The 72,089-nt window shown below is 33.3% G+C and overlaps 5 protein-coding genes and 1 long non-coding RNA gene across 23 annotated transcripts; 4 read left to right on the top strand and 2 right to left on the bottom strand.

The window, feature by feature from the left end:
- Window positions 1-3,675: 3,675 nt before the first annotated feature.
- Window positions 3,676-4,098, bottom strand: LOC145803566 (uncharacterized). The gene has a single exon (XM_082896870.1). It carries the CDS (start codon window positions 4,096-4,098, stop codon window positions 3,676-3,678), a length of 423 nt encoding a protein of 140 aa, XP_082752996.1.
- A 7,435-nt stretch (window positions 4,099-11,533) lies between these two features.
- LOC114323911 (phosphatidylinositol 4-phosphate 5-kinase 4) lies at window positions 11,534-18,949 on the top strand. 2 transcript variants are annotated; one of them, XM_028271589.2, is made up of 8 exons: window positions 11,534-12,989; window positions 14,498-14,665; window positions 14,758-14,923; window positions 15,496-15,612; window positions 15,724-15,917; window positions 17,114-17,244; window positions 17,561-17,645; window positions 18,232-18,949. In XM_028271589.2, the coding sequence occupies exons 1-8, from the start codon at window positions 11,779-11,781 to the stop codon at window positions 18,521-18,523; spliced, it is 2,364 nt and encodes a 787-aa protein (XP_028127390.1). In that variant the 5' UTR covers window positions 11,534-11,778; the 3' UTR covers window positions 18,524-18,949. The 2 variants fall into 2 exon arrangements, with proteins under 2 accessions (XP_028127390.1, XP_028127391.1); XM_028271590.2 differs by having other exon boundaries at window positions 17,564-17,645; window positions 18,232-18,948.
- Window positions 18,950-26,617: 7,668 nt separating this feature from the next.
- On the bottom strand, window positions 26,618-40,480 carry LOC114323909 (nonsense-mediated mRNA decay factor SMG7). Of its 5 annotated transcripts, none has more exons than XR_014346353.1 (8): window positions 40,187-40,480; window positions 35,446-35,591; window positions 34,396-35,004; window positions 34,128-34,250; window positions 30,342-30,571; window positions 28,302-30,255; window positions 27,996-28,131; window positions 26,618-27,215 (listed from the first exon to the last, which is right to left on the bottom strand). XR_014346353.1 is itself a non-coding variant. In XM_028271585.2 (8 exons), the coding sequence occupies exons 2-7, from the start codon at window positions 35,512-35,514 to the stop codon at window positions 28,003-28,005; spliced, it is 3,087 nt and encodes a 1,028-aa protein (XP_028127386.1). In that variant the 5' UTR covers window positions 35,515-35,591; window positions 40,187-40,459; the 3' UTR covers window positions 26,618-27,215; window positions 27,996-28,002. The 5 variants fall into 5 exon arrangements, 1 of the variants encoding a protein (XP_028127386.1); XR_014346350.1 differs by having other exon boundaries at window positions 27,346-28,131; window positions 40,187-40,459; XR_014346351.1 differs by having other exon boundaries at window positions 28,358-30,255; window positions 40,187-40,459.
- Window positions 40,481-41,235: 755 nt separating this feature from the next.
- LOC114295630 (UDP-glycosyltransferase 91C1) lies at window positions 41,236-41,844 on the top strand. Its single transcript, XM_028239904.2, has one exon. It carries the CDS (start codon window positions 41,236-41,238, stop codon window positions 41,842-41,844), a length of 609 nt encoding a protein of 202 aa, XP_028095705.2.
- A 306-nt stretch (window positions 41,845-42,150) lies between these two features.
- On the top strand, window positions 42,151-44,556 carry LOC114311525 (uncharacterized). 2 transcript variants are annotated; one of them, XR_014346349.1, is made up of 5 exons: window positions 42,203-42,231; window positions 42,318-42,367; window positions 42,768-42,833; window positions 42,915-42,980; window positions 43,088-44,556. It is a non-coding gene; the product is annotated as an uncharacterized LOC114311525 (long non-coding RNA). The 2 variants fall into 2 exon arrangements; XR_014346348.1 differs by having other exon boundaries at window positions 42,151-42,367.
- A 4,034-nt stretch (window positions 44,557-48,590) lies between these two features.
- On the top strand, window positions 48,591-58,485 carry LOC114323908 (quinolinate synthase, chloroplastic). 12 transcript variants are annotated; one of them, XR_014346344.1, is made up of 9 exons: window positions 48,591-49,425; window positions 49,459-50,381; window positions 51,154-51,234; window positions 51,833-51,889; window positions 52,984-53,020; window positions 53,122-53,224; window positions 56,559-56,672; window positions 56,804-56,939; window positions 57,906-58,485. XR_014346344.1 is itself a non-coding variant. In XM_082898583.1 (5 exons), exons 2-4 carry the CDS (start codon window positions 50,265-50,267, stop codon window positions 51,866-51,868), a joined length of 234 nt encoding a protein of 77 aa, XP_082754709.1. In that variant the 5' UTR covers window positions 48,593-49,425; window positions 49,459-50,264; the 3' UTR covers window positions 51,869-51,889; window positions 57,906-58,485. The 12 variants fall into 12 exon arrangements, 1 of the variants encoding a protein (XP_082754709.1); XR_014346342.1 differs by lacking the exon at window positions 52,984-53,020 and adding an exon at window positions 50,718-50,909 and having other exon boundaries at window positions 56,479-56,672; XR_014346338.1 differs by having other exon boundaries at window positions 48,594-49,425; window positions 56,479-56,672.
- Window positions 58,486-72,089: the final 13,604 nt, after the last annotated feature.

The raw sequence follows: 72,089 nt of genomic DNA, 5'->3' as shown, positions 1-72,089 counted from the left end.
TTTACATCCCTATCTAAAATAGTAACTGGTCGCACCACATATGTTAGATCGCCACTGATCTCCAACACCTCTAGTGATACTACTTGGGAAGGGTCTTGCACACACTTCCGCAATAAAGATACATGGAACACATTGTGAATCATAGCTAAAGCAGGTGGTAGAGCTAATTTGTAAGCCATATTACCAATCCTCTCAGTGATCTCATATGGTCCCACAAATCTAGGTGCCAACTTTCCTTTCTTTCCGAACCGCATGACACCCTTCATCGGCGAGACCTTCAAAAACACAAAATCTCCAACATTCAATTCAACCCCTTTACGTTTTCTATCAGCGTAACTCTTCTGACGACTTTGCGCAGTCTTAATACGTTCTCGAATAATGTTCACATTCTCCGTGGACTCTCTCACCAACTCTGGCCCTAATAATTGCGCATCTTCTACCTCCATCCAACAAGCAGGTGATCGACATGGCCTTCCATACAAAGCCTCAAAAGGTGTCATCCTGATACTGGAGTGATAGCTATTATTATAAGCAAACTCCATCAATGGAAAGTGTTCTTCCCAACTACCACCAAGATCGAGGACACAAGCCCTCAACATATTTTCCAAGATCTGATTTACTCGCTCAGCTTGCCCATCTGTCTGAGAATGATAAGCTGTGCTCATGTTTAACCTAGCACCCAAAGCATGCTGAAAACTCTCCCAAAACTCTGTCACAAATAACGGATCACGATCTGAAACTATAGAAACTAGTGCGCCATGAAGTCGCACCACATCCCGAATATATAGCCTAGCTAGTTCATCCGTAGTTCGGTGAACACTAATAAGAATAAAATGAGCAGACTTGGTGAGTCGATCCACTATCACCCAAATAGATTCATTGTCTCACTTAGACCATGGCAATCCATCCACGAAGTCCATAGAAATGTACTTCCATTTCCAAGTAGGAATCTCAAGAGGTTGCAAAAGTCCAAACGATCGTTGGTGTTCTGCCTTAACCTGTTGGCACACATAACGTTGAGAAACATACTCTCCTACGTCCTTCTTTATACCTTCCCACCAAAACGTCCTCTTCAGGTCATGATACATCTCAGTCCCACCAGGGTGAATGGTATATCGGGACCTATGGGCATCATCCATAATATTTTTCCTCAATTCAACAATGTTAGGTACACACAACCTGCCCTTGAATCGCAATCCCCCATCTAAGTCCACAGACCAATCAGTAGGACAATCATCCATCAAATCCACTACAAAGTCATCGAGCTTGCTGACGAGAAACCCATCTAAATTTTGCATCTGACAAACTTTACCCAGTAACGTCGGCTGCACGATCAAACTACCAATGTATGTCTTTTCAGCACTCTCTATTGGTTGAATATCATGCATCGAAATTAACTCCAAGGACTTTCATTCCTAAATCATCAAAGAAGCTATAATCCCATGTTGTCGACTAAGTGCATCTGCGACCACATTTCCTTTTCCCGGGTGGTAAAGGATCTCGAAATCATAACTACTGACGAATTCAACCCACCTATGTTGCCTTATGTTCAACTTTTTTTGAGAAAAGAGATATTTGAGGCTCTTGTGATCTGTGTACAACTCAAAGTGCTCCCCAAACAAGTAGTGTCGCCACACTTTCAACGCAAAAACAACTGCTTCCAACTCTAAGTCATGAGTAGGGTATCGTCTCTCATGAGGTTTTAATTGTCGAGAAGCATAAGATACAATCTTCTGATGCTGCATCAACACACATCCCAACCCAGTTCCACTCGCATCAGTAAACACTACTTACTTTTTCCCTTGTACCGGTATAGTTAACACCGGAGTTATAGTTAACCGCTTCTTTAACTCCTGGAAAGCTTTCTCACAATCATCTGACCATAAGAACTTCACATTCTTGCGGGTCAACTTGGTCATGGGTACTGCAATAGTGGAAAACTTCTCTATAAATCTCCTATAATAACTGGCTAGTCCTAAAAAACTTCTCACCTCTGTAGGGTTCGTGGGCTACTTCCATTCTTTGACCGCAACAACTTTTTCAAGGTCTACCGTTATCCTTTGATTAGATACAACATGTCCCAAAAATTGAACTTCTTTCTCCTAAAAGTGACAGTTATTGAACTTAGCGTATAACTGCTGCTCCCTAAAAGTCTGTAATACAACTTTCAAGTGTTCTCTGTGTTCCTCCTCATTCTTAGAATACACCGGGATATCATCTATGAAGATAATCACAAACTTATCTAGATGTGGTTGAAAAATTCTGTTCTAGTCCATGAGATAGGCAGGAGCATTTGTCAAACCAAAAGGCATTACAGGAAATTCGTACAACCCATATTAAGTCTGAAAAGCAGTAAGTGGTATACTTTCCTCTGACACACCCATCTGATGGTAACTCGTTCTGAGATCAAATTGAGAGAATATGGCTGCCCCCTTCAACTGATCAAACAAGTCATAAATTCTAGGTAGCGGATACTTGTTCTTGATAGTCACCTTGTTTAGCTCTCTGTAATCTATGCACATACGACGAGTGCCATCTTTCTTGGAGACAAAGATCGCGGGTGCTCCCCAAGGGGAGTTACTTGAACGAATGAACCCTTTCTGAAGCATCTCCTCCAGCTGCTTCTTCATCTCCACAAGCTCTTTAGGTGCCATTCTGTATACTGCCTTAGAAATTGGTGCAGTTCTCGGCACTAAGTCAATGCGAAATTCTACTACCCGTCGAGGTGGAGGTCCAATTATCTCTTGAAATACATCCTCAAAATCATGTAGCACATCTACCTCACTAATATCCTGCTTAGGGATTTCTACTGAGCACAGAAAACTCGTCATCACCGACTCTTCTCAATCGCTGGAAGTGTGGGTAAGTCGTAGCATACCGGGAATATCTATATTTATAGTCTTTCCAGCACAATCTAGAGTCACAAAGTATTTTCGCAGCCAATCCATACCCAAAATAATTACAAACCCCTCAAACCCTAACACAATTAGGTCTGCATACAAGACTCTACGCGCAAAGTCAATCTCAATCTTTACACATCTCGTAAAGAGTAACTGCCCCTCCTAAAAGGGTCTCAACACGAATAGGTCTAGACAATGAGGTAGTTACAATACGTTCTCTTTCTACAAACTATCTAGATATAAAAGAATGAGAGGCACCAGTATCAAAAAGTACTCTAATGGGTTCTTGATAGAGATTAAAAGTACCTTGCACTTTGTCAGTTCCTGGTGTCACTGCAAATGCCCTGGCTGGGGCTGCTTGACCCTGTCGCGCCTGCTGTCTCTGAAGGCAATCCTTGATTACATGTCCTAATTGCTGACACCCAAAACACTTCTTATTGCTTGGTTGAGGTGTTACTAGTCTGATAGGTAGGGGCCCCTCTAACTAAGGTACGGGAGGACGATAACCCAACTGTGGCACTTGTTGCTGCTGTCCTTGATAACCTTGTGGGCGCAGACCACCCTGTCTCTGATAATAGTGCCACTGGGGCTGGAAATTGCCTTGAGGTATGAAATTACCCTGAAGTCTGAAATTTCCCTGTCTACCCTGTTGATGTGGCCTCTGAAATTGCTGACCCTTATGCCTTTGATCATAGGGTCGGTATCTGTTCCCTTCCCGCTACTGGAAGTGACTCTCTCTAGAAGTCTCTCTGACCTTAGCCTTCCCTTCTTTAAACTAATTCTCATTTTCTTCATACTTCAGTGCCAAGTCAAGAACTCTGTCAAACGGTTCAGCATCAAAGAGAATAAGGGACTTAGACAGGTAATGATTCAATCCCTTAATAAATTTCTCATTCTTCTTCTCCTGCGTTTCAACCAAGTAAGGGGCATATCGAGACAACTCATTAAACTTGGTGACATACTCGATCATTGTTCTACCCTCTTGAGTCAGCTTCGAAAATTCATCACTCAGCTGAGACCGAATAGCAGCAGGAACAAACTTCCGGTCAAAACGAGTCTTGAAATCTACCCAAGTCAAAGTTGTTAAATCTAGACCCGCCTTCCACAAGTTCCACCAAAATAGGGTTGCTCCCTCAAGCTGATGTGTCACCAACTCCTGTTTTTGGACCTCGGTGAGCTGCATACGACCAAACACCATCTCACATTTCTAAACCCAAGCATCAACTGCAATGGGTCCTCCATCTCCAGAGAATTTCTGACCTCCCAAAGAACCAAAATCTTTGTTTCTCTTCGCAAATGGATCTCCCTGCTGGCCTTGATTATTGTTCTGAACAACCTGAAGTAACTGAACCATCATCTCCGCCACATTAACCTATACCGTATTGGTTGCCTCGGTAGCAGCCGCCGCCGCCGCCATATTAGCAGTTGTTTCTTTCCCTGTGCCATTGGGCTCAACGCTTCTCAAATTATACCTTCCAACCATCACCTTCAAGTTAAACACACAAGAAGAATTCGTTCATGAATACTTAGAATAAATTCAACTACCAACCTAAACCAGCTAACCCATGTTTCCACAATCCGAGGATCACCTAAACTCTCACAAGTCTAAGGTAACCTAGAGCTCTGATACCAAACTATCACGCTCCAAAATTTAGACAATTAAATATGAAATTAGGGGTAAACCCCAATCAATATTCTATCATCCAAATCCTAGGGGTGAAACAAAAAAAAAAAAAAAACTAAACGCCAACCAAACCATCCACCATAATTTCATAACTATCCAATATCTCCAACATTAAAGTAACAATACATAGTCAAAATAACTTAAATAATGTACGGTTACAAACCACGCCAAATCATCCCAATACTGAAGTCATAAAAAAAATAATAATAATAAATACATAAACTAATATCAACCCTAAGCTCAAAAAAATAAAAGAAGTCCAAACGACATGCCCAATAACTATAGTTATTCCACGTCATCACCGTAGCCCAAACTAATCCTGCAAAGGAAGCTCGGCTGTGCTCAAACAGAACACACCTGAGTTGCTAAGAGACAAAACGGGTCAGTATACAGGTATACTGGTATGAGTACAAGATTTAACACTCACGTGTCTACCAGACACAAACAAAAATACATTTAGTTCTTATTACAGGACAAGACAAGTAGTTCCATCCGCACCGAGATGAATGGGTAGTTTCTCGAGATACAATGCCATTTAGTTTCTTGTCCGTATACAACGAAATATAAATTGAGTATATATAAAATAAACAAAATAGAAATAAAAAATATGGCAGGTCAGCCCTGCATAAAAAAGTTAGTAAGACCAACCACCTTGCAAAAAATATAGTTAGTATAATTTAATCATAAGTAACTTGCTGAAGAAGTATAAAAACATACTGTTCATGCTTAAATAATTCGAATTGACCAAACCTCAAAGAACAAAAGTTGTACAGAATCAAATTTCCTAGAAGACGTCACGAACGAATTTAACAGAAATTGAACAGGTTGAGAGAAAAACTTGATAGAAGAACCTAGACGGAATTCAATCGAAAAATCTGAAACTGAAAACGAACAAAAGCTGTCCTATGATAATTTTTTCCGGACAAGTTCAAAACATAAAAAGTGTGCAGAATAATGTTTTACTTCAGTTTTTGCGAAACCCAAAAAAAAATGAGCTCGTTTCTTAGGTTAAAACAGCCTCTAAAATCTGTATTGCCAAAATGAATTAAAACTACTATAATCAAGATCATCCGATTATAAGTTTTAATCGATCTTTTTAATAAAAAGTTAAAACACAAAAGTTGTCTAAAATCACGTATACATGCCTCTTCTCAAATTTCATAATTTATCGAGGTCATTTACTATTTTTCAAAATGTACAAATCAATACAATTCACACTATACCAATAAACTCATAATTAAATTCTTTGTACCTTAACTTCACCACTTCGGCCCTCCACTTCTGACCTACACATATATCCCATGTGCCTCCCGTATACCTAACACCGCTCAGAAGCCAAACTTGCACGGGGATATCGTCCTGAGTTTGACCCACACTCCCCGGATGGTTAGTATATATGTACGCGCGTAAATCAAAGCACTCGTCTACTCATGAGGACGAGGCAACAATATATATATACACAATCTCTCATTTATTCATTAGAACAAACATAATAATGCCATGCCTAAGGTATTCAAATAAATCTCATAATCCTCACTTTTTTTTTATACACTCTTTCTCACCATCACTTAAATAAAACAACAATCCTTGGAGTCATGGTAGAGTGTAAAGAATTTATTTATGGATTCCTAATTTATTTTAATTCCATATATCCATGAGTGTGATTACAACCATAAAACAAATACATATAAAAACCCCTAAACCTGGCATACACAACTAATCAAAATAATTAAAATCAATCAATCATCTAAAAATCATAAACTTTACATACACAACTAATCAAAATAATTAAAATCAATCAATCATCTAAAAATCCTAAACTTTACATACACCACTAATCAAAATAATTAAAATCAATCTATCATCTTTATGTAAATACAAAATCAAACTAACATCAAATAAATAAATAAAAACAACGAATTAAACATAAATCAAAGAAAGTGAGTTTTGTACTCACAATATTTTTTTTAAAGATCAAATAAATATTTAAAAGATTAATGAAGCCACCAAAACAAAACCCTAACTCTTTTCTTCGTCTCCTTTCTCTTTCACACACAACCGCTGGATATCTCTCTCTATCTCTCTCTCTCTCTCGGCTTGCACAGCCTCTGTATAGGCACAACCCTTCTCTTTTTTTCTTTGTTTTCTTCTAACTTCTAACCTAATTGAATTCTTAAATATATTATATTATAAACCTAAATCTCAATATATAATAACTTAACCAACTATTATGATATATTATATTATATAATACAACTTAATTACAATATATATAAATATAAATATAAAATTATATATATATATATAATACCTCTTTTTTTATATAACAAATATAAATATATAAATATTTAGATTAATTATATATAATTAAACAACACATTAAATTAATTTAATACCACATTAAATTCTCATGTAACCGCACAATTAATAAAATCAAAAATAAAATAAAATAAAATAAAATAATAATGATAATAATAAATAAATAAATAAGGGCTTATAAAAAAATCAGGGTCGCTACAGAGGAGCCAAAGATGAGAGGTGGTGGCGATATTGGACCCACCATTGTCGGAGGTTCGGTGGTTGCCTTGAGCTTAGTGGAAGGGCCACGAAGCAAAAGAAAAAGAAAGAGAATAATTGTGGAAATGCAGGAGGAAGAAAGAAGCATGGAGATGAAGATAGAGGAAAAAAAAGAAGAGAAAAATATTATTTTTTATCAACTTTTGGAGTTTTGATGGCACGCGAAAAGATGAGGAATAAAGCATATAAAGGATGGAATGAAAACTAAGTCATGAGATGAATCCAATGATGCAAAAATAAGGCAAAACAAAATTATAACGAGGAAGAAACAAGAGTTTGAATATGTGGATTTCAATTTAAAAATTCTACTTTTGAAAATGAAAGTCTCCGTTAGTTTATCAGGTAGAAATGGATGGAGGGGGGTAAATTGTGACATGGGAGTAATATTAGGATTTTAATTGTTAAAACTGAAATCTCAAAATTTAAATTAAAAAACACGCGAAATCCTAAATTTTATTTTATTTTATTTATTATTATTATTATTATTATTATTATTATTTTGTAATTTGCCCTACTAATGATAGTGAATGGTGTACATTTAATTTGTATAATAGGACACTTCTTTGAAATGCAAACTGTTCTTTTTAAACATTCTTTTGAATAAATATTCTGAATTTTTAACATTTCTTTTTTGAATATCATCAAATGAAAAAATAAATTTAGTAACGCATAAATATCCAAATATATATATATATATATTTGTACATGGAAAAAGTAAATGTAAAACAAACAGACAAACTAAGACTGAAAAACTAAGTACCCCCAGAACGAAGTCTGAGATAACACTGGCCAACCATATCTGTCACTAGTTGACCTCGGATTTCTTCCGGAGGATCATTCATAACAACCAACACCTCATTTTGATTTGTTCCCATTTTGGCTAGTCTGTCTGCACTCTTGTTGCCTTCGCTCTTAACATGTTGAATCGAATAGCCACATCTTTGGATGAGAAATTTGGAATCCTCACTATACTTCTCAACGGGAAAGTAACCTCAATGTTCCCCTTTAGCATATCAATAGCATATTGAGAGTCTGTCTCGATGTTAAGATCCGTGTAACCTTTTTCGAAGGCTATCATCAAACCCCTATAAAGAGCCCAGATCTTCACCTCAATGCAGGAACAATTTGTTAGCTTTCCGAAATACCCACAAAAATGTATCATCATACATTAGCATAGGACCTAGATCAATTTAGGGCAAATCATATTAAAGTCATTATAATTTTTAATTTATTTTTTTGTCAATTTGATTCCTTTGGTTTTAATTGTATTAATTGTTTTTTAAGTTTTTTATATTGTGTCAACTTAATCTAATTAGTAATATTCATTAAGAAATTGAATAGAAATTGAAAATATAATAGTCTATTAAAAAAAGAACAAATCATTTCAAATTGTATATCAACCCTTCAATCACTTTTTAATATTTTTATAGGATAATTAACTCATGAATTTATCTTCCTCATTTTTATTTTTTTTTTATCAACAAAGAAAAACTTCATTAAAAATATAAAATTAAAAATACAAGATAGTGATGCGTACTGAAAAAGAATCGACGAGTAAACTCCTCCACTATTGCCATTCTCACCCACTCAACCAATTCTTGGGCTCACAATTTTTTAGCTTAGCAAGCTAAAAAAAAATGGGGAGAAAAACAAGCCAAAAAAAAAAAAGTCAAAAAGATCTTGACTCTTCAATGGCACTACACCACACACTCCACAACTAATTGAAGCAGCAGACTAGCACCCAAGACTCCAACTATCTCCATTAAGAAACATCAATCTCCACATTACCTTTTGAGGACGCACATTGACTCCGCTAACTTCATATCACATGACCCAAATTTGACCCAACCCTTTTTCAAGCCAAAAATTTTATCCGTAGTGATACATACCACTAAAAAGAAAGCATTAAATCAGTTCTAATAAACTAATAATACAGGAAATAAATAAATAAATAAACAAAATAAAACAAAAAGCAAAACATCAAATCAATTAAAACTTCAATACATTTAGAACTATTAGAACTCATTGTTTTAAAACTCTTAAATAATTTTCAAAATTTATAGTTTAGAATATGAAAAATGAGCAAAGCACTAATAATAAACTTAGGGCTATTTTGGAAAGTTGGCTTTTAGCCACTTTTTTTGGTTTGTAGCAAAAGCCAAAAGTTGGCTTTTTTGTCTTTTTTTTCATTTGAGAAGTTGGTTTTTAGCCAACGGTGAAATTACAATTTTACCCTCATAGGTCAAAATGTGTTACATAGGTGAAGTTGTAAATATTTTAAATAAATGGGGGTAGTTTAGTCATTTTATTATGATTTGACATCATAAACAAACATTAATCAAAAAAATAAAAAGACACTTTTTACCAACTTCCCAAATCATTTGTCTAAAAAAGCCAAAAACTTGATGAAAAGTCAAAAAATTACTTTTTACCATCTTCCCAAAATAAGCCTAAGATCATTTCTTTTCTTTTTGTCCGTACAATATTGTTCAGGAAGTGGTGTTCACTTTCTTTGGTTTGGGGTTTTTAAAAATATTTTTAAAGTTTTCAATTCGTATTATTTTGTTTATAATGAGTTTTTTAATATAGTAATTATTTTTTTATTTTTTAGATATATTTAATTGATACACTTAAAAAAGTATAAACTTTTTATAATTTTTTTAAAAAAAAAATTTACTAAATACAAAAGAATACAAAAAAAAAATATATACAAAAAGTCAATATATTTCTTGTTTTTTGTTTCCTTTTTAGATTTTTTCATAAATATTTTATTTTTTTAAGTAAATCTAAATTGAATGTATTTAAAAAATTAAAAAAAACTAAAATAAAAGATAAAATAAAAAATTAATTAAAACTAATAAAATATAAAAAAACGAAAAAAAAAAAAAGTGAGAGCTCCTCCTTATTTTTCATGGTCAACACCCAAAAAAGGTAACAATAAATGGTAGCCCTAGCTAGCAAAATCTTTATAAATAAATAAATGCTAGCAAAGAAATGGATATAGAGATAAGTCTGGATATAGAGATAAGTCTCATGAACGAAGAGACAATCCTGTAAATGGCAAATGGTACCACCTTAATTTCTCTCATCCCTCCAAGTGTAAGCCTTTCGCGGTTTTGGCGGTTGTAAGAAACAACAAATTAAAAGTCTTCCCCATTGCCACAAAACACACCGAAGATTCTGACACAAAATTACTTCGTTTGACCCAACATCTACCTCAAATTTTCATGGTTTTGCTGTCATTAAGAGAATTTATTCCATGCTATGAGCCATTGCCCCAATCTATATGATCACATGGGACCTACTTTTAAGTACGGAGAAATTACATCATTAATCCCTATATTTTATTTTGTGTTATTTTAGTTTCTATTTTTTTAACTAGTTCAATTTTGATTTTTAATTTTAGTTTTTTGTGTTAATTTGATCCAATTCATAATGCCAATTAGAGTTTTTGAAGAAAAAAAATATGGTCATTAAATTAAATAAGTTTATAATTTTACTTATAAAAATATGACACATGCTGATTATGTGCAGATTCATCAAAAAATATAAAATTATTATCATTTTAACCAAATTGATACAAAATTATAAATTCAAAGTTAAAATCAGTCCATATCTATAAAAAAATAAAAAAATAAAAAGTTAAAATCAATCAATTAAAATTATAAAAATCAAAATGATACAAAAATTAAAATATAAAAATTATTAAAATAATTTACCATTTAATTATAAGAATTTACATGAACGTAGCACTCTACGGCTTATTTTGGGAAGATGGTAAAAAGTGACTTTTTGGCTTTTAACCAAGCTTTTGGCTTTTTTAGACAAATGATTTAGAAAGTTGGTAAAAAGTGACTTTTGACTTTTTTGATTAATGTTTGTTTATGATGTCAAATCATAATAAAATGACCAAATTACCCCTATTTATTTAAAATATTTACAACTTCACCTATGTAACACATTTTGACCCATGAGGGTAAAATTGTAATTTCACCGTTGGCTAAAAACCAACTTCCCAAATGAAAAAAAAGGCAAAAAAGCCAACTTTTGACTTTTGCTACAAATCAAAAAAAAGTGACTAAAAGCCAACTTCCCAAAATAGCCCGTAGGTTATAATTTCTTCAAAAGCACACAATAATTTTCTTAATATTACACATATCTGTAAAATTTTATAACAGCTTAAACATAATCTAATTAAAGTTCCAACCGGCCATTCCGCTCATGACAGATGTGCCAATTGTTTACCTGTCTTTCAGGGCTTTCCGTGCAATTCATGTCACAGCAGCATAATTCACAACTAAAATGAACAAAAACAAATATGAACCCAAAAAAAAAAAAAAAATGAACCTTGATTGGGTTAGTTACACAAAAGAGAGACAGACAGAGAAAGAGGGTCTCATCATCTGATTTTTCCATTCTCTAGATTTTGTTGCATTGTAGAGCCAACGAACCATGTTGTTTTAACACATATTATTCATCATCTGTTCTGAGCTGATTTCCATGAAACATGTATACAGTTTTAGACCCATTTGGTGTTAAAATCACATTTTAAAAAAAAATGCAAATTTGAACACCCTCATCAGACACAGATTTAGAATTTGTCGAAATTCAGACATCATGAAGGCATGGGAAGCCACGGTTCGAAAGACACAAGCAGCCGCCAAAAAGCGAGCCCACAGCATCTTCGGTACAACCTACGTAGCCCATGCAGACGACGACGATGACATCACCATCGAAAAACTCGATGACGACAACAATGCCAGCGGACGAGGAACCGGAGAGGTGTACCATGCAGACAGAGTCCTCTCCAATGGCGATTACTACACGGGCCATTGGTCCGATAACTTCCCTCACGGGCTTGGAAAGTACCTCTGGACTGACGGTTGTATGTACGTAGGAGATTGGTTTAGAGGCAAAACAATGGGTAAAGGTAGGTTCAGTTGGCCTTCCGGGGCTACCTACGAAGGCGAATTCAAAAGCGGGTATATGGACGGTAAAGGCACGTATACTGGGTCCAATGGTGATACGTATCGTGGTTTTTGGGTTATGAACTTGAAACATGGTCATGGAATTAAGAATTATACGAATGGAGATTGCTACGATGGCGAATGGTGCCGGGGATTGCAAGAGGGGCATGGGAGGTATCAATGGAGTAGTGGGAATTATTATGTAGGAGAGTGGGAAAATGGGATAATTTATGGGAAAGGGACATTTATTTGGACAAATGGGAATAGGTATGATGGGTATTGGGAAGATGGATTGCCTAAAGGAAATGGGACATTTAGATGGGCAGATGGGAGTTTTTACGTGGGGAATTGGAGCAAAGATCCTAAAGACCAAAATGGGACTTATTATCCGTCCGGGACGTCGCCGGAGGGGAACTTTGAGTGGGATCCACAAGAGGTTTTTAATGTTGATTTGAGTGATTGTAAGGTTTGTCCTAATGAGAAGGTTTCGTTAATGCCATCGCAAAAAAAGTTAGCGGTGTGGAGGTCGTCAAAGGCAGTGGATGCTAATATTAGGCCAAGGAGGATGTCGGTGGATGGGAGGTTGGATGCCGGGGTGGATAAGGATTTGAGTAGGATGAGGATGTTGGAGGGTGGAAGTGGTGGTGGTGGGGGATCTTGGGAAGGTTTTGATAAGAGTTTGGTGGCGGCCGCGGGAGGGAGAGAGATGGTGGAGAATGGGATGGGGGGGTTGCAAATTGAAGATTGGAGTGCTAGAGGGAGTCCACTTAGGATACCAAGGGCAGTGAAGAGACAAGGAGAGACAATTTCTAAAGGGCATAAGAACTATGAGCTAATGCTCAATTTGCAGTTGGGAATCAGGTATGAATTATGACTTGTGGATATTATTATGGTTTCTCTAATCTCTCTTTTTTTCCATTTGATGTTTTCTATGTTTTATTTTGGATATGCTTGTTAGTTTGGTTTGTTGTCTTGGAAGTATTTCTATTTTGTCCTAGATTCTCACTTAGATTTGGGTGTATCATTTTCATGATGTTTAGGATGGCAAGCATTACAACAATGACAGAATCACACTCATTTCTGTACTCATTTAAACACTCGTCAAGAGACAGGATGGGGGCCTCTCTAAATGTGTAGAAATTCCTTATGAGTGCCAAATTGAATAAAATAATGACCACGCAAAACTTGAGACAAAAAATACAAAATTGAATCAAAATTTTAATTCCGATAAAAAAAAAATCAAAACTTTAATATATAGATATATTTAACAAAGATTAAAAAAAAAATTACTTTGAACATCTCTATTGGTGTAGCATTTTTTTGTGCTATTTTAGTATTGAAAAAGTGCAGTCTATACAAATTTATTAAAAGTTACTCCATAAACATGTAGTATTTACTGTGCTAAAACAACACAGGTGCTCCAATAATATAGTATTTTTTTTTTGTTATTTTTGCAACACCTATCCAGTATCAACCACTAGTCACTAACTATTAATTTAACTTTATGTTGAAAAATAAATCAAAGTTGAATTAAACAAACAAAAACAATGTATAATCATGGAAAATCAAAAAAGGTTCCCATCCAAATCTTATAATTGAATCTTGATAATATTTTTTGCCTGAGGCATAATAATTCATGATAAATTAAATGGACTCTAGATGTAATTTTTATTAAAAAAATCAATTGGTCAAATAAAAATTATATTGTAATATTATTTTAACGGAGCACATACTACATTGTGTTATGTTATTTTAGAATTTAGAAAAAAACATGGATTGAAGAAAGGAGTAAAAACATATCAACTTATTCAAGAGAAAAGTTAGGGATCATGAAATTTTTTTCATGAAAATGATCATGAACGATTTATAATCCTTGGATTACCTTGATTAGTGTGTGATCCTTTATTTTAAGTGTAATCCAAGGGTCCAAGGGTCACAAAACTTTCATGATTATTTTCATGATACCTACCATTGCTGCTTATTCAATAGATAGCATGGCTCTTATTATGATACAAACACCAGAGTGGACTCACTCTTGAAAATCAACTCGGTGGAGTGTCCAAAAGACCTATACGCACATAGTTAACGCCAATATTATCCGATGTGGGATTGTTACATCTTATCTCCCTAATCCTAGCTGAACAACCAAAAATGACTAATTATAAGCAAACTAAAACAAAACCATGGTATTCAAACAGAGGATTGTATTGGACGAATCATCTTAACTGTTATCCTTTTCTTGAACCAGTTTTAACACTTCATACATGTCAGAATCTGCTAGTCTCTACTTGAATTATTTTCTGGGCTTGAACCGCTTGCTTTTAAGTCTGATCCTGCAGTTATGTGTGAGATTTTTTTTTATTGCACAGGCATTCTGTAGGAAGGCCCGGTCCGGCTGCAACACTCGATTTAAAGGCTTCAGCATTTGATCCAAAGGAGAAGGTGTGGACTAGATTTCCTCCAGAGGGATCCAAGCACACTCCCCCACACCAGTCCTGTGAATTTAGGTGGAAGGATTATTGCCCATTAGTTTTCAGGTGAGACCGGTTTACTATATAGTAACGCTAGAAACACAGAATCGGACACAGAAAATAAATTTTAATTTACATGTAAATGATATGAATTTCAGGACTCTAAGGAAGTTGTTCAAGGTAGATGCAGCTGACTACATGTTATCAATTTGTGGGAATGATGCCCTTAGAGAACTCTCGTCTCCTGGGAAAAGTGGGAGCTTTTTTTACTTGACCAACGACGATCGTTACATGATCAAAACCATGAAGAAAGCAGAAGCGAAGGTGAGAATTCTTATTCCTTGAGCCATATATGTATGTTTGAAGATCAGAAGGAAAAATGAAAAACAAGAGTGGTGGCTTCTATTTTAAACTGCAATTATGTGTCAATCTTAGTTCTGCTCATTTTTAAAATCAAGTGTCTATGTTTTTATTTTCAAGAATGTCACTGTCACATCATTCTTGTAATAAATTCTGTATAGAAATTTTGTTTGTGGATCATTTTCCAAAAAAATAATAATGCCCTCATGACCATATTTTCTTATCATATTTTGGTAACAAACTCATTTGTCAATATTACATTAATAACAAACGTAACTGATAGGACCTTTGGACCAATACATTATTAACACATTTTATTTTTAGACAAATTCACCTTAACTTTTTCGGACTCCATGGCATTATTCAAAAACATACCCTAAAACATGTTGTGATTCAGATTCATTCTAGGTATGGGTTTCACCATACAAGAGTTGAATTGGACAAAAACGTTTTATGTGTGAATTTTGGGTAATTCTGGGTCAGTAGTTTTAGTTTTATTGATCTCATCTAATTTTCCATTGTCATGGTGTAATTAGGTTCTTTTAAGGATGCTTTCAGCCTACTACAATCATGTTCGGGCCTTTGAGAACACTCTGGTGGCCAAATTTTATGGGTTGCACTGTGTGAAGTTGAATGGTCCTGCTCAGAAGAAGGTAATAATAAATAAAGCAACAACAAGAGGATCAATACGCTTATTTTCATTTTCATTTTCAAATTTCATACATTGCTGTATAAGTGCTTAATGTGATTGATATGATTGTTAGGTACGGTTTATCATCATGGGGAATCTGTTCTGTTCAGAATACACAATTCACAGACGATTTGACTTGAAAGGGTCTTCCCTTGGCCGCATGACAGACAAGCCTGAAGCTGAGATTGATGCAACCACCATTCTTAAAGACCTTGATCTCAACTTCATCTTCCGACTCCAAAAGACTTGGTTTCAAGAATTCCGAAGGTGAATTTTTGGTTTTTGATCCTTTTCTTTTGTCCACAGAGCCAGTTTCTTTGCACATGGTAGAAAGACCGGATACATCTTAGAGTAGCAGAAGTCTCATGCATTAGGATTTCGGGACTGCCCTTTTTGTCTTTTTTTTCGGAGCCTTCATGGACCATATTGGTCCAGTTTTAAGATGCCTTAGAAGAATAAGATTAGAAGCCAGTAGAAAATGGTATGTCCATAGCAGGACTCTAGAATCACATCATTGAAATTATCTAACTGATCATAAAAATTAGTTTGGTTTGGTTTGATACTAGGATTTTGGGCTATTATATTAAAAAAAAATCCCAATTATCGATATAAGATTAATTAATTGCAAAAGAACATAAATGCAACTTGAATTTAATTGATTACAACATAAACAATGATCATACATTAAATGCAATACCTCATTTCTTAGATCTAGTTTAACATTGAACTCCTTAAGACCCTGCCTGGTTAAAGGATTTGGATCCCTTTCCAAATCCTTTAACCAAACACAGCCTAAATAAACAGAGGGGAACATTGTAGGATAAACAGGTAGGACACCTATGTGCTATATTTAGTACAAGGTTTATATGGCGTTGTCTATAGACACTAGATGACAAAACACCTTTATTATATTTAGTATTCACTCACATGCACAACATACACTGTCATACTCACTCGTACAACTATAGGAAAGATAGTACAGATACGGAGGGCATAAGGTACAATTGCATTACATTATTACACAATACAATAATTCGTAGTATACACAAGACATAAACCCAGATATGGTTCCATGAACCATAATCAACAGTGTACAATTGCATTGGTATACACAAGAGAGACACCCATATATGGTTCCATGAACCATAATCTAACAGTTCTTGATTATTTAGAACTGGAACCAAGGCGTCTCTTGAAAAAAGAGACCAAACCATGTGGTTTGGATTGGTCTAGACAGATTTACCAGTTTCTTTGTACACCCCTACTCTTTGTGGGGTTCTAGCATGTCACCATAGTATTTATTCCATTTCTAAAATGTGGTTGCATGCAACCAAATGGGCATAAATCAAATTAGAATTTCTCTGTGCTCCTTGAAATTGTTTTCAAGTTTCATTCATTTTTCAGCAGGCATTAAAAGTGAACATTTGTGTTTTTTATATAAATAAATAAAATAAAATAAGCAGGCAAATCGACAGGGACTGTGAGTTTCTGGAACAGGAAAGAATCATGGACTACAGCCTTCTAGTTGGCCTTCACTTCATAGATACAACTACAGCTGGCAGTCTCATTCCCTCTGGAGCTCGAACACCTATCGGTTATTACTTGTCCCTAAATCTTTTCTTTTTCTTTCTGGTTTTTTAGATTTAATTGGTGAGGAATAGTTCATTGTTACACGTGGATTAATGTTGATGAAAACAAAAATGATGTTTATGTTTTTGAGTAAAATTATCTTTACTCTATCTGGTATGAGCCTGAACCTGACATGTTGCCAAATTCCAGCCGTAATCTTATGATCTGTTTATGTTTTCAAATGTTCTTTGTAAGAAAATATTTCCCGTCCAAACAAATAAAAGTTAGCTTAATTCTTTTCTCAATAAAGAAAGAAAACTAATGTGTCCTTTTCTTTCCAGCAGATATCGATGACCTAGAGACTGAATCATCAGCTCCCCGGCTTTCAAGAGTAGATGTGGATCAACTTCTTTTAGATCCAGCAGGGTAAAATATCTCTGCACTAATGCTATGTTTGAATTTATATATGTCGAGGGAGAGAAAAATGAAAAAAAAATGAAATTACTTCAACCTATTAGTAATGATATTTTGGATAATATTTTTCTTTGGTGTCAATCGATCGGATAATGTTTACAAATATGAAAAGAATTACATCAATTAGGAAAATCATAGTTCAACAACACAATTTAGAAACTCAGAAATCAATACATGAAAGAGTTCATAATAGGAAGAATAAAATAACTCAATAACAACAAAGAATCTTCATAATAGACCAGAAATAATCAATCTTCCAATTGTTTGTATTTATGTATGTTTGGGACAAACTAACCAATCAATCAAAAGAAAGGAATATTGTTTCTTTTTCTTCATTTTCTTTTCCTGGCTTTTCTCTTTCCTTTACTTTTTCCTTTTTCGTCCACAAATCTAAAATCGAGACATATAAAAAATGATCTATATTGAAATGGAAATTGAAAGTCAATAGATGCACCCTTGAGATACATATATATACATGTCTATACAATGTAAATTAATAACTCTTGAAGTATTTTCATTCATTTGAGTAATTTTGCAGGTGGGCTAGTATAAGGCTAGGAGTGAACATGCCCGCAAGAGTTGAAAGAACTGAGAGAAAGAACGACTGCGAATTTCAGCTAGTAGGAGAACCGACAGGCGAGTACTATGATGTAGTTATGTTCTTTGGCATCATAGACATATTACAAGACTATGACATTACCAAGAAGCTAGAGCATGCCTACAAGTCTATCCAATATGACCCAACCTCAATATCAGCAGTTGATCCAAAACAATACTCAAAGCGCTTTCGTGATTTCATTTTCAAAACTTTTGAGGAAGACAGCACTTAAAAGGGATGATAACCTGCAAGCCTCCAGGACACATTTTTTCGTGTTTGACAGCATTGTCTTTAGCTGCTGCCAGAGGAAGCTTATTGCCTGTATATTGGAAAATCATACTTGCCAAACAGTACTTATCTTCTTCCTCTATATTCTTTTTAATTGCTTAATATCTCTACTATAGATGCATAGGTCAGATTGTTGGTAAAGGTATAGAGAAAAAATGTAACCAGGAGCACTGTGACCATGTTCCAATTGTAAAAGGTGTAATTTTTACAACATTCAACCATTGGGTTAAATTGTTTTTTGAAGGATGAATTAAAATTCTGGTTTGTCCCCTTTTTAGTGTGCAGATGTTTTTCTCTAGGTCATTCTTAGGTAGTGTTTGGTTTACTGGAATAATTTTGGGCAGGAATAGAATAGTTATTTTTAGTCTCTCGATGGAACAGTCTTTCTCTTGAATTGGAAGATGGTGATTTTATTTGTATTGTACATTTCTTTCCTTTCCCGAACCAAATATGAGAATGGGTATTCCGACAGAATGACCAACCTTAACTCCAGAGAACCAAATATGCCATCAAATTTATTTATGCATATTAATGTGAAAACAACAATTGCATATAAAACAACATATTATATTTATATGACAAAAAGCACTTAACCTCTCTGATTTTGGGCGGTTGCAGATAACTCCTGACGTTTGAAAATATACAGACACCTCCCCTATGATTTTGGACTGATCTGCAACTATTACCTTTTCCAACCAAACAAAAAGCAAGTGGGCTACGCACGCCCCCATTTGCATGTATTGCTTCGTTTGACAACTTTTCCTACAAAAATGGTTTGATTGAAAGGCCAAAATGATCCTGCCCTTTACTATATAAGACAATGCTAGGAATGCTATACTCCACCCAAATTGGAGAGAAAAGTGAAACCATCTAGGAGCAATTAGTCCTCCCTCTCCCTTTTATTTTATTTTTCTTAATTATATTTTTATCTCTTATTTATTTTTTATTTTTTTATTTAATCAAATATTTATTTGTTTAATTTGTCTTTCACTCTATAGTGCCTTTTTCATTTTTTATTTTTATTGTTTAATATTCTTTAAACTTTATTATATAATTTGTTAGAAATGTCGAAATGTCTTTTGCAAACAACATTGGAGGGGGAAACAATTGATTATATTTTATTAAACTTATTATACAATTTTTTTTTCCCAGTTATATTTTAAACTCTTATTTATTTTATTTTTTGTTTAATCAAATATTTATTTGTTTAATTTGTTTTCCACTCCATAGTGTCTTTTTTATTTTTTAATTTTATTGTTTAATTTTCTTTAAACTTTATTATTTAATTTGTGAGGAATATTGAAATGTCTTTTGCAAACAACATGGAGGGAAACACTTGATTATATTTTATTAAACTTTATTATACAATTTATTTATAGAATCATAAGAAAATAATCTTTTCTTTAACAAATTAGTTTTATTTTTTAAAAAAAAAAATAGAAGACATAATTCAATCAAATATGATAAATTGGATTTCTCATGAAATAGTTTTTTTAAACTATTTTTAATGCTAAAATATATGTGACTATTTTTTTGGTTATTTTTAGTGAACTTTTTTTTTTGTATTATTTTTATTTTATGATTTGAGTTAATAAAAATTGATTTGAGTTGATAAAAATACAAAATAATATTTGTATGGTTTATTTATTCATATATGTATTGTTTATTAGTATTTTTTATTTACACAATTTAAGTTAACATTTGTGTAGCTTGAATATAATAATAATTATTATTATTAATTTCGTACAATTTGAGTTAATATTTTTTTATTAGTCTTTATATTTTTTTAAATATTTCTCTGTTCAAAAAATAATTCTGAATAATTTTTATTTACATTAACTTCAAATCATACAAATTATTTTAATTACGTAAGTTTTTTTTATATATTTATTGAATTATTAATTTAAATTTTTATTAAATATGTTAAATATTAGTCTTATTTTAAATATTTTGTTGATATTTTTTTGAATAATATCACTTTGTTTGGTTTCAGTTTTCAGAATTCACTTTTCAGAAAATTTTACTTTTTAGTTTTCCGGTTTTTTTTTTTTTGTTTTTACTGAATTTTTTTTCATATTTTAAGCAATTTTTTTAATTTTTAGACACACTTAACATAAATACACTTAAAAAGTATACTATTTTTGAAAAAAAATCTTTAAAAATTTCACTAAATACCAAAAATACAAAAAACAAATAGTACATTTTTCGTATGTTTGTGTATTTATTAATTTTTAAAAATATTTTTTCACAAATATTTTACCATTTAGATACATCTAAGTAAGGTGTATCTAAAAAAGTAAAAAAATTGTTTAAAATTTTAAAAATATTCACTAAAAATAAAATAAAAAATATGAAAAATAAAATACTCAATTTTTAAAAAACTGAAGTTAGAAGACTGAAACTAAACACTATCATTAATTTTATAAAAATTAAATTTATATATTAAAAATTATATGTATTTTATTAAAATAAAATTGGATAAAATTTGTTTTGTTTTTTAATTAAAAAAGTGAGGTGAGTGATGTGATGTGATACATAAGCTCCAGAGAGAGAGAGGGAGAGAGAGAGCGAGAGCATGTGTGTGACGTGTGTGTGGGGGTGAGTGTGTGTAAGGATAAATTAGTCTTTTTGACATAGATATTAATGGCGTGACGATTGCAGATCAATCCAAAATTATAAGGGAGGTGTCTGCATATTTTTAAACATCAAGACGGTCACCTGCAACTGTCCAAAACTACAGAGCGTTCAGTGCTTTTTGCCATTATTTATATATAATGAGTTGTTTTCCTAATATAAATTTTATTCTTACTGTTTTCTAACAACAATGAAAAAAATATATATATATGCTACAAAGTTAAAGCACTTTCAAGATGACCATACTAACAGCACTATTATACCTTCAAGTGAAAGTTTATAAATAGCACATTTGAAATTCTTCTTGTAGTACTGGACTCGGTGTTACATAGTGAGAATTTCGAATGTAATTATATGTTGCTTAAAATGAAAGAACTCAATGCAACCACATCATTTTGCATAAAAACTTATATAGTTCCTTTGTTAGTAGAGCTATATTGTTTTTTCAAATCATATTTAAATTGCTTACTACTTAATTCGTTTATAGACACACTCTTATAGCAAAAAATGATGTCTTTTTATTCTCTCTTGCCTAAGGTTTTGAAAATTGTCTTATACTTGTCTATTTTTTATTTTTTTTCGTCCTATTTTTTCAATTAAATAGGATACCCTGTTGCTTGTTGACTCTTTTGACATGTCAAAATTATTGAGATTTTGTTAAATAATAAATTGGTTGTTTTATTATGATTTTTTCCTCATTCTTTTTCTAATAAACTCGACACATCAATTTTAATAAAGTCATAAGTTAACTCCTTATTTAATTAAAAAAAAAAACCTTAAAATTTCATTTTTATGATTACAACAAAATCTGAAAGCTCTCTTCGAGATTTGAGGATTTAATGATTTTAAATGAGTCCATTTCTTAAGCTTGGTAAAGATTTCTCAATTTAATTTTCTTTCTCTTATTATTTTTATCTTTAAAGAAATAAACAATATTCTCCAGTTTGAATTTAATAATTTAGAGATTTGTTCCAATTTTGGTTTAATTTGATGGAGAGAAATTTGTAAAATTGGTTTTGTAACCATTTATGCCATTTTTTTAAAAGATTATTTTTAATTATGTTGCTCCCCTTTATCAGTCTCTTATTCAACCATTGTCTTAAATGTTAACTCTTAGCTACCTTTAGTAGGTTTTTTTATATTTTTATTTTTAATATATCATAGTAACCATGCTGCCAATTTGGTTTGGTACAATAGACTTTGTTTGCATTACCTTTTTCAACAACTTTGCCTAGCTCATTCTATCTTTTCATTAATATCCTGATGATATTAGAATTATTTTGAAATATTGACAATAATTTTTGAGAATTCGAGCTAATCCAATTTACAATGTGCCACAAAAAATCTTAAATTTTTTAGGATTATTTTTTCAATAACTAAACGTGACTTCCCAACTTAATTTTTATTGGTTAATTATGTAAGTTTTTTTTATATATTTATTGAGTTATTAATTTAAATTTTTATTAAATATGTTAAATATTAGTCTTGTTCCAAAATTTTGTTGATATTTTTTTGAATAATATCACTCTGTTTAGTTTCAGTTTTTATAATTCACTTTTCAAAAAATTTTACTTTTTCGTTTTCCGCATTTTTTTGTTTTCACTGATTTTTTTAAATATATTAAGCAACTTTTTTTAATTTTTAAACACATCTAACATAAATACACTTAAAAAGTATAATATTTGTGGAAAAAAAAAAACGTTAAAAAATTCACTAAATAGCAAAACTACAAAAATAAATAAATATGAAAATTCAGTACATTTTTCGTATTTTTGTGTATCTATTAATTTTAAAAAATATTGTTTCACAAATATTTTACTATTTAGATACATCTAAGTAAGATACATTTAAAAAAGTAAAAAAATTGCTTAAAATTTTAAAAATATTCACTGAAAACAAAAAATACGAAAAATAAAAAACTTAAATTTTAAAAAATTAAATTTAGAAAACTAAATCTAAACACTGTCATTAAATTTATATATTAAAAATTATATGTATTTTATTAAAATAAAATTGAATAATATTTGTTTTGTTTTTTAATTAAAAAAGTGAGGTGAGTGATGTGATGTGATATATGCTGAAGAGAGAGAGAGAGAAGAGAGCATCTATGTGACGTGTGTGTGGGGTTGAGTGTGTGTAAGGATAAATTAGTCTTTTTGACATGAATATTAATAGCTTGATGATTGCAAATCAATCCAAAATCATAAAGAAGGTGTCTGTATATTTTCAAACGTCAAGAGAGTCAACTGTAACCATCCAAAATTAGAGGGGGTTCAATACTTTTTGCCCTCATTTTTATATAATGAGCTGTTTTCCTGATATAAATTTTATTCTTACTGTTTTCTAACAACAATAAAAGAAATATAATGCTAGAAAGTCAAAGCCATTTCAAGATAACCATACTAACAGCACTATTATACCTTCAAGTGAAAGTTATGAATAGCACATTTGAAATTCTTCTTGTAGTACTGGACACAGTGTTGCATAGTGAGAATTTGGAATGTAATTGTGTGATGTTTAAAATGAAAGATCTCGATGCAACCACATCATTCTATAAAAACTTATATAGCTCTTTCGTTAGTAAAGCTATACTATTTTCAAACAACAATGCTAGAGACCTCTAATTTAGAGGCTCTAAACACACCTCTAATGAGGTGGAAAAGGCAAAAAAAAAAAAAAAAAAAAAAAAACCAAGACACAGCACTGATGTGGCAGTGGGTCACATTACTAGTGGTACCTCTAATTAGAGGTCCTAAGCATTTTTCATTTTCAAATCATGCTTAAATTACATACTACTTAGTTCATTTATAGACATACTATTATAACAAAAAATGATGTCTTTTAATTCTCTCTTGCCTAAGGTTTTTGAAATTGTCTTTTACTTGTTTTTTTTTTTTCTTGTTTTTTTTTTACCCCTATTTTTTCAATTAAAATAGGATACCATTGTTGTTTGTTTTGACATGTCAAAATTATTGACATTTTGTTAAGTAATAAATTGGTGGTTTTATTATGATTTTTTTCTCATTCTTTTTCTAATAAACTCGACACATCAATTTCAGTAAAGTCATAAGCTAACTCCTTATTTAATTAAAAATAATCCTTAAAATTTCATTTTTATGATTACAACTAAATCTAAAGACTCTCTTCTGGATTTGAGGATTTAATGATTTAAATGAGTTCATTTCTGAAGCTTGGTAAAGATTTCTCAATTTAATTTTCTTTCTCTTTTTATTTTTTTTTTAAATAAATAAAAAATATTCTCCAGTTTGAATTTAATAATTTAGAGATTTGTTCTAATTTTGGTTTAATTTGATGGAGAGAAATTTGTAAAATTGGTTTTGTAACCATTTACGTCATTTTTTTAAAAGATTCTTTTTTTTTTAATTATCTTGCTTCCCTTTGTCAGTCTCTTATTCAACCATTGTCCTAAATGTTAACTCTTAGCCACCTTTAGTAGGGATTTTTTTTTTTTTTTTAATATATCATAGTAACCATGCTGCCAATTTGGTTTGCTACAATAGACTTTGTTTGCATTACCTTTTTCAACAACTTTGCCTAGCTCATTCTATCTTTTCATTAATATGATACTAGCATGTCATTCATGCTATGCAAGAATTATGTTTATAATTATTTATATGTGTAAATTATAATTTTTAAATGTCTTTTTTTTTATATTATATTAAAGTTTAATATTTTGATAATAATCATATGTGTTAGATTTTTCAAGGAATTAAATGTCTTTTTATTTTATTTTATTATATTATATTAAAGTTTAATATTTTGGATAATAATCATATGTGTTGGACTTTTCAAGAAATTTTTTTTATGTTTGTTCTTAATGCATTAAAGTGTTATTATGAGGAATTATAATCATCTATGTTGGGACTTTTCAAGGAATTCATGTGTTGGATTTCAAAAAAAAAAAATTTATGCTTGTTCTTAATGTATTAAAGTGTTATTATGATGGTAAGACTTGGGAGTTGAGAGAAATTAATAAATGCTAAGATTTTATTTTTGTTTAAATCAAAAAATTAAAAAATTTAGATTGGGAGATTGGAGCTTCCACAAGGCTTGAGGTTAAAAACTCCTTTTTACTTAATATATAGTATAGATTAGAATAATTTTGAAATATTGACAATAATTTTGGAGAATTCGAGCTAATTCAATTTACAATGTGCCACAAAAAATCTTAATTTTTTTAGGATGATTTTTTCAATAACTAAAAAGAAAATTATTTGGTGATATCGAAGCAAATACTCGTAACTTCCCAACTTGATTTTTATTGGTCAATGCAAATCAAAAAAGTTTAGAAAAAACAATGTAACAAATACCATATATATTGAATGGTGTTATGTCGAGTATTACTCCAAAACCACTAAATAATCCCTCACGTTGCCAAGCCAGTTAGTGGAGAATAAACTTTTGTACCTTCATTAAATTTGGGTTACCTGTCGTTGAATAAATTTTGAAGAAATAATAAATAAATAAAAATCTCAAAATTTCACATTTATAACAAAATAAATCTTAAATTTTTAATTTTATCAATTTAAATTATAATCTTTTAATTTATTTTTAATATAAACCATCAGCCTATTCCGTTGAGTAAAACCAATAAAAATAAAATAAAATTTTAATCATTAAATTCAATCTAAATATACATAAAATATCTAATCTTTCATTTTTTATTGAGTTTGATGAAAAATTAAAAACAAATTTAAAATTTAAATTGACAAAATTAAAAACTCCCGATTTGCTTTGCTATAAATATCAAACTTTTTTTATAATTTCCCCCAACAAATTTTAATAAACTGCAATATAAAATATACTTTATCCAAAATTCATTAACAATCCAAACATAATTATATCATGCTTGCATTCAAAGCATGTTTATCAAATCACCAAAAAATATCCCAAACGCAAACTACTCCTAAATCTACCAAATTGTTGTTGGAACTATTTCCAGAAAACAACTAAAAACCCAAAACTAAATCCCCAAAATCTGGTTTCATCACTGTATTTGGCTGCCATCAAAGAGCTTAGAACCCCCACTGTATTCAACAACAAAATAGGGTCAAAATGGTAGGGTCATAATCAATGTAATCTTCCTGTTTCACCAGCCAAAACACGTGTGGAAGAATATACGGGATTTGAACACATTGCAGCTGTCTATAAAAATTAAAGGTGTAATGTGAAACTCTTAATTAGATGGGGAAAAGTGCAACTTTAAAAAATTATAAGGAGCAAAGTGTCATTAACCCTAAAATAATCAACGTAACCAGATAAACTACGATTGCTAAAGCACATCTAACATATTCACAATCACAATCATGAGAGGTTCCACAGGACCAATCCACAACACACAAACTTACTTGTCGTATTCAATTGAATATAGAGAAACACAGCATAAAGAATAGCTTCTTAATAACCACTATTGACATTAGGCAAACCAAACCAAAGTTAATTACTCATCCACAAAAGCTCACAACTTGCAACACTAGAAAAACCATTTTGAGTTCAAGCAACAAGTGTAAAAGCGTGAGTTGATAAAGGGCTGGATTAATCAGACACAGAAAGATAAATACCAAAATGCCTCTGTAACCAGTGACTTATTTTCATCTACCATCACATTCCAACCCAGGATTAACCAGACTTTTCACATAACTTTTGTTGAGTTCAATTAGATCTCTCAGAACTTCAAGGCAGCTCTGCAGAAACCGCCAAGATGTCTATTATAGACAGAGACTGCTGATCATGGCAAGCATCGCAAAAACTACTCGTGTTCCCATCTGGCAGATAGATTTTTATCAGTCAACTATAATAGCTAGTAGTAGTTCGGTTCATCCAACTTCAAATACTTGCCCACCGCTTTCCGAAATTGCTTACACGTTAGATGCCCAAACCCATCCAACCAGACAAAGATCTTACCCTCATAAAATCCGCATTTCCCACACCTATTGACTTTCATGATCTTCATTCATGCGATCTGGAAAGCTCGGCACAAGCTGTGTAAAGAAAAGAAAATAAAATAAGACCACTAATTCAAAACCTTAAAAACCAAGAAATATAGACCTATAAGAAAGCATTGTCAATAGCATACAAGTAATAAAACCAGGCCAAAGAAAATCATGATACCAAATGGCTGGCAGACAATGCCTCTGGATTCAGCAAAATCTTTTAAAACTCGACCAATGGAACCTTTTCCTTTTTTTCCCTTTTGTCTTTTATTTTGACAATCAAAACCCATCCTAGGCAGGGCCCTTTGGACCCGCTCTAGAAAGGTAAATTTTAGGTTCAAACTGTCACACATAATCTTGTGAACCAAGCAAATAGGAGGAATTCAAACCCTCATCAATACGTGGGGAGCATACCCACTCACCAACTTGGTTGGCCACTCAGGAATATCTTTTCATGTATGCGTGGGCTTATCTGGGATGTTGAGTGAAACATCAACAAATTCGGTTAAAGCTATGCTAAATACTACTAAAACAGAAATAGTTCAAGCTTCGGTTAGGTGAATTTGGCTGACAATTCCACAGTTTTGGCCACTGCAAAAATGGAAGAACCAAAGGCGCACTTTATTTATATATATATATATATATATTGAGAAGTCACAGGTTCAAAGTCGACAGCACTTCTTATGACTTGTACTTGGTTCTTTTGGACTGGAAAGTATTTGAAGGCTGTGTACACAAATATCTTGAATTGAGAAAATGCAAGAAGAATGATAAATGACATAAACTTTCAGATTCAAACAAAATAATGGTGTGCGCACACACGCAAACCTGTTCATCAGCAAGTGCCTGCAACAATCCAAGACCATCCATATTCCAACAGAAAATAACATTGGCTCTGCAAAGGCGAACTCTGAACTGGTAGCACCAGGTCACTGGACATCAACCACAGTAAACTGTTCACAACCTGAATGGCAAAAAAATCAACACTAGATTCTGAGAAAAATTAAAGGGAAAGTCCCCAAAAACCTGCAGTGCTTTCACAGACAGAAATCACCAGGTAAAATCAGCTCATCTCACCAGCCAAAAGAAAACATTGTTTATAATAATAAAGAACCTAAAAAGGCATTGGCTTACCATCTATCTCCCATAATCATCTCACACAAAGAAACGACCTTCCCAGAGAGTCTGACCTTGATACTGCTCTGGCAATGTAATAGACTGTTGATTTCCTTTCTGAAATTGCTGTTCCTGTTCCTGATATAGTTTCAGACGTTCAGAAAACTGATAGTCCTGCCAGCCATTCTGTTTTTCTCCATGGACTTGCAGTGTCGACACTTGTTTTCCAGGAAAGGGAAAGCCTACCATCCCCATCGAGCTATTGATCTTACTCACAGGATATGCCTCTGCTGACTGATTTATGGTATTACTGAATCCAATGCCTTGGGTTGATGACGGCAATTGATATCCATCTAGCCAGCTATAATCATCGATTGGTGGATTTTCATTCTTCAGTCTTACACCAGACAAGGACTCATCAACAAGTTTGGGAGGAACAGAGTTAAATCCAGGTGGAGGACCCGAATGCCTGATGGGTCGGCTCACTGGATTCTTTCTCAAACCTGCAGGCATCATTGACAATGGCTTCATGGACAAACTATCCAAAACAGTTCCCGATGACATAATCGAATCGAACTTAGAAGGCACTGCAGTTTCAGAGACCTGAACTGGATATTTGTTTCCAGCACTGAGATTCACATACTGATGAGGAAATGGAACTGGAAGCGCAATAGGCTGCAAAGCTCCCAAATGATCTTGCAAACCATGTTTCATAGGAAACCCATTCTCCAATAAGCTCAAATTGGTCAGTTCATTTGCAATAGAAACCTGTTCTTGTGCCAGCCACATTGAAGTATTTGGCTGGATTGGTTGCAAATACTGAGCAGTAATATTAGCAAGAGATGTAGGTGGCCTTGAACTTGTATTAAAAGCATTTGGCAAAAGGAAACCATCATTAGAGGCTGAAACAAACCCAACGTTATTTCCCGAATCAGCCTTGGCGCAATCAGCCTTGGAGCAATTAACAACAGACCCCAAAACCTCAAAAGAGCTTGGTTTTGAAGCAGCATCAGTATGCTTCTCAGACACAGTTGGTTTGAAAACAATCTCCTCATCCTCTTCTTCCCCTTCCATGTATAACTGTGGCTTTGGCTGCAAAAGTCCAAGATTCACTTGACTTTCTGCTGGATTTTCTTGCATGGTACCATTTAATCTGGGTATCTCTAAGGAGCTACAAAGCAAATAATCATCTGACATTTGTGGTTCAACACCTATAGCAAATCTCTTCAACTTTGGATCAAAATAAATTCCCTGTTTCCCAACACGAACCACATTAGAAAGAGCCTTTGCAGCAGCTATAATCCTCTGAACACGAGCTTTCTTCCCTTTATTGCCACCATCACTTTCAAATGAATGTTTCCTCGAAAAATCAAGGATTAGTTGTGCAGGGAGCAGAGGCAGGAATCCTCTCAATTCAAAGTCTTCAAACAATGCAAGCCGATTGGCAGTTTCACATTCATCATACCTGCTCATATTGAAGAAACATGTTTCATCTTCATTCTCATTAATAGATGAGAATCCACTTGACAAAAGCTTGTTCAAAAAGGAAACATAGTTATCCCAAAAAAATGATCTAGCACTAGCTTGTTTCTCCTCCACTTCAGTGCCAACTGCAATATCTTGCCGACAAGCTAACCATTCCACAAAAACCATTATGCCAGGCAACATATAGCTTGTTGAAGGATCATTCAACTGGATGCATCTGAGAATTATATGCCCCATAAACTCAAAAATAGCAGTAAATGCATTCTGAAGCAGAACTGAACGTTGTAAAATTTCAGCATATGACTGATTTTCAATTTCTTTATTTGCATTGTGAACAGTGAATATGAGGATGGCTATCAGTCTGATAATCACAAGTCTACATTCAGCAGCATCTGAACCAAAATTGTACTCCTCATCTGGACCGCAAGCAAGAAGCTCCAGCAAATCACTTCTAGCCATAGAGAAAAGTTCCCCAAATGTCTCCAAGCTGGAAAAAGATAACAGAGAAACATTACCAAATGATTTGACTGGACTGCCATATACAACCTAAACCATTTTGATCACAAGACATACCTTGTCCGTGTGAAAAGAATACCATTAAGTCGGACAAAACAAATGCTGAAGGCTTTAAAAATCTCAGGTAAAGATGCTTTTTCCTTGACAAGACTAGCTTCCACCCTATCATCTTTTGGAACCCTTGTTTCACCTTTCCCTTTTCCTCTCCCTTTTCCAGTCATCCGTGCAGGGGGCATCTTAACAGAAGCTTTGGCATCCCCAAACAGCTGAGAATAATTCTGACGGTTCTGCAAAAAATAAATAAATAAAATACAGCTAAAGCCATAATTAACATTTCTTAAACACAAGTATACTCCGTTTGGCAAGAGCTTTTTTGGCTATTTTAGCCACAAAAGACAAAATAGGCTATTTTAGCCACAACAAACAAAACATCACATCCAACCCATAATCATTACTCTTCTCTCACAAAAAAAGCCAAAAATCCCTTCCCAAACCAAGCTTTTTAGCCAAGGCTAAAATAGCCAAAAAAACCAAAAAGCCAACACACTTCCCAAACGGAGGCAGATTTTCAAACAGAAACCAAACTAGTTTGCGTTCATCAGTGCCATGAATAACATCAAATATAGTGGCAAACACAAACTAAACCTTTAGGCCCCGTTTGTTTTGGGGTATAGAGGGAGGGATGGGATTAGGATAGAGGTGAGACCTATGAAGCACGGACACTGACACGGATACGGACACGGGACACGGCAATTTCCAAAAAATGGGGACACGGACACGGCAGGGGACACGGCGATTTTTTTATTTTTATATATATTTTTATGTGTTATTATGTAGATTCGTATTACATTCATTCTAAATCAAAATTAACAAACACTAATATAGTACCATTAATTCAATAAATATAAGAGAGGCAAAAGATTCAACATCCAACATCCAACAATAAATATAAGGGGAAAACATCCAACAATATTTGGACACACTTCTATCCCCTGATTTTTAATTTGCATCAAATGGACTTTTACCCTAGTGTATGAACCTTTACGTGTAACCCGACAAAAGTTACATTGAAAAGTATAATTCCCCCCCTTTGCACCATATTTTTCTAATCTAGTCACATATTTCCACAGTGGCTTATCATCTTTAGCATCAAAGGCAGATGGTGTGTTATTGGCAGAATTTGAACTAGACATTTTTCCTATAAATTAACATTAACATTAACATTAGAAGGATAAATAAAAAAATTAAAAAAAACAAAAAAAAGAGCTTAAATAGAATTTAAATAAAACTGAATTTAAACATATAATTAAAAAAAACAGTCTCATCTAAATAAAGAGTTTAAATAAAAAAAACAGAATTAAAATACAGTTTTATATATATACATATAATTAAAAAAAAAGTTCTTACATATATATATATATATAAACATATAAACAAATAAAAATAAAAATAAAAAAGAGTCTTATATATAATATATATCAAAAAAAAAAAAGAGGCTTATTAATATATATCAAAATAAAAAATAAATAAAAAAAAAGAGTATGTTACAAATAAATAAATATAATATATAAACGTAAAAAAAAATAAAAATAAAAATAAAACATAAACGTAAAAAAAAAATAAAAATAAAAATAAAACTCAACTCATCAGTCGAAAGCTGAGAGAGAGCGAAAGAGAAGGAGACAGGCGAAAGAGAGAGAGCGAGAGACGCAGAGAGAGGGGCTCACCTCGAAGACGACTGGATCGACTGAAGGAGAGACTGAGGGCTGCGATCGACGTCAGAGGCTTCGATCGACGTCGGAGGGCTTCGATCGACGTCAGAGAGCTGCGATTGACGTCGGAGGTCTGCGACTGAGAGACAGCTTCGATCAACTTCAGAGGGCTTCGACTGAGAGAGAGGGCTTCGACTGAGAGAGAGAAGGCAGGTTTGATTTTTCTCCTTTTACTCAGTGTCGATTAGGGCTTTTTTTTTTTTTTTTTACTTTATAAATATTATACTTTGACCCCAAATAAATATAAAAAATTCAAAAACGAGCCCCGCCGTGTCCCATGGCGTGTCCAGAAATGGACACGCGTGTCCCCACCGTGTCCCTGCCGTGTCCCCTTCCAAAAAAATCATTAAATTAAAGGGACACGCCATCTGGCGTGTCCCGTACGTGTCCACGGCGTGTCCCCGTGTCCCCGGCGTGTCCGCGTGTCGGACACTGCTACGGCATCAATTTTGGAGTGTCCATGCTTCATAGGGTGAGACCCATTTAATGTTGTGTTTGTTTGCAGATTTGAGAAAGAGATTGAGATGGAGGTCTAGATTAGGTTGGGCCTTGGAAATGGGATTGGAATGGAGGAGGTGGATGTGGTATTAAAAAAATAGTACCGCTGGACTTTCTTTTTTCTTTTTTTTTTACATGTTAGGCATTTTTTTTTTTTTTTGAACATTAATGTTTAATTTTTTGTATTTTTTGTTAAGTAAAAATCATTGTTTATTTGTTTTATTTTTTTCTATTTTTTATTTATTTTTTTATTTTTTACATGTTGGGCATTTTTTTTTTTAACATTAATGTTTCATGTTTTTGTATTTTTTTTATTTGTTTTATTATTTTATATAAAAATAATTTAACAATCCCTACATCAACAACTATCATCAAAATAAACACAATTTTACTTAATCCCCTCCATTCTACTTCTGAAAACAAACGAGGCCTTAGATACAAATCTTCATCAGTCTGTATCTAACACCACCATTGCACCTAAGCCTAACAATGACTGCATACTAGACAATCAATGCACATTTGTTCATATTTCCTTCAAAAAAAATAGAGAGAGAAGACAGAGAAAAGAGACGGAATGAAATTGATCGCAAGCATTTCAATGGAAACCTACATGAAGCATTGCAGTTAATGCAGCCACAAATCCATACACAGAAATTCCTTGAGCTCCTGTGTAAGAATATCCGAAAAGATATTCACAGATTATATTTTCCCAGCAGAAAAAAGGGTCTAGTGCACCACTGACTCAATTTAAATGGCGAATCTGATTTTGGAGTGAGGTCATCACTTTGGTGGTGACCGAAAAGAGGAACGAAGTGCTTTATGTAAAATACAAATACACCTCTCCCCAAACAACACAATGATAAACCTGCAATCATCTTGATAAATGGCCACAATTTTTCTGTCTATTCCTGAGAACATGCATGATGTGAGTGTGCACATCCACACCTGTGTACAGGTCTTGCTAAATTCAATATCAGGTCAGGTACAGAGACACTATTATAACTGCTTAGTGGGTGTTTGGGTTGGCTTTTTAAGTGGCTTTTTGCTTTTTGGCATTTTCAGTTAGTTGCTAAAAAACCTGCTTTTTGTGAGTGAAAAAGCTGCTGTAACAATTGGCTTTTTTGGCTCATGACAGCTTGATGGTTTTTTGGCATTTTTACAAAAGCGGACCTTTTACCCAGAAGTTCAGAGTTTTCCAGATAGACCAACTGGTGCAAACATGGTGTACCATACCAGTATTTCCAAACATAAGGTATCAACATTTGCCATGCCAAAACCCAATAGTCCAAATTTAAGGCAGCATACAGTTCTTCCAAGTTGGCCAGCCAGCACAGGAATCCATATGGTCTCGTGGAACAACAATCACTTGATGTCAAAAATCAGAAGTGGATATGCACTTACTCTATGACCCATATTTCTCAAGCATTGCCTTGTTTTCAAGACTATAGCATGGTATGGTTACTAAATAAACTCCAAATATCCTTATGACAGATAATTAAAACTGGACTAGCATACAAAAGAAATACAATACACAGTTTCATCAACACACCAGTTCTACATAGCACATGCTTACCTTCTCAAATGCAATGATCAAATTATCCCTTGCTGTCGAAAAAGGGTTATCAACCGCCAAACTTCGGAAATATCTGTAAATGGTCAATAATTCATCCCCTGAATATGAAGCCAGTATTGCAAGCTGAGAATAAGCAAATGATGAGTTCAATAACATGGATTTATCACCATACGGCAATTATACAGTGGGGGAAAAAAAGCCATAGCAGACTTTAACACGGACATGAATTGTAAGCAAGCTACAATATGAAGGGATCACATGGGAACACCTGATGATGAGGGTTGCCACTTGAAGGCCAAAGTGAAGAAGCTTGCATATAGTAGCTTGATGCTGCTGCAAAATCTCTAGCTTTGGACTCACCCTCTCCATATAACCCTTTGTAACGACCAAGATCCCCAAGGTAAATCAAACAACGGTGGCAAGATACCAAGCCTTTCATCACTTCAGCAGATATATTTCCATCTTGGGACAAAATCTGATTTTGTTGATCATCAGAGAAATAACCTAATGGTAGACCATATTTAGATCTAATTTTTACCATCAAATCATGATAAAACCCAGTTGCTTCCGAAAGGAAGGTTTTAAATTGGGTACGAATTTTTGCGATTCGATCAGGTCCAGGACGTGTGGCACCTTTCCCATTTTGAGACGTGGCCGATCCTGCTGATGCAAGAGCAGCACTAAGGTGTGCACGCAACTCCTCAATTCTCCTATAATGCAATTGCCACAAAGCATACTCTATTTCATGCTGTTCAGAGAAAGCGTGATCTTCAAGAACAATAGCTTCATAGTTCTCTCGCATCTGTTGCCATGCATTGGGATCTGAGGGAATCCTGGCATGTGCTGCTTTCCGACGCTTATTCTCCAATTCAACATTCTATAGTGAAGAGATGAATGTCAAACAACTTGGTCATAATAACCAAAACAACAACAACAACAACAACAACAACAAAAACAACAACAATAATAATAACAAATAAATACTCAAAAGTTTTCTAAACAGGACCGGCCTATTAGATTCTTTTTTCTTTTTCTTTTTGATAAATCCTACTAGATTCTTTTGATATATATTATGCTCCTCTAAACACTATGAGAAAAATACTATGTACATAATTTTAATTCCTACATCCTTTCATCAATATTCACCCAAAATAAAGCACATACGCATCACTCTTACCCTTTTTACATAAATAACTAGATTGCTATACCCTTTGCAGGCACATGAACAAAGGATCCATTGTACTCAACAATAAAAATTACATTGTTCTAATCCAATCATTTAGCTGAACAAAAGTTCAGAGATAAAGCAAAGGAATACCTTGGTGTAAAGACGTTGAACACGCTCTCTTGTTGAAAGATCTAAAGTATTATCCATCGGAATGGTCATTATCCATCAAAGAAGTTCGACCAAATTCAACTCCAAATTCAATAGCAACATAAAACATTTAATCTTCAAATAACTGCCTGCACCAATACACAACTCAATCAGAATGAAAATTTTAAAAGAAATGCAAAGACGCATACAAGCACAAACATAACTATAAGATTTGAATTTAAAAATAATATTGCTGAAAAACATGCCAAAAAAGGGATCCACGTTTATGGAACTATAAGGGATCCATGTTTACGGAACCATTTAAGATGGGCCACCATTAGCCCTTTCAACTGCAACTTGAATCCTTTATTAAGGATCCCAAAACCCCATATATTCTTCCCATCATAAGAACATAACTCTTCATAGGGAAATCAAAGGAACTAATGCAGCATATGGTGATCATATTATTATTGCAACCTGAAATATATTAGTCATGTCAACCATATTTGAGAGAGGAGCTGAAGGTCATGCTTGAAAGGAGATGCAAGTGTTGAAGTTTTATATGGAACAAATGCAGATCACTGTTTCATTTATTTTATTGATATGATTGCAATCCTCACAGATTATCAGGCAAACCCGATCCGGATCTTACGATCCTACGATCTTACAATCCATTTGAGTACAATCGATCCGGATCGTGTAAAAAATTCCTTATAGGTAGGATCTTTCGATCCTGATAATGGGATCTTATAGGATCATGGAGTCCCGATCCGAATCCGATTCTATCCGATCCAATTTACAAGCCTTGTTTTATATTGTATGGCATATTTTATTGTAAATTTTATATTTGTTGTCTAAATACCAATTTATGTGATCAAAATAAATAATAAAAGTTAAGTAATATTAAATCAAATAGACTAAGAAAAACAAACTAGGAAACAAACATTCAAATATTGTGGTAATTTAAGAAAATTAACTAGTTGAAAAAACAAACTTAGCTTTAGTGGAGTCTAAGGAGGGTAAGATGATTGCAACTTTATCCTAATTTTTTGAGAGATTACTTTTGTGACTCAAATCCGCTCCACCAAGGATGCTAATGACAAACCTTATCATCCGGTTAAGCTGTTCTTTTGAGTTTTTAATCTATTTTCATATCCAACTTTGTTAAATATTTTTTCTTAACTTTTTATGTATTATTGTAGATTGCAAAATATTTTGTTATAAAATTATTCTTCTTCTTTTTTTGATGAAATACAAAACTTTTACTATCGAGTTTTTTATTGTATAATATTATATGTACATTTTACATAAAGAGTATTATATTTTTCATAATATTTTCACTTATTTTTAATAAAATATAGGCTCATTTTGGGTATACTTTTTAAGAAATGTTTATTTAAATTAAATTATTATATAATTTGTCTTTTTCGGTAGGATCTTACGATCCTCGATCCGATTCTACGATTCGATCCTATAAGCAACTCCAACGATCCAACGTAGAATCCCGATTTTAACAACCTTGGTATTAGGTACCTTACAAGCAGGATGAATTGAACAAAAACTGTATATCATCGATTCTACTACAAGAAGGAAAAAAACTAGTAGTAGTGCCTATACCGACAACAATTAGCAGAAATTGGAAAGAGAAAATTAAAACAAATTTAAAGTCACGATACTCTTAAAATGCTGAGTTCAATATTGAACACAGCAAACAAGCAGATGAAGGTTATATATATATATATATATATATGGAAACATTCTAACCGAAACAAAAAGAAAGAAAAACAGTTGGTATGAAATTTAGAAAAAACTTAAGTGAATAAAGTTTATCCTAGTGAATGATTTGAAAGAGTAAAACCAAAAAAAAATTATGTATACCGGTATTTGTTCTCATTAATTCATTCTTTTTATTTAGTAAATAAATATTGTGGGACAAATATTATGGAACACAATTAAAAGCTCAAGAGTCTAAGTTGTACATGGGTTTCACATATGATGTACATGGAAAATTAATAGACCTAAATTGGCATGAGATGCATTAGTATAAAAAAATAAAAATAAAAATAAGGTACACAAAATTCACCTATAAGTTTTGACCATCTCAATGGACAGGCCCATTTATAGTCTTAGCATTTGCTAAAATCAATACTTCCCTTATGTGTCATATATTGTTTAAAAGCAACTTCACAATTACAATTTTACAAATATCCAAATGCATCATATCTAGTGTTGTCAATATCTTGCAATTAACATTACATTTCTTACGATTCAATACTTTTTAGAGGTAAATCAATACCTATGAAGCACGGATACTTCAAATAGGGGGACGTATCCGTATCGGTATCCGATACGGATACCGATACTCCTTGGATACTCGCGGATACGTATCGGATACTTATTAAAAGTATCGGATACTTCTTAATTATTTTTTCATTAATTTTGAAGTATCGGATACTTAATTTTGAAGTATCGGATACTTCAAGTCATGTTTACTTGTTTTATGAAATTAGAATTATAACATTTCTTACATAGTAATATAATATAATTGCAAGTATAAATATACAACATATTACACAATTACCAAAAATGGTATTTGAGGGAAAAATTGATTAGAATAAAGTACTAAAATGTTGTATTTTTTGTCATACTCATACATAAATAAAATAAAAAAAACTCCGATCTGCGTTTTATATGTATTACATAAATGTGGATACATGTATATCTTTGATTTAAGGAACCTTACTCATAAAATTTTAAGAATTATACATTGTTTAGTGTTTTATTCTCACAAGCAATGTTATTAAAGGCGATAGGCACGAGGCGCCAATGTCTCCTGGGACTTAGGTGCAAGGTGCAAGGTGCAAGGTGCAAGCCGAGGCATAGGCTTCACCGGAGTAAGGCACACCTTGAAGGTAAAAAAAATAAAAAAATAAAAAATTTAAAATAAGCAAATAATTTAGGGTTTAACATAAGCAAATTAAATATTGAACATTTTAAAACATAAATTTTAACAAACACCACTATTTTAACATAGACAAGTGAACAATATTTCAAAGTTCAACATAAAACACGAACATCCATGATCTAAATTTCAACCAACAACAATATTTCAAGTTTAAGCATTTCAAACATCAAGAAGAAGAAGAAGAAGAGCGGCAAAGAAGAATAAGAATTGAAAAAAATATGAAAGAGAAGGGGAGGGAAGAAGAATAAGAAGAGAAAAAATAAATAAATAACCAATTCAGAAAAGATGGCAGAAGAATGAGAAGGAGGAGGAGGAGGAGGCGGCAAAAAGGTAAAGAGAAGAGAAGAGTAAGGATCTGCTAATTTTCATTCTGTCGTTTATTTGGGGCTCAATGCCTAATGTATTGGCATGTATACTTAAGAGCAAGGATCTGCTGTAGCTGAACCATATTAAATCAATAGTCAAATTTCAAACAAAATCAATCAAAGGAAAATAATAATAATAAAAAGCCCTCAAGGCCTGCACCTTGGGCCAGGTGCACACCTAAAGTGCAACCTATTGAAGTCACCTCAGTTGGAACAATGCAAGACGGTTTGTGTCAGGATGGGACTTGGGCCTAAGCGCACAGCTAGGCGCGCTTTTCATAACACTGCTCACAAAATATTTGTTTTTAATATAACTATATTTATTTTTCTACCTATTTTCCAAGGTGTTAAAAAAAAAAAACTTCCGATACACAATATGTGATTCAGAAAAAATTAAATAAATAAATAAATAAAAATACAAGATTCAAATCCCAATTTGACAACTATGATCGTATTCACCTACAACATGTTTTTTCAAGAGAAAACGACACAATTATTTGCTTTACTTCATTAATTACAATACCCATTAGGTAACAGGACAATCAATACGCAAAAGCTTTTACTATCTGATCAAGAAGTAAAATAGTTAGTGGTTATAGAGTATGCCATTAAGAAGAATTGCACATGACACTTTTGAAGTAATTTGAATAAAATAAAATGGTAATACGTACAGATAGAAGCACCCCAGTTCAATAATCAGCATCCTGTTTCCAGAACATGGCACAACATTTTCCCGATCCACTTAAAAGCTTACCATATGAAACCCTAAAGACGGCCTCATTAAAAATTTTAAGCAATTTTCATCTTTAATGACTTTTTCCTAATAGCTTTATCGGTCAAAAAAACATGATCAGTTTCTGTTTTGGCAGGTACACCTATCGAATTTTCAGCAACACAAAACAAACTGTGCACACGTGACCATGTCTGTGCTTCACAAGCTAATAGATACATTTGAATCCAGCAACTGGAAACCTATTTTCAATTTGCACATGTAAGACAAACAAACCAAACCTAAAGATATCCAAATACCCCACTTAAACTAAATAAATTCGGAACCACGTGCATTGAATTGAGCTTAAAAACACAATACAACAAAAAAAACACAGAGAGGGGATAACAAGGTACAAGAAACAGCAAAACAAACAAATATCTGGTCTCAAAGACATCAACATATATCTTTACATTTCCCAAACAGCTAAAAAGAAAGTAACACAAACCAATCAATCCATAAACCTTTGAAACCCTAAATTCTTACAATCCCAACGAACAGATCAGACCTAAATTAACCCAATACGCAGAAATCGATTTCGAACCAAACCCACAAAAAAAAAAAAAAAAAATTGGAATAAATAAACGTCCAGATTCAACAAAAAAAAAGAAAGATACACAAATACATATATAAATATATAGTTACCTATTTTGAATTAGATCTGCAGAGATCTCGTCGCGCAAGGAATAGAATCGCTGTGTAATTGTTTTCCGGCAAATTGATCAGCGATTCTGAAAGAGAGGGAGACGAGAATCTGCAAGAAGGTAATGAAGAGAGAGTCAATCTAGGGTTTGGTTGGGTTGTCTTTTGAAGCCATTTCTTGGAATGAAGATGAAAAACAACTTGAATATCATCGCATGACTCGTTTGGGTCTTTTTCTTGGTTTGGTCCAGGCGGCTATGACCTCCCAAAAGTCTTTATCAATATTTTAATATTAATATTAAATATTAAATAAATACTCTTTTATATATAATTTTAATATTAATATTAAATATTAAATAAATACCCTCTTATATATATATTATATATATATATAATAAGGCACAAAGTTTTTTAAAAAATATATCAAAATGTATGTGAGATACATTTTGATCCAATGGCTAAGATCAATCCCAAATATATATCAATGGTTAAGAAAGTTCTGTTTTTCAAATCAGATGGGACATCTTAGGTGGAAATGAGATTGAAAGGCTGAGATTAAGTTAAAGGTTGTATCCTTTTACCTTTACCGTTGGATATATACTTCAACTTTGAAACTCATTTCAAACACATTTCAGCCTTTTCGTCGTCTCTCTCTTCAAACCCATTTTAGTGTTTCTCTTCACCGTTGGATATACCCTTCAATTTTGAAACCCATTTCAAACACATTTCAGCCATTTCACCATCTCTCTCTTCAAACCCATTTCACTGTTTCTCTCTTCAAACCCATCTCTCTCTCTCTACAGTGGAAAGCCACAGACAAAGCATCGATCGAACGAATTGGGGCAACGATTACACTGAAGATCTCCTCGAATCAGGTCCATTTCTCCCTCTAATGCTCAATATACTTATTGGGTTTTCACTTCTCATCAAAATCTCATAAGGGTTCTCAATATATAATTCTTGGTAAGTATTCCATCTCACACTAATCACCCAACATCTTCTTTAAGTCCTCCATTTTCCCTATCCTCAAATGGAAAACAGAGTTGATATTAATGATGAAGAAGAAGTTCCCGTGGTTAGCCATGGGTCACCTCATCCCATTCCTCCACCTCTCCACCACCTTAGCCACCAAGGGCCACCGCATCTCCTTCATCTCCACCGACGGAAACCTCCGCCGCCTCCCCCAAATCCCTCTCCGCCTCTCCCCTCTCATCACCTTCATCCCCCTCCCCTTCCCCGCCATCCTCAACTTACCACCCAACGCCGAATCCTCCATGGACGCACCACACCACCAAGCTCAGCTCCTCAAAATCGCCTTCGATTTTCTTAAACAACCACTCTCGGATTTTCTCGAGAAAATTAGCCCGAACCCAGATTGGATTATCTCTGATTACGCCTCTCACTGGCTGTCGGGACTTGCGACGGAGATGGGTGTTTCGTGTGCTTTTTTCAGCCTTTTTAATGCTGCGACAATGGTGTTTTTTGGGCCTCCGGCGAAGGTGTTGAGCGGGGATTGTGTGAGGAGCAGTGCAGAGGATTTTCAGATTTTCTTCATTTTCAGATTTTCAGATTTCAACCTATTACAACAGAGATTTTCAGATTTTCTTAAATTTCAGGTTTCAACAGGTCAGATTTTCTTCCTTCAGTGTATTGAAATATGATGTTGAGAGTGAGCGTCCTGTAAGAAATTGTACTTTTTGCTGGCCATCCTTTTGCCATTTGAATTTTTCAAAATTTTGCTTTGACAACATAAATTTGGTTTTATAATTTCATTTAAATATGGCACCTTTGAAATTGCATTTGGAACTTCAATCTTTTTTGAGGGGTTCTGTTTCTGTTGCAGCCAGAAAAGTGTTATGTGAACACTCAAATTTTGATTGATTTTATTATTATGTAAAAAATTTTGATCTAACTGAAATAAAGATTTGGTCACTTAGAATATTATTATGTAAATTGTGGTGCAGAGAACTAAAGGTTTGGACACTTCGGAATTGCTTGAGCAGTTGCCAGCATTACAACAGCTTCTATTTCGTGTTCTTGGTTGCCAGGTAACTTTTTTTTGCTTCACTCAACTGAATCAAACATAATGTTGTCTAGCTTTCAAATATGGCCTCTTAATGAAACTTTTGGGCAGCCACAGGAGCAACGGTTCATAATTTTGTGATTCAATTAGCACTCTCTATGGTGAGTGGAGTTTATAAATTTTCCCCCTGCTTTGTCCATGGATTTGCACTCTGTTTGGATGGGGTGATTTGGTGAGAAATGATAAGAAATGATGAGAGTGAGAACTCTCTTATTTTGCCTATTTCATTTCTCATCAAAAGTGGTGAGTGAGATTGGTGAGAAACAAGCTGATTAGTTATAAAAAATTTATAATAGTGAGATTGCCCATTAAAATTCCAAGGAAGAAAAATAAGTCTTTCATATCCATCTCACATGCATTGCCTTCATACCCATCTGAGTATGATAGTAAGAAAACACAATCATTTCCTGTCTTTCTCACCCACGATCCCAACGGAGTGTTATTGAAGTAACTTTTCAAATAGAATTCTTTTGACCTGACTGTCCTTACTTTTTTCAACAGGTTGCTTCTGAAAGCATTAAAATCTACAATGCTATCAGTGATGGTGTCGTAAATTTGGTCGACAAGGTAGAATGTGGCTTTGGATTTTTGAATGAGTAGTTTTGTTTTCAGCAAATCATGGATATTTGATAACATGCAATGTGACAGTTCTTTGAAATGCAACGACATGATGCTCTTAAGGCTTTGGATATATGTCAGAGGTCAGGGAAACAGGTAAATAGTTCTTTGGAATTATTTCTAGCAACTACCTGCTCTTTTTTTATATATATATTATTATTGTTATATGCGTTCTCTCCTTACGGGTATGATCATATCTTTAGGCAGAAAAACACTCCCTTTCTCCCCTTAGTTAGATATGAGGGTCAACTATTCCTCTTTTGGACTCAACCTACTGTAGAACCCACTGCGCTATAGAGGTAACGATCTAATTTATTGAGTTCCATTTAATTGAAATTTTGTGTTTTGGTTATGAGTTGTGGTTCCACATAATGTGTTTGCCCTGTGCGTTTCTAATTTATTTATTTTTACATTTATTATCAGCATTGTGTAGATATATTGTTTTAGATCTATTGTGAAACTAACTTTGGGATTTTGGAGATTGTTGTAGAGCTGCTGATGTGTCCTTGAGTTTATAATAATTTTTTTTTGTATTGTTGATAACTGGCTTGGTTATTGTGTTTTCTGTTGTGTTTATTTTAATTATTGCCTAAGAAAAAGAGTAACCATTGTAAGGAAAGAAACCATCTCAATTGTCTTCTCTCTCCATTTATATCTCCGCTATATGTGTCAAGGTATGTCTCTATATCTACTTTCTCGATTAGCTTTTATTTTTTGTTGTATTGTGTGTCTATTATTTGTTACTTTTAGATGCATCACTATAAATATGGTCAGTTTCTTTCAATCTGTCATAGATTCATTGTTGCTGGTATAATTCATTTTTTTCTATTTTATTTTGATGACTAATTTTGAGTTTTTTGGTTATTATTCAGTGAAGGGATTTTAATTTTTTGTTATGAAGTATATTGTTAATGCTATTTGAGTTTTTTTTTTTTTTTTTTCTTTTTTCCAGAGCTATTGTATCTATTGATGGTGTTAAATATGATTTTTAATTATAAATCTGTGTTGGGGGGCGTTTGGTGTCAAACACATGCTCAAGAATCATTAAAAAGAAAAAAAGCCACAAAATGGCATAACAGGGCAGAAACATAACACATGCAAATTTGATTTTTTCTTCTGCATAACAGGGCACAAATCAAGGGTGTTGATTGTCATGCTTCTCTTCCTCCAAAATGAGTACTATTGAATTTTTGTAAAAAATTAATGTTCCTTTCTTTTTTTTATTAGGTTTTGGATGATGTGTAATTATTGTGTGCTTTATAATTAGGTAGTGAGTGCAAAAAATAATGATTATGGCAAATGCTACATGCATAAATCCAAATAAATTTCACTACTCTTTGAAAAAAAAGGCAATTTTCTTGGGTTTCATAGGTTCAAATTGATTTTTTATTCTATATTTTTCAGATACTTTCGTGTTTGATTCAAAAAGGAAAAGTGTTCTGAGTCTTCAATGAAAGATAGATGCATTGGTTATTGCTTGCGTGAAAGTTTCACAATCTGTTATCAATTTAAGATGAGTAGTTCTCCTTTGTCCACATGGTTTAGTAATTTTATGTTTATTGCCCAAGTTAATTGATTAGATCTCCATTGAAGTCTTTGCTAATTCAATAAATCTATATAACAAAACAAGGGTGTTGATGGGGCATTTGATAAATTTGATGTTTTTATGTATATTTATTCAGATTAAAATTAGTTTAATCAGATTCAAATAATATTTTGGCTTGACAAAGTTTTGCCCAGTTTCACAGGCCTATTACACACTCAGTTGTGTAGTTATGAATTATAATTAAAGAGCATGCATTTGTCTATTCTCTCTCTCAATTAATTGGTTTATTAGGGGAACTGTATACGTATCAGTTTGCTTACTAATCGATAGTTGTAAAGAGCATGCATTTGTCTATTCTCTCTCTCAAATTGGCCCCTCTATAAAACATGTATTGGTATCATTTCGTCAACAAAAATAATTTTTGCTTATGTATGTAAGGTTGTGTTTCAATCATAATAACTTTATATTTCCCTCATCTTTTCTTTTTCCTTTTTAAATTCCTATCTAAATTTAAAATGATATTCTCAGAGGGGAATACAGTGAGGGAGGTGGTTGTGCAATACGATTTACGTCTAGATCAATTTAGTTTGCGGTTGACATTCAATTTCTATGGTCACTAGCATAAGGCACGAAGAAACCTCATCTTCATGTTATTTTTTTCTTTCAAAATGCAGCTTCTCTGTTTGATACTCAGTCTATAATTGGAGCAATTGTTATGTTTTATCACATAAATACATTTTTTACATCTTGAGTACTACTTTATTTGATAAATTGTTCATATTTTGCTCTTTCATGATAACGAAACTACATTGAGCTTTTATCTTGCGCAAGTTATTTTGGATAATATAAACATCTTAAAATCAGATTGAGCATGACTATGAAAAAACTTCAATCCAAATTTAAACACCTTAAGCGTCAATTCAAAGAGCTACTTTTGTTTAAAGTATATTAGTTGGTCTACTTTTGAAAATGCATTTTCATGGCATTGGTATGTCATGGGTGAGAGAGAACTTAAGAAAAAAGTGAAAAGAGGGTGTGTGGTTGCGCAATGAGGTTGTGGGATGACGGGAAATGGAAGTATAGGGAGAAAAAAAGTGCAAACAAGTTACTAGAACAGTGAGGGAAAGATATGGAGGATACGTAGCGGGAAATGGTTTGCAATTGAATTAATGGATTTGATTTAGTTTAAAAGATGAGATATAAGTTAAAATGATTACAAATGTACGTTGGCAAAAATATCAGTATGAACTGGATTGTTAATATTTAGGTTACATGCTAAATTTTATGTTCATAAATTTTTGTATTGGCTGGAAATTAATTATATTTGTTGAATCAATTTTTCTAAATGCTCTATTAAGTGTTTAGAGGCTAAAGGTTGAACTTCTGAAATCATGTTTAAGAGTTAAGATTTAATGTGATGAGAACCTGAAATTGAACTTTTTATTTGTGTTTGATGACTTTAGTTTTTGCAATTGTTATAAATAGTTGTATATACATACATATACAAACCTCTTTCACTCTCTCACATTTGCATACTCTTCCCCTCCCCGCCAGCTCTTGATCCAAAGCCCTTTAGGATGGCTTCTTTGTTGATGCAATAAAGTTGTTATTGCATAGGAATACTTTTGATGGTTGATTTCAAAGTGGATTAAATATTTCAACAGGCCACAAAACAAAAATGAAAATCCACTTATTTATATAATAAACCACAAGGGTTTTTGAAAATGTCTTACAGTTGTTTTTAATGGTTGAGATCAATCCTAATCAACATCTGACAGTTAAAAGTATAAGTTGAACAAAATGTGTGTTGATGCTAGACCTCTGGTTCTCGCCTACCAGTACCTCTGTCTATCACAAACATCTCTCTCCCTCTTAAAAAGTTAGTTTGAATTCCTAGACTTGAACGAGAAGAAGAGCTCTATTGGTTTTGATATAAGTGGGATTACCTTAAAAGTTAGTTTCTTTACAACATAATTTGAAGAACGGAAAGAGCTCTACTTAGTTTACTATCTCTCTCTCTCTCTCTCTCTCTCTCTCTCTCTCTCTCTCTCTCTCTCACACACACACACACACACACATACACACACACTCACAACCTCTTTGCAAGTGACGATAATGGAAATTTTTTGTGAATTTCGTTGAGGGTTTCTGTCTTTGGGATTGTGCTTTGTACATAATTTAGTTGTATGTTAATTGTCCTTTTCTTTATGGTTATGTATAGCTCCTTTGCTGCTTCAAGTCTCAATTTAGGTGTACAGTCAGAAGATTGAATATCTTTATTAACTGGTTTTAGCTATGTTGTCGTTCACTTTCCCACATTTTATCTTGGTAATTTTTTTATTCTCTGGATGGGCTTGGGGATGGCCTGAACCACATAAAGCACTTGAAAACTCTAATGTTTAGGGAGGCAATTCGTTTTGTAGAAGACAAAATACAATAAATTTGAAAAAATGGGAGAATGATTTGATACAGTTGTACTGAGTAATATCCATACAATAACTAAAGATTTGATGTACTAATTTAGTCATCCATGAGATTCTTTTTTATGATAGCTATCACTTAAATATTGTTTTCAAGTCTTTATGAGTAAAAAGACAATTTCTCATGTCTCATTCAAACTTAGATCGAATCTTCATTTTGTTTCTATGTGCAACATTTGATTTTATTTGTGAAGTGATGATTGGTCCTTTATATCAAAGTAAAAAACTGATTTTTGCTTGCGGGATTATTGTTCAGATTCATTTTTTCCTCCCAAATTAGTTTTAGTGTTTGTTATGGCCAATACAAGCTATGTGTCTCATATCATCTCTGTTTTTTTTTTTTTCTTTTTGTTTTCCTCAATTTATTTGTCATGTGTTGCTTCATGCATTGTTGGGAATATAAAATTGTGGCCTCATCATGTCTTTCAAAGATTAAAGATTTTGTGTTTTGGAATTATATAGTAGTAGTGATGACACAAATTTTTGATTTTTTCGTGAATTTTGCAATGAATAGTTTGTGTTTTTTTAGGGCTTTTTAATTTATTTTTTATTATTTGATCTATTTACAGAGCTTAGATAATTGGAAAAATGGCGAGTTTATCAATGCGTGTTCTATGTTTGCTTCACTGTAGCAATTCATTATGTAGATCAAAGTGTTTGGAGAGGTTTGCCTAATTCATAATTTAGCTGCTATTGAAATTTACTCCCTGGTTAAACTAGGAAGACTTCTATACAAGAGTTATCATTTTATTGTTAGGTTTCACTATGTAAAACCTATGTAAACTTCTCTCTTACATTCATGTTTAGAATCTTTGCTCAATACTATTCTTCATATGTGTTTCAGCCAATGATAGGGTCAGAATTATGCTTATCACTGGTATATTCAGAGCTATTAGAGAAGTACATGAATTTTGTGCTGAAAGAAGGGGATTAATTACAAAACAAATTGAAAGAAGAGTATTTGTTGCTATGACAATGTCCAAACCAAGCCAAACCAAATCAAACCAAGCCTTTAGTCCCATTGCAAAAAATTGTGAAACATGCAATTATCACTCTTAAACATGGTTTTGCTGAATTTTTTTGGTATTGTTCAAATTGAAACCATGAAATCATTTGATTCAATAATATTATATTAAGCTATTCATGCATTTTTTTTTTTGTTCTTAATCATTTTTATTATTTTGAAAAATCATTTGAGTTCATTTTGTTGTCAAATTAGAGTTGCTTTTGAAGAATCATTTTGTTGATTCCTCATAGCTATTGGGTTTTTAAAGCAAATTTAAGCGAGTGCTTTTGTTGCAGGTCGCTGATCCGTATTAGAAACGCTGGATGATTAATTATTATTTTTTAGTTAGATAGGATGATTGCGCTAAATGTTTTTGCCAATTTACTGTGTAGAAGCAATTTCAACTTCTTATTTGTGAAGTATTAAACTAGAGTGATATATCATTTTAAATTGATTTATTAATTGAATTTCGTAGCACGTGTGGTACCGGAAAAATTATTGACCGTGCCTTCAGGCACGGGTTATCCCTAGTCTATATAATAAAAGAGGAAGGTTTTTGAAAATGTATAAAATGTGTGTGAGATATATTTTAATTTAATGGCTAAGATTAATTCCAAATTTATATCAATGGCTCATATCTATGTATTTCAAGCCCAAATATTTATCTCCCTCAGCCTTCCACCTACACAGTCTCCTCCTTATTCCCTCTTTATCTCTCTCCCTCTCTGTTCTCACCCACTCTCCTTCCCATTCCCTCTTTATCTCTCTCTCCCTTTCTGTTCTTCTTCTTTCCTACCCTCCCTCTTCCACTGCTCTCCAGTCTTTTGCCTCTCAAACTCGGTTGTATCTCTCCCGACGTTGCTCGCAAGGTAAGATTTCTACCTCTCCCTCCTCTCTCTATTTGTGTTTGCCTCTCCAGTCCTCTCTGTTGCTGTGAACATGTTATTTTATGGTTTTGTTTTAAGGCTATTTTCTGTTATTTTAGGGCTATTTTCCATTGTTTATTATGGGTTTGTAATCCTCTCTGTCAAGTAAACAGGTTATTTTAGGGTTTTGTTTTATGGCTATTTTTCATTATTTTAGGGTTTTGTTTTAGAGTTATTTTCCATTGTTTATTCTGGGTTTGTAATCCTAACATTCAGGCTGTGAACATGTTTTTTTCTATTGTTGTTTTAATTGTTGTTTTGATTTTGAAATCAGAAATTACGAATAGGTGTTTTTCGGATGATTTATTGTTTAGTAATGTTAGGTAAATTATTGTGTTTTGATTGCATTTATTATATACGATTACGCCATTTTTGGAAATTCATTGATACAGATGGGATTAATCTTGGTTTATGCTTATAAGGTGTAAATAATGAGAGGGACTAAGGTGTTTTAGCGTGGAAATCCATTTAATATATGAGGTGGACTAAGGTGTTTAATTATAAGGTGGAAATCCATTTATGCTTATAAGGTGTAAATAATGGGATTAATCTAAGGTGTTTGCTCTGTTGTTTTTAATCTAAGGTGTAAATATGAGAGTGACTCATGTTTTCTAAGATTTGGGTTTGGGTTTGTGATTTTTAATGTGTTGTAATGTTTATTAACTGGGTTATGACTCCCATTCGAAGCTCAAACTTGAATAATGCTATCTGCTCAAAAGAGAGACAGAGCTATCTGCTCAAAAAAGAACAAAAACAAAAAGAAGTAGAAGAAGAAAAGAAAAAGTAGCTTTAGTTAAATAATTGCGCAGAATTGTTTAAAGAATAATGCTACAGGATTGTTGTTGTTTAAATAATTGTTTTTATATTAACAATTTATTTATTTTTTAAATGCAACAATTGATTTTTTAAATTGTGCTTCAAAATCTTGTGTTTTGAAAACCCAATTTCAAAATAAGTTAATTGAAATTGTGTTTTGAAATACTTATTTGTGTTGAATATCTAAATTGGCTGTCGTCATCAAAAGTATCTAAACAGGTATGGTTCGATCACGGGAATGTCCAGGTCTCATTTGTTTCAAATTGGGATAGTTCATGTGTGCGATGACGATAATTAGATACTAATTTGGAAATCATGATGTTTTCGCAGTGACAATTGCCCTTTTTCATTATTTTTACTATCTCTTTGCATCTAATTTCGGGTCTCTCTGACCTTTGATGTCTTGGATTCTTCTCATTTTTTGGGTTTTGGGATGAAATCAATTCTAATTGCTATGCATATTTTTGGGATGAAATCGCTTCTAATTGCTATGCTATGCAAAGAATAATTTCTACTATTTTTATTTACATAGATCCTGAGGTCCAAGGGGTCTTAACTGCTGCCCAGAGGCACTAGCCTCACATCCATATATTTGATTCGCTGGTTATGGCAGATTCAGCTGTCAAGATGGTAAAAGCTGGTTGCCAATATATCACAGTTCTAGGAGTTGATTTTATGTCAGAAAATGTGCGGGCAATCCTTGATCAGGCTGGCTTCTCAGAGGTAGTCTTTTCCTCTTCTTTTCGTGTATTCTTATTTCATCACTTTGTCAGTTATAAATCCAATTCTAAAAACAATTTTCAAGTTAACAGAGTAAAAAGTGCTACTTGGTCAACAAATATTTTAATTGAAGCATAGATTTCATATTTCAAGACCTAATAAATTAACATAATTAAAACATGAAAACCAAAATCCCATAAAATGCATGCATTGAAAACTATTAATGTGAGGTAATTAGTTTTCTATCTCTATGTATATATAATGACTATTTTAATATAATACCTTTGTTCATATAATGAGAAGGGTAAAATTGTTTTTTTAAGACTTTACATTTTTCAGGAATGTTCTGTCACTTGGTTTGTTGCACGAGGAGCAATTAACAAATAGCATTCACACAATCAGTTGGTGTGGAATCCACTTCAATGATTATATCATGGATATTTTATTTAATAGCATCGGTACCCAATTTGTATACATATCATCGATACCCAATTTCTTGCTCACTGTAGAACTGATGAGTGTTTTTTTGAGGTATATAAATATGTACTCTAGATATCTGTTAGTTGCAATATTGATCTTTTGCCAATACTTAACATTTGAAATTCAACGGTGCAATACTTAAGCCTCGTTTGGGAACAGGCTATTTTAGTAACTTTTTGGCTTTTTACGAAAAGATGTACAGAAAAGTAGAGAGGTGATGTGACTAGTTTTAGTTGGCTTTTTGGCTAAAATAGTCAGTCCCCAAACGAGGCCTTAATTGTTGTGGTGCTATCAGATTGCTGGAGAAAGCTTGAGAATTTATAAGCGTGAGATTCAAGAAAATGTTTTGGAAATTGTTGGCATTTCCCCTGAGCAGGTGAGGAGACACTTAAGGAATACTGGTTGGGTTGCTCAATTATTAATTACTAGGGCTGTGTTTTATCTCTTACGTTGTAAATTATTTTTATATTCCCATCTAATGCAATATGTAAGTACCAAATTGGAGAAAGTATATGTAGATCTTTTGAATTACCTGATATTAATATTATCATGGTTTTCATACTTCTATGGGCCAAAATTTTCATTGTACTTCTAACAATCATCAATATATTTTCATGCATTGACCAATTCTTCAAGATATTAGATCACTGTGGTGTGCACACTACATTGAATTGAAACACATGTGATGTTGGCACTTTGGAAAATAGTTCCTGGCAAGTTTTGGGTAGATCACTGTGGTTTGCACACTACTTTCTGATTTTTATTTTCTTTTTAGTTAAAATATTTTTGAAATGATAGATACAGCCACATATATTTACCATTTAAAGGTGAGTTCCAATTGGACACCACTTGGAACTTTTGAATTTCCTTAGATTGATGTGTTAATACTTATTGCTCCCAAGGAAAGGAATAGCCAAATGTTAAATCTAGAAACTATTGACCCAAATGTAATATGGGCTCTGTTTTGTCTACAGGCTGAAGCAAAATTTGGCTATCTTTTGGAGGCTTAGACATGGGTGCTCCTCCACATGGTATGAACTGCTAGCTTATATTTAACATAACAACAAATTACTATCATTTTGGGATAATTTATTCACTGTCATGCATAATTTAAACCTGTATTGGTTAGGTTGAATCATCATTCTGAACTATTGATGAACACAAGGATTTTGTAATGCTAGCATGTCCAACTACTGCTCATCTGTCTATATTTTTGAGTTGTCTTGAACATTATTTGGACCATGGCCTCAGGCCAACAGATAGTTATCTAATATTGGAATCGTCTAGACTGGAATTAAGACTGCTCATCTGTCTTTTTTTTTTTACTTTCTATTTTTCTCTTTCTCTGTAATTGGTTTATAATTAAGCTTTAGCAAGAGAGAAGTGTAATATGAAGAGTCTGAGACTTAAGCTTAGGAAAGTGAAATGATTGTTGTAACTAACTAATACTGTAATATTACTGAGACTTAAGTGTAATATGTTCATGAGTTTGCTAATCATACATTTTACTTAACTAACTGATACAGTTTTCCTACTAAACTTTGGGCTTTGATACACTTCAATTTTGTACAATGGGGGTGAGCGGCAGTGTATGATTTTTCTTTCCATGCCTTTTCTTTTAAACATTAGAGATGGTTTGTTAATATTGCAGTCACGAAGATTATATTCTTTTCTAATTTTAGCTTAAGTTCAAATGAGACCAACCTCTTCAATTAGAACAAGAAAGATTGATAACTTCAAGAATAATAGGGTGATGCTATAAGAAACGAACAATTTTCTCCAAAATTATTTTGTGAATAAATTTTCCATGTACTACATAAAAGATTAGATAGGAGAAGATTAAACTCAATATAATTTCCTCCGTGCTTTTAGATACGAGCATACACCAGAAAATGTTGGTTTTCAAATCCACTTCAAATGTTGGTTTTCAAACCCACGAGAAAGTGGGTTTAAATTTTTATTTATTTATTTTTTCTTCAAATCCACTCTTTTTGGAAAATCTTTGTAGAAAATGTTGGGTTTTTTTGGTGGATAAATTTAAATGGAGTTTAAATTGAGTTCTGTTAAAAAAAATGGTGAATTTAAATTTGTATGAGAATTGAGTTTATGAGTTATGTTTATGTAGAAAATGCTGAAGGATGGGAAGTTGTTTGAGTCTCAAGGTGTGGCTTTTTGTGTTTCTTTGCCTCTTTATATTTGCTGTGTTATTGTGATTTTTCCATAATAAAGTTTACATTTTTGTCTGAATTTGTATATCATGCAGTGGAATAAAATAGATATCATTCTAAAATGGGTGCTTTCAAAATAAAATTTCCATAATGAAGTTTACAAGCTACTCCTCAGATCCTTCACAAATCCGATTAATGGTATCATCCCTCTCTTATTTTGGTTTCTATGAATGGGTGTTTCTATAGGTTTATTTTCTCTGGTTTATCTTTATTTGGGTTTTTATGAAATGGTTCTTTTAATGCCTTTGGTTCAATTCTAGGAATGATTTACTTTCGGTGCATTGTTTGGTTGCTGAGAATTTAAAGAAAAAAAAAAGGAAAAAAACAAATATGGAAAGTATATTGAGAGCCATGAATTAGTAACCCAATTGTTAATGCAACTTGTGCTATTGTTCCTAAACCATGTGTCTCCAATTAATGCCTATGTTTGGTTATATTTGGATGGTAGTGGGCTACCAAAGGAAAAGTTCTTGCAACTTTTTTCTCTCTCTCTGCTCAAATAAATTGTGCACAATTTTAGTTTGGGTATCATTTTAGTTTTCCCTTATTTTTCTTTGAAGTTAATGATTTTGGTTGTGATTTTTGAAATGGGTTTGAATCTTTAATTTGTTCCTCAATGGGTTTGAATCATTAATTTCTGAAATTTCTCGCTCCTCTTTCTTTGTTGATTTCATGGTTTTTACCAGTTATCAAACAGAAATTTCAGACTCTATAGCAGGAACTAAACTACTTGACATAATTCTCACCAAAGTAATCTTTTTGTCCTTCTCTTTCTGCTCTGTTTTGTTACCCAATAAAGGTGCAAAATAAAAACATTTGAATGTGTTTTAAATGTATTAACTATAAGACCATTACACATTCAGGGTGTTGGCATATGCTTAAATGAATTTTATTTGTGACAGGGTACTAGACGTGCTCCTGTTATATCAATGGAGCAATGAGTGATTTGATTGTTTCATTAAACATCATCTTCTTGAGTGGAAGGTTGGAATATGATGTTGGGAATGTTTACTCCAAATCTAAACAGAGCCTGGAGCTGGTTGTTCCCTTTTAAAAACCAACCTTCTTTTTGTGCTTCCCTCCCTTCCACTTACCTAAGAATCTAGATGTGACTTCTCCTATAGCCAGTTTGGTACAGGGGAAGCTCCTCTGCCCTTTCCTCATTGCACTCAATTGATTTGTCATATGGACTGGGCACACAGGGGGTTATAATGGGGGTCATGGGGCCTTCCAATTTTTTGGGAGCAAAACCATGTAGGAATGAGATACATCTCTCTTGAACTCTTTTCTATGCTTTTACTCCAACTTCAATTCCTCTTCTTATTTTCCTGTTGTTTATCCTCTTCCGTTTTAGAGTTCAAAAGAGAAGCGTTTCTTATATGATATTGTTGCGAGTATATCACTTATCTCTTTTCACTTCCTTTGGTTTGTGTATTTTATTTTGTGTTTATAATTTTTTTTTTCTTGACTTCCTTAGCAAGGATGCTTTTATTTTTATTTTTTGTGTTGATATGAAGTTTATACTTTAGAGTCATAGAGTTTGTTAATAAAACCAAAATGTTTACCGTACTTTAAATAGTTGATTAGGAAATGTTTATTTTCAAAATATACAACTAAACATATTTTCAAAAAAAAAAAAAAAAATCTTTTCAAAATTAACCTAACATTGATTCATATTTTGACTTCAAATTTTTAGCAATAAATGGGATAAATTATATTTTAACCAACAATTATATTCACTTACATTTTGATTTCATCATTATTTGCACGGGCATACACTAGATTGGAAGGGTTTTGAGCAAAGGTGTTATGTGTTTGCATAAACAAATTATTACATGTTATATAGAAAACATATAAATCAATTATCAGTTGAGGTTTTTAGAGTGTTTTTGCTGTTTTCTTTTCTTTAAATGTTTTTTTTTTCTTTTAAACTTTTTTTGTCTAATTATTTATTCAATTCTTCTTTCTTTTTCTCTTTTTTCAACGAGGCAGTGGTGGTAGTGAATTCTATTCATGTCTCCAACAATGATCCTAGATCAGCAAGGCGATGCTGGAAACTATATTTATTTGCCTATGTTAATTTTTTGGGGGTATATTTATCTGTTTGCTGATTTTTTTTTTTTATATATATATATATTTATTTGTTTGTTGTCCAGAGAATCATATGCTTCATTGTTTCAAAGTAAATTATTCATATTTTTTCTATTGTTTTGATTGTTTTATCAGCAAGATGAGTTCAGTTAATTGGTGTAATGGGATAACAAACATTGATTCATATTTTGACTTCAACTTTTTAGCAACAAATGGGATAAATTATATTTTAACCCAACAATTATATTCACTTACATTTTGATTTCATCATTATTTGCACGGGCATACACTAGATTGGAAGGGTTTTGAGCAAAGGTGTAATGTGTTTACATAAACAAATTATTACATGTTATATAGAAAACATATAAATCAATTATCAGTTGAGGTTTCTAGAGTGTTTTTGCTGTTTTCTTTTCTTTAAATGTTTTTTTTTCTTTTAAACTTTTTTTGTCTAATTATTTATTCAATTCTTCTTTCTTTTTCTCTTTTTTCAACGAGGCATTGGTGGTAGTGAATTCTATTCATGTCTCCAACAATGATCCTAGATCAGCAAGGCGATGCTGGAAACTATATTTATTTGCCTATGTTAATTTTTTGGGGGTATATTTATCTGTTTGCTGATTTTTTTTTTATATATATATATATATTTATTTGTTTGTTGTCCAGAGAATCATATGCTTCATTGTTTCAAAGTAAAGTATTCATATTTTTTCTATTGTTTTGATTGTTTTATCAGCAAGATGAGTTCAGTTAATTGGTTTTGTTGGCGGTTAATTTTGATATTTTGCGTTATTTTATTAGTTAGTGCGCTTTTTGTAGTACTTTAGTTAGTGTGCTTTGATTTTGTTCAGCTTCTATTTTCGTGGCATTGTTATGTCGCTGGTAAGAGAGATAAGGGAAAGCGAGAGAAGGAGTGTGGTATGGGAGGCAAGGAGAAGATAGAGAGAGTGGTGGTTGTGCAATGGGGGAAGGGGAAAGTCTGGAGGTAAAAGAAATTCAAAGAAAAAAATAGAACTGTGAGAGAGGTGGACGTGAAGGTGGAGCTAAATGGAAATACAAAAAAAGAAAGAAAAAAAAATTTAGAGCATCGAGTTGGAAAAAAAAAATGAGTTCAGAAAAGTCATTGTTTTGGAATGGATTCTTTTCAGCCGTTATCTTGAGTTATTTTGGAATGAATTCTTTATTGTGTTGTTTTAAAATCTGTTTTGTTGTGTGGTCAAAAAATTCAGAAAATTCTGTTTCGTTATCTTGAGTTATTTAGAAAATTCATTGTTTTGGAATGAATTCTTATATTTTTTCAGGTATGGTTTGGTTTTGTGAGTTTAAATCCTTAAAAGCCATTGAAGCCTCAATGAAACTTATGTCTATCAGACCCTTTCAGATCCAATATCCTTTCAGATCAAAGGAAAAGCTCCATTCATCCTCAATGTAGAAGAGGAAAAGAATAGCGTACTGCTTTTAATCCTCATAGAAGAACCATCCTAAAATTCCTAATGTGAGTTTTCCTTTTAAATTTTTTCTCCTTTTCATTATACAATATATGCGCCTTTTAGGCCATCGACTACTCTTTCTATCTCTCCCTGTCTCTATTTTCTTTTATTTTAATTCCCTAGCTCTAAACTTCAGTTACAACAGAAAATAATTGTGAAAGGCCAGTTAGAACTATTGGGGTGCATTTGATATTGAAGATAAAGCCTCTGAAATTTGATGTGAGCCCAAACCAAGTGACAAGAAAACCATATCAGAAGTGAAAAGAAAGAAGGTCAATAATTTCAAATACTTTTATTTGGCTATATTTTAGAGCAATAATTTCAATTTTATAGTTGTTTTTAATTGATGACTTTTACATCATCCCTACAATTACTCTCTTTGAAGTATGTTTTCATTCATCTAATTTATTCAACCACATTGGGGCATTATACATGGTTCTCAAAATCGCGATTTGGATGATAGTCCTACAATCCTAAATTGTCAAAACGATCCAAATCGTTGTAGGATCGGTGTTATAGTAGGATCGCAAGTAGGATCGTAGGTAGGATCATAAGTAGGATCACTGGATTTATGATTTTTCACCTTATTTTTATTATTTATCATTCTAATTTGTATTTTTACCTAGAAAGTAGAATCTTACGATTCTCAATCTGATCCTACAATCCGATCCATGAGACCCTCTCACCGATCCTGTGTAGGATTCCAATTTTAACAACCTTGGCATTAGATGGTCGCAATGATTTTTCTCGACAGTTGATTTTGGTAAGTTGGATTAAAAATGTATTTACTTAACCTAGGTTTGAATTTATGCTATTAAATTGGTGAGGTAATGTAACATTAAATTGACGTATGTATGACTTCTGAGTCTAAAGCTCCACAAATCGTATGAGTGATAGTTTTTTTTTTTTGGGGTACAAGGAACAAAATCCATTATTTAAGTGGTTATATGGGTTCAATCGGCTACCCCCACCCCCCCCAAAAAAAAAGGTTATATGGGAGTGCCTTTAGGCACAAGTTATGCACTAGACATTAACAATGTTGACTTTTGTTTAATATGGGTTCTCATGTCCTAGCAGCCCAACCAATCCCATTGCCAAAAGTCCAAATCTTGCTTTAAAAAAACTCTTTAAAATTTCTGAGTTTTAGTCTTTTTTGCATGAATTTGGAAAGTAAAAATAAAACGTGAGTGAAATATAAATGAAATATCAGTTAATTTTTTTTTTCTTTAATGTTACAGATATTTGATGCGGTTTCAGTACTTCTGGTTGTTTTTCTATTGAATTTGAGCAATGTTGATGCCCAAAAAGCGCGTGTTTTGGACTACTTTGAGTACTCTGCTATGAGCTGCAGAGCTCATAGCGCCAGCTTAACAGATTTTGGAGCAGTTGGTGATGGAAGCACCTTTAATACAGAGGCATTCAAGGCAACAATAGCTCATCTGAGCCAGTTTGAATCGGACGGTGGATCACAACTCTTTGTACCTCCTGGAAGATGGTTGACTGGCAGATTCAATCTCACCAGCCATTTCACACTTTATCTCCTGTAAACAGTGGTTAGTAATAGAAGAAATGAGGGTATTTAAAGTGAGGGTGACTGGGGGGACAATTAAATAGAGGGTAGGAATTCGTAAGTGGATAATCTTGCAACAAATCCGATATAAATAAAAAAGAACACCAGCGCAAGGGCAAGTTTTTTGGGAATCCTATGCTTCAAGGTTATGTACATATTGTTATTATGGGTCATTTAGTTTTAGGTTATGTACACACTACTATTATGGATCATTTAGTTTTAATCTAATACATTTGATTTCAATTCCATTCTCCACAACTAATTACAAGCACCAAGAACTGGTTTGCAATGTCTACTTGCCATGTAGTATGGTTGTGGTGATAGTGTATGAAGAACACCATTGAGTGTCATTAAAAAAAAAAAAAAAAAGGCACCATTGAAAACAGTAGGTATTGGGTTTTGATTGTTGTGAAATAGGATGATGAGTGACTATAAGGTGGGGACGATCAATGATGGTATGCAAGAGTTCTATACCTATCTCTAATTTATTATTTTTATTTTTAATGTGGATTTTCATAGACCTAAAGACAGTAAATCATCTATACCCATTTTTGATTTAAGGTGGATTTTTATTTTTTGAATAAGGGAGAACGATTTTTGAATTTGTCCCAAAATGTATCACAGATACATTTCATTTGAATAGCCAAGATGATTCCTAATCAATATCTAATGTGCAGTGATTTTAGGATTGGATCTATGTTCTTCTTGCTGATTAATTTTTAATTGTTGTTGGTGTTGTGATGATCTGGGTGTTATGAGTGCTCGTTGTTGTTGTTGTTGATTTTAGGATCGGATCTATGTTTTTCTTGCTGATTGATCTTTAATTGTTGTTGGTGTTGTGATGATCTTGGTGTTGTGAGTGCATATTGTTGCTGTTGTTGATGAATTATGATGATGTAGAATGATGATGATGCAGATAAGATACATGTATAAGACTTGATCTGTGCAAAGTAAATTTTTGTAGCTAAAATTTGTACAGGCTCTGATCTGTTTTATTGTTAATTTTTTTGATTTTTTTATGATGATGATGAACATATAGGATTTGGTGATTGTGTTGTTGTCGAAGAACAAATATGGTTTGTTGTTGATGATAATGATCTTGAACAAATGAGTGTGTAAATTTTTCATGGACCCAAAGACAGTAAACAGGATGATGGTGTTCCCTTTGTGGGTTTATGATATTTTACATTGTATTGTTGTGAGACTTAAGTTTGGCATTGAGTTGGATTTTTGTAGTCCTTTAGGGTAAATTTGTTTTTGATGGTTTTTAAATGGGTTTTGAAATGGGTTTCAAAACCCATTTCATTGAACTATTGGTTTGTGTGATTTTTTATTTTTGTTGATTAAGTTTGTGTTTGGGTATGATTTGGGTTTGAGTTTGTATTGGAGGAGGTTGGTGTATGATTTACAAGCAATAACCAGTCACTTATTTATAAGCAATAAATCAGAGATGCGTATAGATGGTCCGCAACCTTCATTGGTTTTGCGGCAGCCTAAGTGACTTACAGCCTGAGTCACTGTTTGGGTATGATTTACCATAACATTATTTACACCGTGCCTTTAGGCACAGGCATACACTAGTATATATATATTATAGGTAAGTATTTCAACTTTTGAATGATTTGAATTTTATGTAATTTTGTATAAATTGTATATAATTGATCTTTATTATTTTATCCAGTTCTTGTGGTTCAATTTTAAAAAATTTAGCTTTATTTTTATTATTTCAATGTTGACGATTTTGATGATATTTAGGCCAAGTTTGGCATCTTTAATAAAGTCAAAAAGTCACTATCCTATTTAAGTCACATCATCTTATTTAAGTCATATCACATATCTACCACATCACTTCAAACCCAACCCATATTTCATAAAAAGTCAAAAAGTGCACTTATTTAGAATATCTCAAACAACCCCTTAGATTTTTTGAAGAATGTATTTCAACTTTTAGATAATTTGAATTTTATGTAAAGTTCTAAGAATTATATAATTTCTCATTATATTTTTAGTGGGTTTTTAATTTATATTATCATGATTTCAATTTTAACTTCACATTACTATTTTCATTAATGTGGTTTTAGATTTTTAACAAAAACTAATTATATTAATATTATCTAAGGGTGGGCGCGGGTCGGTTGCAGCCACGGAACCTCTAATCCGTCATCCGTCCGCTAGATTGGCGAATTGAAGAAAATCAATCCGCATCCGTCTGCCAATCTGGCGAATGTGGATTAAGCGGATTGGCGGATGGAAGCGAATCGGTTTGGCGGTTTAAAATTTTATAAATTTTCAACATAATTCAACTTGTGCACTTCCTCAAAAAAAAAAAAAAAAGAAGAGAAAGTATTACAGTCAATGACTTAAAAAAAATATTATAATCATTGCATGCCTCATCCAAAGAAAGAAAGTTTGAAACTTTAGAATGTTACAATCACTGCATGCCTCATTCACATACTACAATCACAGGATACCTCATACACATAAAGTATTACAATCTGTGGTTCTTAAAATATAAAAACAATTCAAACCACCAAAACCATGAACAGAGCAGTAGTAAAGATTGTATGTCTCTGTATTGTTACATCTATATCTGTTTTTAAAAACAAAAATCAACCAGCATATATCATATTTTCTATTTATTATTTTTAGAGATAGATTTAAAAATAAAAAAATATAGATAAATAATACGTTTATTTTTTTCAATTCAAAAAAAATATTCAAATTGAAAACTGTTTTTCAACAGAATATTTAAACAAACTGAAAACACAAAGTCTTATACATTACTAGGGGCGCTCGCGGTTTGGCGGTTCGGTTGCGGCCAAAGGAATCTCAAATCCGCCATCCGTCCGCCAGATTGGCGGATTGGAGAAAATCAATCCGCAACCGTCTGCTCGTCATCACGTATCCGTCCAAAATGTGGCGGATCGATTCGATTCGGTCGGTTTTGGCAGATCGGTATATCCACTACTCACCCCTATTATCTACCTATCTGTATCTATATATATTATATAGTAAAAGAGGATTTTTAACGAGGACTCTTGTGAAAGTTTTAATATCTCATACTAATTTTTTTTTTTATATTTTTTATTTTAAATAATTAAAAAAATCTACGTTAGATCTTTCATTCAACCATATAAAAAAATCAATTCAACATTCCTCTCCAACTTTTAGTAATAAAAGAAATTCACAATATTTCTTTTTGTAATAAGGTCCCTAAATGGATAACTAATTTTATGTATAATCTTAACTTACATTCTCTCGATCCAAAACCCTCCCTACTGAATCTCTCTCTCTCTCTCTCTCTCTCTCTCTCATAATTCCTCCAAAACCAAAATCACCATCTTCAAACCCATAACCAAAGAAGAAGAAGATGTCTGCGAATCAGTCTATAGAGAGCAATTGCGGATTCATGTCGTGCGAGAAGCTAGATCGAATGGCGAATTTGGTGGGCACGAGTGTGGCATCAACCTCAGCACCTCTCACGACGACGCCGAAGATGAAGAGGCCAAGGATCGCCTTCTCATGCTCACCAAGATTGCCTCTTACGAATCCTCATTTTTCTCGAACCAACCATTGTTGAATCTGAAGAAGCCCAAGCTTCGCAAGTCGTAGAATCTACCAGTGAAGAAAAAGAACAACCCAAACGCGAGGAGGTCTCCGCAGTTGTTATGGTGAGTGCTCTATCTTATCTCTCTTAATTTGGCGACACTTTATGCAAATTTTTAATTGTTTTGTGCATACTAAGTGATAATTTTGATTGTTGTTCAAGTTTGCAAAGCAATTCTGTAGTTCTAAACCCTATGATTTTCAATTGTTAAATGTTTCTAGAGAAATTTTGGGCCATTAACCATTTTTGGGACTTTAATTTTAAAATTCAAAATTAAATGAAGAAAATTTATTCTCAAATTTTCTCTAGATGTGGGAACTGTGTGAATTTTCTCTGGTTATGATCATTGTTTGTAATTTTGTGAATTTTCTCTAACTTTATGAATTTTCTCTGACTATGATCACCAATTTGTGTATTGCACATTGTGATTGGGAGGCAGATAAATTTTCTAGTTTGAATCTAGAGAAATTCTTGCAAAATTTCTTGCGAAAACCAAAGAAATTCTCTGGAATCCTAAGAAAATCACTAGATTGGAATCTAGATGAATTCTTTGGCCTTCCCAGAATTTCTTTGGAGAGAAATTCTCTGGGAAGTCTAGAGAAATTCTCTAGATCGAATTTTCTTTGGATTGATATTAAGGGATCTTAAACATTATGAAAATTTTTGATGTCCTTTATGCTATAAAATCTTAATATCAGGGACCCTAAAAAAAATCCCCTATAAAAATCAAATTCTAATTAGTCTATGATTTATTTTATAATCCCACATCGGAAGAATAAAGAAAAAGTGAGTTGTTTTACTCATATAAAGTGAATCTTATACGCTCATTTAATATTATAGTACTGTGCATGTTTCAATTGAAGATAGTTTAAATTTTAAAATAAAATAAAATTTAAAAATTTTCATTAATTAATTTTTGTGTGAGTTGGTTGATTTTTTGACCGATTTTAGTGATTTTATCAAAATATACATGCGCGCGCGCGCACACACACACACACACATATATATATATATTGTTTTATTTCTAAAATTAATGTTTTAAGTTTTATGACAAACTTTAATATAAAATAAACTAAAATTAAAAAATTTATAAAAAAATTTATTTTTATTTTATCATAAATATAATTTATTTTAAATTTATTCTATTTTTTTCATCTCTACCAATTAAATTATGACATCTATTTCTTATTGTGAATTTAGAATATACAATTAATGATATAACAATTGGAATATATATTAATAAAATGATTAAAATTTGATTTATTCTAAATTATTTTTCTATACTTTTTAAATAAATTTTATATTATTATTTAATTTTAAATTTTTTTTAGCCCATGCATAGCCCGAGTTTATATGCTAGTTATATAATATAAGGTAAAATGTCGTTGGTTTATTGAACCTCAAAGTTTTAACTCCATTTTCATAAATTTTTGATTTAAAAAATTATAAAAATACACATGGCAAATCATCATTGATTCTTCTATTTTTTATTTTAATGAAATCCTTAATTAATATGAAAAATCTTTTAAATTTATTAATTTATGAACTAGTTATGGTATCTATTATCATTACTATCCATATCTATATTCTATATCTATAATTTTAAATTTCAAAATTTCTTATGTAGAAAGTCAAAATATAAATTTTAGTCATGTCTTTTATCAAAATCTAAACCACCTAATTTGAAATTAAAATTTTTTAAATAATATTTCAAATGTAATTTTATCCTTGTAAATTTTGAACATACTTTTATTTTTTTGAAAAATAAAATATAAAAACGTTATACAACTATGGGATTTTTTTTTTTTTTTGGAGAAAATTACCCATGAGTCCTATTTGAAAGTTTTGTACTCTATTTAATCCCAAAATTTTTTGTTTATACCTAAAAGTCCTGTCTGTATTTTTTTTTCATTATCTTTCTCTGCACATTCATTATTCTCTTTCACTTTCTCTCTCTTCCTCTTTCTGATTTCTGGGGACCGGCGACCATGCCTACCTTCTTCTCTTTCTCTTTCTAATATACAGTCGTCGGCGACCACTATCGATTGGGGTTCACTAGCAACCACCGACCGCCGACTCCTTACTTCACTCTCACCGATGGTGAAGGAAATAAGTTTTCAGCGAAGAAGATAAGCAGATCTACTCAAATCTACATCAGATTTGAGTAAATCTATATCAGATCTGTCTAGATCTAAACCAAAGATAGTTACTAAAGTACAACCCTCTCTATGTTTGTCTTTCTCTTTCGATCTCTTAATTTTTCTACCTTTTCTTTACTACACATTTCTCTTTTCCTATTTTAATAGAGAAAATTTTCAAGTTCTCAACAAATTGTTTTTGAATTTTAGTTACAAGCGGTGAAAATTGTAAAATTTTATAGTTTTAGTTTTTTTTTTTTTTTTTTTTTTTGGTGCTAAAATGAATCATGCTAAAACTATAAAATTTTATAATTTCATAACATACTTTAGAATTGTAAAATTTTACAGTTTCATAACGTATTTTTCAATTTGATTGATAAGGATAAATGCTTAATAAAATCATACTTTAAAACTGTAACAATTTTACAGTTTCAAAGATTGCTTTTTAGTTTGATTAATATTGGAGAGTATTTGCTTAAAACTTTACAAAATTTGAAAAATAACATTTATTTTCTTCTCATTATTGCTATTTGTTATTGTTATGTTTTTTTTCTTTCAGTTTATCAATGTTTAACACATTTTGCTATTTTTTTTGTTCTAATTTCTCCATTTATTCTTCTTTTTTTTTCGACAATACTCTAGACATTTTGGTGAGTTTTCGACGATATTTTTGATGTCCAACGAACGTTTTGGACATTTTGGCAACTTCCAGTGACGTTCAAAACACTCCGATGATACTTCGGTGCATTTCCAAGGATACTTCGGCGACTTCTCAGTGATGTTGAACATTTCGGCGAGCCTCCAATGACCGTCTGATAGAAGTACGGCAGTGGTAGAATGTAGCAGCATCTTTAAATTAAAAATATATATTAAAAAAAAAAAGTTATTTGGTAACAATTAAAAATATGTAGGACTAATTGGTGCAACTATTTTGTTTTGGGACTAAATGGGTTTTGAACTTTGTATATGGAACCTACTGGTAAGTTCTTTTTTTCTTTTTTTTCCCCCTCTAGATCCTTAGGAATCTTTGTTTAGAAGAACAAGGACAACAAGATTTACTTTAGTATTCGAAGTCCTTTAAATAAACGGTAAAATATTTTGGACTAAAGTACCTTTATTCTAACCGTAAGATTTCAAGTGATGTGCTTCACTTCTTTGAATTGTTTGAAAATTTAAAAATTCAATAACTTTTACTTTTGATCTATGTTTTTTATAAAATTTATATTTTTTAGATCATCTCATCAAAATTTATAAAATAAGATCCATGTTGACTATGAAATTTCTTAAAATAAATATTGACAAAATTTCACTAAGTTCGCTGTTACCAAACAGTAAAATTTCACTAAATTTGTTGTTACCAAACAATAAAATTTTCACTGCACATATATAGAGAAATTTCTCTTTGCACAGTGAAATTTTTATCTAGTATAAGGACACAAACAAAATGTTTTATAGTTTCAATTCTATACGATTTAGAGGACAAATTCAATTTAAATATCCATTTTTCATAAAATTTGTATTTTTTGAATCATCTTATCAACATCTATCAAACAAGACTTATTATGAATATGAAATTCTTTAAAATAAAATTATAAAAGTTTATTGAGTTTACCATTCTTTGACTCAGTGAAATTTCGCTGACTAATTCAATGAATTTTACTATTGGTCAATGTCACTGTTATTGACTACAAATCAGGAAATTTCTTTATTAATCGGTCTATTCAGAAATCTCCCTTTTACTGTTTTGTAGACCTTACCACAAATGCATGCAATGATTATATACCGCACAACGCCACCGGTGGACCTCAAAAGGAACGGCAAAAGAAAAAAGGTTTTATCATCTTGAACTGAACCTTATCCTTCCAAAACAAAAAGGTTTTATCCTCCTGAATGTCCCATCTAAACCCAACTTTATCTCACGAAATCAAACCACCGCATAGAGTCCAAACATGTTCATTTCATCCTAGGGTTAACGTGACAACCATTTGCGCAAGACTTAACTCAAAGCGAACGTATCCCATTATATCTCATTACCATGCCAACACTTATAAGTTACAATTATCTTTCCAATTCATTACTAGTGAACACAAACCCACTTACCATCCCACTTAAGTTCCCCTTCTTGAATTCATTACGTTTGCAGTTAGAACAACGGATAATCACAACAGAGTTAACCAAAGTTAAACATGAGACAATCAAGGCATGATAAAATAAGTTCACAAAATAAGCATATATGATATCATAAAGCTAAAACACACAAGAGATATAGCATAGAGATGATAATCCATAATTTCAAATATTTTCTTACGAATTACTTGAACTATTAAAACACATCTTTTTAGACTTTACCAAAAAAATCACACATGCTATTCATATACCAAATAACACCCCATTTAAACAGATTTCGATTTTATAATTATCTGCTATTTTAATAATTTTTGAAATAGTAGGGACAACTTACGAAATAAATAAGAAATCAAGTTGTAGTGACCAATCTCATGCATTCTATAATTATTCTATCTAATCAAAATATAATATCACACATATCATCATCTATATAATAGAGTAAAAGAACAAAATAAGGTAAAACAAAAAGAAGAGAAATTAAGGGTTTCAGAGAGTTCTTACGATAGTTAGGTTGTTAACGGTTTATCGTACGGATTTGGTTTATGATTATGACCGTAGGATATGTTTGTTCTAGCTCCATGATCGTCCTGCTAAAATTTTATGTCAATTGGACACAATCTCACCGTTGTTCTTCCAATTGATGCTTCCAAATCTGTCGGTTGTTGATCACTATCTTAGACTTGGAATTTACAGAATCTAGCCCCAAAAAAGGATTCTACACATCAAAAAACCTAAGGTGATCATCTCTGAAGTCATTAGGCCACCCGATTAACCGCAATGTACCATAGCACTATGGATCAAGAAGTGTTGGATAAAACTTACTTCACCTTCTCTAACCCCCGCAGCACGCTGTAGACGTCCCCGAACGCCCCAGGAGGAAACGAGTCCCCCCGTTCCGCTCGATATTGGGCTCACTACAGTTCAGACTCTCAATTTGTCACGGTTCTAAATCTGAACCAAAGAGTCCAAATCCGGCAAATCGTTTTGAGAAAACAGATTTTTTTTGAAAGAAGTGCCAAACATGGACTGCTTTGCCAAATACAGAGTCGCCACCTAAATATTTTATTTTGGGAGAAATTTAGGAAACCCTGACTCGTTTTCCTAAGGCCACGTGTCCGTCATCACCAAAGTTGCTCGCCCGATCAAAGATCGGCCTCTACTAACCATGATATCTATTTTTGAAAAACATTGTGTGTTCTTATTCCGATTATTAGCCTAGATTTACTATGTGATGCGCACAGCATACAAGTATAGACTGGATCGCCTGAATTGGAACAAAACATTTTATGTTTGTTTGTTTGAAAATGGTTTAATGGTGCTACCCGCAAGTAAGCTAAGACGTGGATTTGCCACCCTCGGGTGGGCTTAGAAAACATGATTTTGCCACTATCTAGTGGGCTTAAAACACACATTTGATGAATTGTTCCAATTCAAATAACCCAACTTTCACCCACAGGCATTCAGGCAGTTATATCACATAAGCAATTAGCCTCATGGTAAGCATGCTATTCATGATAGTCACTCACACGCATGCAAGGATGCTAAAGTATAAAAACTTACCGAGTACTCCAAGCCAAAACAGAAACTGATTAGAAATCCATACATGATCCTAACTATACAGAAATGCCTAATGCAACACATGCAAAAATGCAACTATAGCAGGCTCGGCTATTCTAAACATGGCATATGAAATGCTACAGCTAACATGTATTCAACTTGGAATTGAAAATACAATGCAGTTAGTATGATGCGCCGAGCCCGGTGCATGCAAAACAGATGAATGAATGCAAACATGCTATCATACTGTATGCTAATTGAAACATGCCCTAATCTAACTATCATAAGCGGGTAAATAAAAGGGAGAAAGACGTGGGGTTGGAAGACATACATCACACACACGCACACTTATTACAGTTGTGCCCTCGCTCGGAGGGTCCGAATAAATAATACAGTCCCAAATAAATAATTACAGTCCAAATAATTACAAAACCCTAATTAATTAACAAATTTAACTAGGAAAGCAATAAATTGGCATGCAAGCCAGGGACTGCCTCAACTCTGCTTCGGATGATGATGGATGCATGCTCGGGCTGCATTTGTCGGAAAATTCTCTACGATGCCCCGGTTTGCCTCTGTTTGCAATTATTCTTGGAATGCGTGCCAAGCTCTGGAAGGCTGCTGATTTCTGATTTGCTGCAACAGAGAGCAACAAAGGGGCATGGTAAAGTATTTTCACATATGTACGCATGACTACTCTTCAGGGAGTGTAGTCCTCGATCCTCGTGCCACCAACCACGCATCTCGATGCATGATGGCCGAGGAGTCGACTTGCACGACTCAATATGAAATGAATGCACATATGGACACAACAAGGCCTAGACTCCATCATGGATAATCCGGAGTGTTGGTGACAGGGAATTGAGACATGTTCCGTCACTCGAAGTACGAAACGTCCCTCGTTTCCTGTGCTCGGGCTAACTCCTATCCCAAGCACGATGCAATATGCATGACATGCATGAATGCAACTAATATACAACCTAGCATGCACGATACTATGAGATGGCATACACGATGCACGAGGTAACATGGCATACACAATGCGCTAACATACAACCTAGCATACGCAATGCTATGAAATGAAATGGCATACACAATGCATAATGGACTTACACCAACATGAGTGGACCTCATCCACACTCACATAAGAGGCCATGAGATGAAAAATGAGACACTCGAGATGCGTGCACACATGTACGCAAACCGAGGACCGATCCTAAGGCACAAAATGCCACTCTAACAAGACATGGCAAGGCATGGAATATGGCATACTAGCATGCAAATTTCAGTAGCAAAATATGATGCAAAACGGCCCCAGAACATGGAAACATGGCACCCGATACATGGAATGAGACCCGAAACATGAAATTAGGTACATGGAATGACCTATGGCTATGCAAAGCGTGCATTATTCGAACATGAAGTGTGAAGACAGAATCAATACAGTACCAAAACAAGCATATTTCCAGTTTTAAGAAAGGCCAAAAAGTGAACACAAATAGGGCTAAGTTAACATGCAAAAATGGCCCCAAAAGAGAGATAATGAAGCAAGTAGCAGCTTCTGGCCCTAAATTTCCAAGATCCCTTCAACAAAGTTTAAGAGGGGCTCAAAATGAAGCACTTTACAGTTTAAAACAAACCACGAAAACAAACACAAGTATGGCTAAACTATTGTGCAAGAAATGGGCCAAAAGGGAGACAAAGAAGCAAGTGATGGTTTCTGGCCTCAGACAGAGGAGGTCCCTTTAAGAAAGTTGAATAGGAGCCCAAAACATGGTGTTTTATAGTTAGTGACCAAACCCAAAATAGTGCACATGCAAGCTTAAAACACTATGCAAAATAAGGCCTAAAAAGAGGTTTAAACACAAAGAGCAAAAAGGGAGCTTCAAAAAGTAAAAGTCGATTGATAAAACATGAAGAGGGGGTCAAAATAAGGCTATTTAAAGTTTGGACTAGAGCCCAAAAATACAAGAACAGGGGGCTAACAAAACATGCAAAAATAAGGCCAAAAGAGGGATAAAGAGGCAAGTGACAAAAAGAAGCCTCAAACAGTGAAGATCCCTTCAACAATGTTTAATAAGGGCTCAAAATAAGCCACTTTTCAGTTTATGACCAAGCTCAAAACAGTTTAAAAATGAGCCTAAAATACTATGCAAGAAAGAGGCATACAAGAGAGGTAAAGAAGCAAGTGGTAGCTAGAGACCTTGAACATGGAAGGACCCTAAAACAAACATGAAAAATACCTCAAAATAATGCTATTTTCAGTTAGGGTAGGAGCTCAAATATGCAAGAAAGTATGGCTAATATATTGAGCAAAATAAGGCAAGAAAGAGGGAGGAGAAGACTTACCCTTGAAGACCAAATCTTTGACAACTCTTGGACCAAGTTTGGTGGCTCCTTAGCTCTGGAAAACAGCTCCAAGTGGCTGGAATGGATGGTGGTGGTGTGGTGCTAGGTGGTGGTGTAGAAATGGTGTAGGGTTTGGGAGGTTTTGAGGGTTGGAGTGTAGAGAGAGAGAGATACAATGTAGGAGCTCCAAACCAAAATTTCTAACCCTTCAAAAGGGAGCTGGAGGGCCTGGATATATAGGCAAGAGTGTGGGAAAAAATGGGGGGAGATGGATTTCAAATTTCCCCCCAAAAGTGCAGCCCCTCGGATACACAATCTGGGGGGAAACAAAATACAGATTTGTAATGTACCAGAGAAGGGGAGCAAGGCCGGCATGGTATTTAAGTTGCAGGTGGCCGGCCGACCCTCTCCATGGCCGGCCGGCCAAGGGTCAAAAGGCTCAAGAAGTATTAGTGGCCGGCCACCCCAGATTGGTGGCCTCCCATGTGTGCACTGTACAACCATGTGGTCAAAAACTGGAGAGAATGAACCAGGAGAGAGAAAAGGCCACTTTTAGGAGGGGTTCAAAAGGGTCACACACAATTACTGGCCGGCCATCTGATATTGGTGGCCTCCCAGGTGTGTACAACACAAATATGTGGTTTGGGGCAAGAAAAAGTGGCCTTAGGGTGGTCAACATTGGCTTTCAAGCGGAAAAAACGGGCGACGGAGGGCGATGGAGGAATAAAACTGGTTGTCAGAACAATTGCTGGCCTCCCACCCTTCTACGACCTTCCTAACAATGAAACAGAGGTCCCTGCCAGAAATGAACTCAAACCGATGCAAAATGGAGGTTCGGGAGCCGAAACGCGCAGCCCGAGGCCCCGAAAACTGACTGTTAGGCACCGGAAGTGGTGTTCGACCACGAAGTTGGTTTTTCGGACCGCAGTGTCCTTCAAAAGGGAGTAAATAAGATGTATGCCAAAAACCGGAGCAAACGGAGTTGGTTAAGCGGTCCCGAACTGAGGCACACGGCCAACGGCTTCGAAAAATCGGAAACCGGACTCCAAACGGGCAAAATGGCCTACGACCACGAAACGTAGCCTACGGCCACTGAGAGATGATCTATCAGACCTCTCCCTCCCTTCGGGAAGAGAAAATAGTGAAAACAAAGCCTGGTTCGCAAACCGAGGCAAAGCATGAAAAAGTCCGGAAGTCCGGAGGCAAGGCTCACAGCCGAGACTCTGAAACCTCTGAATGAGCACGATATGCAACATCACCAAGCGCTCAATCGGTGACGTCTGAGTCTTAAGGTTGGTCAAAAATGGGGTGTCTACACACGCACAAATATAATCAAAATTTCATATTCAAGCCCACCAGTTCAAGCTCTTATATCTCCTTCATCGTCTTTACGTTGTTAGGTCTCGTTCCGCTTCCTTTTACGTATTGTCGGATTTCTAAAAGTTGACCAAAAATAAGATTTTTCTTCCCGTTTTTTACTTTTCTTCAAGCTCTCTTTCAAACTCCATAACTTTCTCGATTCTTAACGGTTTTACTCTATTCTTTCACCAGTCTCTTCGCCTCACTTCTTACTTTGTCTAACGCTACTTCCCTTTTCTTATTTATTAGCGTAATGGTTGGTTTCGGCATGTCGAAAGTAGCTCGAAAATCAACTTCGAACATTCCAAGAATTTTCTTCTTTGTTTCTTTCTTCCTTATCTTCCTTCATTTTCTTTTTCTTCACCTATAATATGCTTTGGAGAGTGGTTCTAGGTGGTATCGGAGTTAGCTTGGTGGTGGTGGTTGCGGTCTGGCAATGGCAGCGGAGCTTGCTATGATAGTGGTTGTTGAGCTTGATAGTAGTGGTAGTGGAACTTGATTGTGAAGGAGGTGGGCTTGGTGTTGAAAGTTGGTGGTGGTAGTGGTGGTAGTGATGCTCATGGTGGCGGTAATGGAGTTCGGTGGATATCACAACCCGAACCCCGCTCCATAAGGGTCAGTGAGTTGACCGACTAATAATCTGTGATTACCAAAGGCCATCATGTACAAATCAAAATAATCGGGGCTAACGGAAGCTTAATACAGAAATAAAACA

The sequence above is a fragment of the Camellia sinensis genome, chromosome 12 (assembly GCF_055761805.1).
Source record: "Camellia sinensis isolate YWXY chromosome 12, ASM5576180v1, whole genome shotgun sequence".
NCBI lineage: Eukaryota > Viridiplantae > Streptophyta > Magnoliopsida > Ericales > Theaceae > Camellia > Camellia sinensis.
The sequence above is the reverse complement of the archived record's forward strand: the minus strand, read 5'-3'. Positions and strand labels throughout refer to the sequence as shown.

Coding starts and splice junctions, on each gene's coding strand:
- LOC145803566 (XM_082896870.1), bottom strand. CDS start 4,098: ATGGTGTTTGGTCGTATGCAGCTCACCGAGGTCCAAAAACAGGAGTTG.
- LOC114323911 (XM_028271589.2), top strand. CDS start 11,779: ATGAAGGCATGGGAAGCCACGGTTCGAAAGACACAAGCAGCCGCCAAA. Junction 12,990..14,497: donor AATTTGCAGTTGGGAATCAG/GTATGAATTATG, acceptor TTTATTGCACAG/GCATTCTGTAGGAAGGCCCG. Junction 17,646..18,231: donor CTTCTTTTAGATCCAGCAGG/GTAAAATATCTC, acceptor GTAATTTTGCAG/GTGGGCTAGTATAAGGCTAG.
- LOC114323909 (XM_028271585.2), bottom strand. CDS start 35,514: ATGACCATTCCGATGGATAATACTTTAGATCTTTCAACAAGAGAGCGT. Junction 35,005..35,445: donor TTCAACGTCTTTACACCAAG/GTATTCCTTTGC, acceptor TCTTCACTATAG/AATGTTGAATTGGAGAATAA. Junction 30,256..30,341: donor ATTCTTTTCACACGGACAAG/GTATGTCTTGTG, acceptor ATCTTTTTCCAG/CTTGGAGACATTTGGGGAAC.
- LOC114295630 (XM_028239904.2), top strand. CDS start 41,236: ATGATGAAGAAGAAGTTCCCGTGGTTAGCCATGGGTCACCTCATCCCA.
- LOC114323908 (XM_082898583.1), top strand. CDS start 50,265: ATGGCAGATTCAGCTGTCAAGATGGTAAAAGCTGGTTGCCAATATATC. Junction 50,382..51,153: donor ATCAGGCTGGCTTCTCAGAG/GTAGTCTTTTCC, acceptor TGGTGCTATCAG/ATTGCTGGAGAAAGCTTGAG. Junction 51,235..51,832: donor TTGGCATTTCCCCTGAGCAG/GTGAGGAGACAC, acceptor TTTTGTCTACAG/GCTGAAGCAAAATTTGGCTA.